Source organism: Pagrus major, chromosome 6, assembly GCF_040436345.1.
Source record: "Pagrus major chromosome 6, Pma_NU_1.0".
Lineage (NCBI taxonomy): Eukaryota > Metazoa > Chordata > Actinopteri > Spariformes > Sparidae > Pagrus > Pagrus major.
This window is the reverse complement of record NC_133220.1, coordinates 13,363,705-13,420,126: the sequence shown is the minus strand read 5'-3', so window position 1 is coordinate 13,420,126 and position 56,422 is coordinate 13,363,705. Positions and strand designations below refer to the sequence as shown.

At 40.2% G+C, this 56,422-nt stretch overlaps 4 protein-coding genes across 5 annotated transcripts; all 4 read left to right on the top strand.

Moving 5' to 3' along the window:
* Nucleotides 1-1,128: 1,128 nt before the first annotated feature.
* Nucleotides 1,129-10,345, top strand: shisa4 (shisa family member 4). The gene is made up of 5 exons (XM_073469244.1): nt 1,129-1,379; nt 4,968-5,145; nt 6,869-7,005; nt 7,093-7,284; nt 9,025-10,345. The coding sequence occupies exons 1-5, from the start codon at nt 1,295-1,297 to the stop codon at nt 9,063-9,065; spliced, it is 633 nt and encodes a 210-aa protein (XP_073325345.1). The 5' UTR covers nt 1,129-1,294; the 3' UTR covers nt 9,066-10,345.
* A 3,981-nt stretch (nt 10,346-14,326) lies between these two features.
* On the top strand, nt 14,327-19,689 carry lmod1b (leiomodin 1b (smooth muscle)). The gene is made up of 4 exons (XM_073469187.1): nt 14,327-14,432; nt 14,553-14,870; nt 15,987-17,735; nt 18,389-19,689. Exons 2-4 carry the CDS (start codon nt 14,583-14,585, stop codon nt 18,413-18,415), a joined length of 2,064 nt encoding a protein of 687 aa, XP_073325288.1. The 5' UTR covers nt 14,327-14,432; nt 14,553-14,582; the 3' UTR covers nt 18,416-19,689.
* Nucleotides 19,690-21,472: 1,783 nt separating this feature from the next.
* timm17a (translocase of inner mitochondrial membrane 17 homolog A (yeast)) lies at nt 21,473-26,471 on the top strand. Its single transcript, XM_073469205.1, has 6 exons — nt 21,473-21,542; nt 22,664-22,763; nt 23,264-23,327; nt 23,892-24,020; nt 25,336-25,446; nt 25,567-26,471. Exons 1-6 carry the CDS (start codon nt 21,517-21,519, stop codon nt 25,641-25,643), a joined length of 507 nt encoding a protein of 168 aa, XP_073325306.1. The 5' UTR covers nt 21,473-21,516; the 3' UTR covers nt 25,644-26,471.
* Nucleotides 26,472-29,055: 2,584 nt separating this feature from the next.
* LOC140997844 (ras-related protein Rap-1A-like) lies at nt 29,056-51,292 on the top strand. Of its 2 annotated transcripts, none has more exons than XM_073467896.1 (8): nt 29,056-29,146; nt 36,003-36,091; nt 37,604-37,672; nt 37,984-38,040; nt 39,389-39,529; nt 43,496-43,639; nt 43,876-44,009; nt 50,201-51,292. In XM_073467896.1, the coding sequence occupies exons 2-7, from the start codon at nt 36,035-36,037 to the stop codon at nt 43,963-43,965; spliced, it is 558 nt and encodes a 185-aa protein (XP_073323997.1). In that variant the 5' UTR covers nt 29,056-29,146; nt 36,003-36,034; the 3' UTR covers nt 43,966-44,009; nt 50,201-51,292. The 2 variants fall into 2 exon arrangements, with proteins under 2 accessions (XP_073323997.1, XP_073323998.1); XM_073467897.1 differs by lacking the exon at nt 29,056-29,146 and adding an exon at nt 32,310-32,397.
* The last annotated feature ends 5,130 nt before the right edge of the window (nt 51,293-56,422 follow it).

The following is a 56,422-nucleotide window of genomic DNA, read 5'->3' as shown; positions in this document are numbered from 1 at the left end:
GCCTGTGTCCAGTCTCTCTTTCTCTCTCTCTCTCTCTCTCTCTCTCTCTCTCTCTCCTCTCTCTCTCTCTCTCTCTCTCTCTCTCTCTCTCTCTCTCTCTCTCTCTCTCTCCCTCTCTCTCTCTCTCTCCACTAATGTAACGTCCTTGTAGGGAGGAGCAGGGAGGGGAGGGGGATTGCTCTGACCTCTCAGGGTGCATTCAGGGCTGCTCGTAAACATGAGTAACTAGTAAAAATGGAGTAATGGAGTAAGTTTCTAACCTACACTACATGCCAGCTTTATAAACCTATAACCTAAAGGAAATTTAGTGTGAAGTGAAATTTCATTAGTATTCACAGCCAAATGTGCTTAAAATATGAAAAGAAAAAGTAATGTACATGTGATGACGAGAGGCCCATTTCATAGTGTTGCGTTTTTCTGCAAAAACCTCCACATTTATAGACATCGCTGTCCAAAATCAAAACCTAGACCTTATTTTGCCGTTCAGTCAAGACGTTTTGTCTCTAAATTAAAATGAAAATCTAATAAATCTGATTGATTTTTCTTTTTTTACACCACTTTTACATACTTTCCATATTTTGTAGATTATTTTTCATACAAAACATATGCAGTTTTCAAAATCAAATTCATTGTTGAGTCATTTTTATCTGCATTGTAAATCTTATTTTCTTACACAAAATGATAGCAGGATGTTTCCACCAATAATAATAAAATTTAAAAAATCAGATTTTCACAATTTCAGTGCTTTGACCAGCCATATTTTGTACTACTTCGAGATGCAAACACTAATTTCTCAAACAAATATTTTAATTTAGAGACGAAACATCCAGATTAAACTGCAAAATAAGGTATTCAGGGTTTAATTTTAGACAGAAATGTCTGTATAAGTCTGGAGGTTTTTGCAGTTTAAAGTTATATGCAAGCTTTTAAATTACCTCGACCAACTGCAACAAAAAAAAGCTGCTCGTGGAGTAAAATATACAATATTTATACTCAAAGCAAGACTATTTCATTAAAAAGATCTGATTCTTCACAGCCGCAGCTCGATCCGATGGCCATTTTTCCTACGTCCATGAAAGGCAACGCCCCCCTCGTCCCGGTTGAACGGCGTCACAGCCGCGATGTGTCATTTCGACGGATAAATTACCGATCGACAAAGCCGTCCCGTCTCCAGTGCTGTTCCCGAGGCTGGATAATGTCTGAGAAGCAGCGTTAGCCCGACTCTTCTCGTTTATTTACACCGATGAAAGCAGCTCCTCTCTTTGAAATCTCACCTCGCTTGGCTTGAATCGGGATGAGGATGATCTTTCCGACGGGCAACATGTCTCTCGTCGCGCTGACTTTGGCGCTGCTCACCGTCGTCCTCAGCTCCTCTCCGGGTAAGATCGTGGCTGCTAGCCGCTAGCTAGCGGTGTGACGGTCCGAGGCGTGCAGCCCCTGTCTGCGCTCGCCTGCATGGCCGCTGTCTGTCTCTCAGCAGACTCTCTGCATCTCTCCGCAGCCTCACGGGCAGCAGCCACCATGAGCTCATGCTGATGTTTACGTGTGATCCCGTAACCTCGATGTTGAATTCAGGCCCGGATAACTGTCACTAAACCGGTCGCTGCTCCGTGCCGGACCACATTTAGCCTCCATTAGTTCAGTCGTCTGTGAGCTAGTTCTGCTGGTTTTTGTGCAAACTATTTGTTCTGGAAATGACAAATATTTAAACATTTTTTTTTTGTTTTATTTGAGTAGGAAAAACAGGTAGTTGGCTAATATTGTTAAAGGTGCAATATGTAAGAATTTTAGTTTTTTTTTTTTTTCATTTTTATTAACAGTTCTGACGCTATGGCTGAAGTTAGCATGCTAATCAGCTAGCCCTGACCCGTCCCAGTCTTTAGCCCTTGGCTTGTGGTGTAAACTAAAACACTACCCTGGTCCTATGAAGTCCAGTCTAGTCCAGACTGCTAGCTGCACAGCTAACTGACCTAACTAGCTAACGACTGCTACAGTTAGCAGCAGTTAGCGGTTACTTCAGCGATATGCTGCCCCCTATAGAGCACTGTAGTTTGTAGTCCTAAAACCTGGAAATCAGCTAGCATTTTTGCACATCTTGGTCTCAACGCCCATGACATTTTTTAAATTGGTTTTCAATTATGGGCCTGAAATAAGGTCTGTGGTTACCTCAGGCTTAAGAGACATCCAATACATCATTAAATGTCCCACAATTTAATTATAAAGCATTTATGTGTCTTAAAAATGGTGGTTGCTAACAAGTGGCTAAATGAGACTGCAGAGGTTGTCACGAACACAGAGACTCATCTACTCATCGGTCCTTCTTTACAGGCCGACTGTAGTTACAAACTATTCCAACTCTAACTTAACGACTTGCAGATTTATCAATTTATCAATTTACAGAAAACGTGTATTGTAATTGCGTAGTAAGACGCTTAGTGGTGGTGACATTTAAATCATGCGACCGCTCTGTAGTCTGTTTATAGCCTGACATTAGCTTTTTTACTTCTAGCGATTTAATTTGCTCTTCGAAAATCTCTAAAGTGGTGTTCATCTGTGAGGATTATCTTGCTGAACAAAACGTGTAAGAATCATAAGCTTGTGTTTGTCACAGAGCTTATTTCCAGCGTTATTCAAAAATCCAATTCAAAAATCCCATAGGCTTTGTGATTGGTGAACCGGGGTGATGCTAACTTCCGGGTAAGCCTACAAATATACGTCATCGCCACACCACTGTTTGCTTTGAATTCAACAGGTGGTCAAGTCTTACATATTGCACCTTTAACATTAGCTTGTCAATAGTGTTAGCTTTTCTGTACCATCTATTTTTGTTTTTTTAACTAACATGACAAACATGGTACTAGCCACTGTGTAGGAACATAAATACATTTTTGACTTGACAGCTTACACTGTGAATTCAAGCCTTACTTTTACAGATCAGTCAATCAAACTTTATTTGTCCAGAACATTTCTTTTCTTTCTTTTTTTTTTTTTTTTTTTTTTACAGGTTATGCCATAACAGTCAAACAGTCAAAAAATTGGTAATAGGGATTTTATCATATACTGTATATCATATTGGATTTTGGATATCAGTATAAGTGTTCTCTCTTCCCTGGCCACCTGTCAAATTAATCCTCAAAACAAATAGGGGCTAGGAAGTGTGATGATTTCAAAATGGCGAGATTTAGTTTATTGCGATATCATTACTTTAAGGCCATATCACTCAGCATTAATTACAAGGCAATATGTTATGTAATATGTATGCTTTTATTCAACTAGTATTCAACAAGTTAAGAGGCAACACGGAGAAACACAATACTACACAATAATAGATTTTCTGATAACAAATGGCAGAGTAAGTATTCTCTATTCAGCACTCAAAGGTCATCTCAAATTATTCTAAACCACTTCAGGAGCCAAGTCTTTATAGATCTTGGCTGAACACTGTACTGCAGACATTGTCTAATGGAGTTTCCATCAGTTTAATACACTTGGAAAAATCCTCGGCTCATCAATGAAGAGCCGCTCACCGAGAATAAATGTGTCTTTTAATTTACATACACTATCCAGTGAGATTGTATAGTCAAACAAGCGGTATCTGTCAGGGCTCTCTCAGACTGCGTTAACTCATGTTAAATGTAAAAGTCACTGTGACTTTTAGCAGCCTGCGCGCATGTGGCTGTAATTATAGTGACTTCAATTCTCTGCTGTGGAAAACATAATTATACCAGCTCCGTGCAACTTAATTTAGGTCTAACTGCATTTATTGTTATGAAAGATGGTGTGTTTCTTAGTCTGGATGTGTACCTTTGTCTCCCGAGAGACCACAGAACTAAAACGTCACAGATCTGAGTGTTATGTCTTCAGTTTTGTTTCATTTCTAGCTTTTGCAAAGAGTAAATTACATGCACATATGTCTATTCTATGCGGTGAAATGTATTTTCAAGATTTATGATTACTCCTTTTATCCCCAGGGAAATTTGTCTGACAAAAAGGCTGCCACATAAAGATTTGTGTAGAACATAAATGCAAGAAATAACACAAAGTGCATCTCACAGACGAGTGCAGACATAAGTAGGCCAAATTCAAGTACATGCAGCGCTGCCTGCACATACATACACTATAATGTCACCTGTCTCACTTGCTCGTCTTCTTTCCTCCACTCTGCAGACTGTAGTCCTGCATCATTTCATTCTTCCTCTCCTCCTTTTCAAGGTCTACCTGCTAATGATGGCTGCTCAACACACAACAGACCACAGAACTGTAACACTGCACATCTGAGTGTTATTTCTCCAATTTTGCTTCATTTCTGGCTTTTGAAAAGAGTTAATCATATGCAGATATGTCAGTTAAATCGTTTTTTAAGCCAAAATAAAAATCATTGATGGGTCTGGGTTCTCAACCGTGAGAGTTATGCTGCTGTGCCTGGTCTTATCATAGTAAAATCAATTATTTTGGGTTTTAGGACTGTTGATTATCCCGGACAGGCATTTATTTGACAGTTTTCTGGTGTTGATAAACCAAACAACAAGTCGATAAATAGGAAAAACTCTGAGAATTAATGAATAGACTTATTTTAGACATACAAGTCATTTTAATCTCCTGGGTACCTTACTTGAGCCCTAATCAGTTTTCAACCTCAGCCACAGGGAACCGTTGAATAATGCATCATGACCGTGTTTGGCCTGGAATTGGAAAGATGTAAAGAAAGAAGAGCCTCTACATGTTCAACATACATATTTATTTTCTCCTGAAGGCAGAACAAAGCAGTAAATCACCTTGAAAATGTGTCATAAAACAGAGACGGAAGCACGTCTGTGAAACTGAGATCGTATGAAGAAAACAAGCTCTGTCTGACCTGCTGCGTCCTCCTTCTTTCTCTCTCTGCTCCCCTCTGTTCTTTACCTTTTTTGATCATCTACCCTGTAGAGTCGCACGGCCTAACGCTTTTTGTTGCGTTTGTTTTGCAGTCAGTGGGAACGAGGACTGTCTGTGGTACGTGGATAAAAACGGCACCTGGCACAACGGCTTCGACTGCCCTCTCATCACATTCTGCTGTGGGAACTGCCACCGGCGCTACTGCTGCCTGGACGCCTTCAAGATGATCACAGAGAGGGAGCAGAAACGCTGCATGCTCTTCCAGTTCAGGTGGGGAACGGCGGCTGCAGCAGCAGGGATTTAATTTAATGACTTATTTATTCATTTACTCAACACCAAGAGTCGGCGTTTGTGTTCACAATTCAAGGCTATCACCGCGGGGTCGCATGTCCTTCATTTCCTTTAGGCAGACAGAACACTTTAACATCTTGCTTAAGAAAAGTCTGCACAAAAATCCCTTTCGCTGCAAGATGTGGCTTCAATTACCCGTGAAAACGAGATAAGGATTGCAATAAATTATTAAATACAAGAATTGCATTTGAAGTGGAGGAATTTTGCAATATATTTGGCAGATAGCTGTGTTAGTAGCAGTCACATTATATAAGTTAACGTAGAGTTGCATCACCGAATGGTATTTGGATTAGTGCTGATTGAAAACATTTATTTTTAAGATTGCAATATTTGTCCCTAGTGAAATTTGTCTTGGACATACAGGCTGCCATGTACAAATACGTAGTATAAAATAACAGACACAAAATGCATCGCACTGGCAAATGCAGACATAAGTAGGTCAAATTCAAGTACATGCAGCGCTGCCTGAGCATACATCTTCTATAAAGCGATGGCAGGTTGTTGCAGACACGTGCAATACCAGCCCTCATTTCACACCCTTGTTATGTCCTGAATGAAAGAGATTCGCTAATAGAGGGACAAAAGAGTTTTTATACCTACTCGGGTATCTTTTCCTGTATTTCATTATCCTGTACCATTATTTTTTTTGTGTTTTTGAGGTTTTTATATTAATTTATAGCTTCACAGTAATGTCTCTTATCTAGTCAAATCCAGAAATTCAAATTTTGGTCTAAATGTATGTTTAAGAATAAGAATTAGTCAAAATGCTTTAACCCCAAGCCCTTCTAAAACCTTTTTCCAACGTGACGTGGGTTTCTGGATGATTACTTTAGCTCGACATCAGCTACCCACATATTAGATGGTGTCAGTTTGGTGGCAACCAAGAGCTCGGCTAACTTGGTATCCATGTGCAATTTGCTCAATGAAAGCATGCTGTAAAACTGGATTTAAAAGACATCATGTCCATTGTATTAACATATATGGAAAATAGTTGTCCACCATCACCCTGCACTCTGCCAGCAAAGTCTGAAGTTTAGACACTCTTAAACTGTCCTGTCCTCATGTCCCATTGGCTACATTTGACTTAATGACCCTGCTTTGGTCCCCACAGTGTAATATGTTCACATTAGTCGTTCTGTTACATCAGCTATCTGTGCTATCTGCGGTGTTTAGTCCCCTGCGGGGGATCCTGATAGTGCTGGACTAAGCAAGCTTGCACCCAAGAGACTGCGACAACAAAAGCAACATGGCAATTTTCCTCCTCGGCGCTGGAAACCATCCATCACCATCCAGTCTCGAGCAGACAACCTGCAGCTTATTAAGCCCGATGGGAGATCAGATCAGTGGGTGGTGGAGGCAGAGCTGAAATGGAGGGCTTTGTTTTCTTCTCTGAGACTCTAAGGTGATGGAATCTGTTAGAGAGGCAGAGAGATGCAGGGTGTCATTAACTCGGATGTGATTTCAGGGTCAGCTTGTTTGAATGGCGTGTCTGAATCAGAAACTTCACATCACTTCCATCTGTGCTTTAATCCTTGCTAAAGTGAGTCATAATTAGCGAGATAGAGACGTAGGAACAATGCCAGGCTACATGATCAAAGCAAGAGGAATTCTTTGTAGCTTCCTCTTCTTTCTCTCCTCGCAGCCCCACAACTTTAGCTGGCATCGCCTCCTCCATCCTCCTGTTTGTGGCCATCATTGCCACCATGGTCTGCTGCTTCATGTGCTCCTGCTGTTATCTCTACCAGAGAAGGCAGCAGAGGGGCAGGACACCTTATGATGGTGAGAGCTCTACTCTTTATGTCCACGCTTGAGCAGAAAACATTAAGTAGTTTTCCTTCACAGCAGTCTGTACATTTTGACCAACAGCCCAGCAGATCCCCATGGCCAGCTACCCAGTGGAGCCCATGTATGACGCTTATGGAAAACCACTGGGACCCACTGAGTATGCACATCCAGGTTATCCAATGGCGCCTCAGTACCCTGGCATGCCCCCACAGTACCCGATGATGCAGCCTGGACCTTATCCACCACACCTGATGGATCCTGCATACAGCCAGGGTAAGAGTGGCATTACTGATCACCAATTTCAATATCTTTTTGCATATAAATAAATGAAAACAAATACTGTGCCACTACAATATATACAATACAAGCTGTGGGGAAGTAAATCGGCTCCATTAATGTAATAATATCCATTGAATATGACACAAACCCTGCTGGAGCCAAAAGGAGAAAAACAAATTGTGCCTCCTGTGTTTATTACGCTGCTAACAACAGAGAGTCAGTTAATAATATGTTGATTTTTGGGTCCTTTGAACAAGATATTTGAACAACTACCGGGCAGTTTGCTGTGAAATCTATTGAGGATATTTTTGAACTCATGTATAGAAAACCACTTTGACTAGTAATCTAATAAAACGCATTGCTTTGCTTTTGATTTATTCAAGCTGTTCAAAACATGAAAGGAGTTGCCATAGCAATTTGCTTCCCTGCACCCTTTTTTTTCCGTGAAGCCTACTTAACCTGCAGTTCAAATGAATTGCTTTGGACTACATCTAAATGTATTACATTTTGGTGTTATTTTTTTTTTGTTATGTGGTTAACCAAAGCCTCACGTAACCTTACACGTGATACCAACACCGCCAACAACAAAAACAACCACATTTATTATGATAGTAACAATATTCAAGAAAAAAAGAGCTCTGGTTTCAGTATCGGTATCAGCAGATATCCAGATTCAGGTATTGGATTCGGATGAAGTGGATCTCTTCTAATAGGCAGTTTGCCATGAAATTTACTCATCACATTCATGCTCCCCAGAGGGGGAACGCTGTCTAATTTGGACAGTTTTCTTGCAGCACCACCAGTTGAATAGGTCAACTTTTGATACAATATATCTTGCGATTTAGATTGTGTGAGATGTTCACATTGCACATTTCATGCTACAAAGGACATAAACCCTTTGAATTCCAATGACTACATGGTGTCTCCAGTAGTGACATCTTAGCAGCCGATCACATTGGTACGATGCCCTCCGTGTGCATGCTCCTCTCTTGTGCCTCACATTCTTCCAGCAGGTTTTGAGAATTTGAAGTCTTTCAGGGAAAGGCGCAGAGTCGCAGTGCTTTTTCTGTTAATTATAAAATAATTGCCGGTTGCGCGCACACAGCGCTGCTCCACAGACGCACTAGGGGGTGTGAGTCTTTGGTGTTCGATTTGATTCAGAGTCTATTTTTAAGTCAAACTATTACAAACCAATTGTTCTGTTGAATGAACAGGAAAGGGGTCGCTAAAGGGGTCTCTTGCTTGAATTTTTTTAACAATTGTGAATCAATTCTGAATTGTAGGACCCCTAAAGGCTTATTTATGCTCCCTTTACGTACATAATTAGATACGTCTGTTTCAAACGATGTAACCGTGTCACTGCCGACATACTGCTTAGAGTCCACTTTTCCACTTTTCATCCGTTGGTCCATATCTGTAAGCTTTCAGAAAATGTGCAAGAATACGGTCAAAATGAACGCAGAGTACGGACAGAAGGCGCTGTCCGTATGCGTATCTAACACTGGGCATTACTGAGCCTTAAGAATCACCATGACGTTTTGCCCAAGACATGCTTTGCGGTTGCCTGCAGCAACAAGTCTCTGTGTGATTGGGGACTTAAGGAAGGTTATTTGTTTCACAAATCCTTTGAGGATCAATGCTACTGAATTCTGTGATTTATTTATTTGCTTTTGGTAATCATAGCACTTCATGAAGATCTGACTTAATTTCATGTTTCACTTGCTTGTTTTTCAGCCCCTCCACCGTACTCTCCACCTCAGTATCCTGGTCATTGATGGGCTTGTCTACACACAACACACACACACAGTGGGAAACAGCAGCAGCTGAGAGAAATGACTGTTTGGAAAGGAGAAGGCAGCAACACTCTCTCACACACTCAAACAGACACGCACACACACACACACACACACTCAGATAAACGCTACAGCTTGACTAGCAGTGGTTTGCCTGTGAAAGAGAACAGGAGGCACTTTAAGGGGGTTTGTTTTGTTTGTTTGTTTGCAACATTGTCCTATTTTTCTGGGGTATTTACATAAGTCTGCAACCTGACGCCTGATTGCTCCTGGCGGGTTTCACAGAGGGCGTCACACCATCCCCAAAGTGAGGAGGTATACGGCCAACGTCTCCGCTCTGCGCTGCCACTTCCGCTCAGACACACTCACCTCATTGACAGGGTGTCACCTGAAGACGGGGCGCTCCCTCATCATTTATTAAAGGGAAAAAAGAGTTTACTTCCTCACTTTTGTTAAATTCGATTCAATTGATAACTGCCTATGGCTACATTCCAGGTCATCGATCTACATTCTCCAAATATGATTAATGGGGTTTTTCTTTTCTGTGATGTGGTTTCGGGCTAAAGGTGAAAAACAAATCGCATGTTTGATTAAAAAGGTGACGTGTGTGGCTCAAAGGCAGTGCGGTACTGTCTTAAATTTGTTCAGATGGCACTCCTAATTCTGTGTAAGAAGCCTTTAGTCACCTGCTAGCTTCAACTCTGTCTCTTCTTTTCCGTATCTGACTTGACTAATTTACTCCACGGTAGTATATTAGATGTACCATTGTAATGTAACATCTGAACATCAGCATGCTACCCCCAGTCAAAGTTATCTGTCCTCTCATGCTTCTTTTGTGGTTTTAAATGAAATCGTAACGAGTCTTGAGATTAATCCCATAATGGCAGGTATGCTGCTTTACAGTGAAGTTCATGTTAACTGTTTATTTCTCTTGTAACATATCAGGTCAGGGGAGTTGCAGGTCACGCTGCTCGATTTAAACAGAAATGTCCCGCCTTACAATAATTAACCATGATGGGGGAAAAAGAGATTAACTATTTAAATACATATTTTGTAAATCCGTTCTTCTGCTGAATATTTTATGATATTGTAACAAGTTATTTTAAACATAATGTATTGTTATTGTAACATAAGATATGGCGTTTTAGCATCTTTCCATTACGTATTTATTACTATTATTAAGGTTACCTTTTACTGTGAATGGGTTCTCACCTTCTGGACAAGCTACAAAGCCAAAAATAAACTACTGTGGAAAAAATTGATTTTGTTTAAACCAATAGTTTGACATTTTTGGGGAAATATGCTCACATGCTGTCTTGCCTCAAGTTAAGACGAGGATATAAAAACCAATCTCATGTCTGTGTGGTAAATTTGTGTGTTTGCTAAGCTAGCTGTTAGCTTGAGGTTTAGCCAGTTAGCTTAATTTAGCAACCAACAAAGACGGACTGGAAACTGTTAGCCTGGCTCTCTCCTGAGGCAACAATTAAACTATTTTATTAATGTTATATCTTGTTTGTTTAATCCAAGTGTAAAAAACACTTTTTGCCGTTTTCTGCGAGGTTGTGTGGTTGAAGGATTTCTTTGCAAGGAGCGGTCGCCAGTCGAGACTCCAGGAAAAGTCAAGCGCATAACAATATAATAATGTAAAATGGCAAATGTTCATTTTTACATCTGTGTACATTTACGTGTTAATTACAAGGCACATGAGGCGCTTGTAAGTGGATTTTGTCACCTTTGGACAGGCTAGCTGTTTCCCCCAGTTTCAAGTCTTTGTGCTAAGCTAAGCTAACCAGCTGTGGCTGGTCCACTTAGCAATATGTGAGTGGCATCAGTCTTTTCATCTGGCGTTCAAGAAAGCAGATAATCTATGCTGGGTGTGTTTCCTAAATTGTCAAACTATTCCTTTGAATTTACACTTACAGATCTGGGCTCCAGTGAGGTCAGGGCCTGTAACCTGTAATTACTCTGTAATGTGCCCCTTGTAAAATGTATGAACTGTAAAACATGACGTCTCAAGCATGTGTTGTACAGTTAGCTGTCAGACTACTGGGTGACGCCTGGTTTATCTTATGTAGGGGTTATTTATCTCAAACTAACAGCAGTGTATCGCTGCCAAGCCAGAAAAAAGAAAGAAAGAAGAAAAGATCAGAATCACGTTATAACGATAAATGTTTCTTGTTATAACATTATAAGTTATCAGGTTATAATTTGAATTATTTTCTTTATAACAAGATGAATGGTATATCATTGCACTGTACGATAAGTTATTACGTTACAACATGAAATATTTCATGTTATTACAAGTTAAATAATATATTGTTAGAACAAGAAAGGTCTTGTTCTAATAATGCTAAAAATCTTGTTATAATGTGAAAATATAGTTTATCTCAACTTACGGCAGTGTATTGTTGCCAAGCCAAAAAAAAAGAAAAATTGGACCAGCATCACGTTAAAAGTTTGTTATAAATGAATTTATTCATAAATTACCGAGTTATAACTTGAATCATTCACTTTATAACAAGATAAATAGTAAATTGTTATAACAAAAAAAGTTCTTATTCCAATAACATGAGGATGTCTTGTTATAACGTGAAAACAAATGTTTTTAATAATTTATCTTAAATCTATGGCAGTGTATTGCTGCCAAGCCAGAAAAAGAAAAAATAGATCAGCATCACATTATAATGTTAAATATATTGTCATTATACTTGTACAATGACAATAAAAGTGTATTAAAGGTTTGTTATTTAAAGTTAATTGTTATAACAAGACATTGTAATTTGTTGTAAAAGTTCTTTTTGCAACAAATTTGTTTTTCATAGTAACGTGAATATATCTTGTTATAACGATAAATGTTTTACATTATAAGGTGATACTGATCTATTTATATTTTCCTGACGTGGCAGCAACACACATGAAGAATCACAGTTGTCATGCTGATCAGTAAACTTCTCCTTGAGACTGAGACCTCACTGCTGTATCTTGTCTCACTGCTAAACCATGCAATGAACCAGACAGGACCTGTTAGTTTACGGCGTAAATTGTTTCCTCCGATGGCGACGTCCATATGTACAGCTTTGTTGAGCCTCTGTAAAGCACAAAGAGAACACTGGACTTTTCTTTGTAAGATGCTTTCATATGTAGTTTGACATAACAGTTGCTCAATGATGTTTCCTGTTTATTTGTGCTTCTAAACCAACTCCATGAGTGTGTTTTAATAATGAAACTGACGTCAGTTGGCAAAATAACTTGTCTAGGTGGCTTTGTGTCTGTCGTCATATGGATGGTATGACATTGTAATATAAAGTGAGTGAGAAGTTTTTATTTCTATTAACATAAAATTTAACTTTGGAATGTAAAATACGACCGTCTCCTGTGTCCTTTTGTTTCCCAGACGTGTGATTACAGAGCGTTTGAAAAGCGTCTCAGTGAGTGTTTACATCATTTCCACCACTAGATGTCCATATTAACCTACAGACAATGTTAAACGTGTTCAGATGTTCTTTCATCATCACACGCAACACTGCTATCAACAAATTATTAGTCATTTACGTATTTGCACTCAAATGTATCGTACAGTTTGCCGTACAACTGTGAGATAAGTATATTTTACATTTTTATATTCTGTCAGTGATGGAGTGTAACTAAGTACATGTACTCAAGTACTGTATTTAATCATCGCAATTGTAAAGTTCTTGTACTTTACTTGAGTACTTCCTTTTTTTACTTAATACTTTCACTCCACTACATTCTGGAGGCTAATGTACTTTTTACTCCACTACTATACATTTAGTTACTAGTTACCTTACTTTACTTTAGAGTACTGCATTTTTTAACGTAATTTATTTTATCAGCGATCAGATAAAAAGAAAATTGCTGAATATCAGATCTGATCCGATTCAGTTGTATACAGCACAAGAATACATGTAAACGTATGCATTATTTAATTTTACTTACTTTTGACTTATGTACATTTATTGCCAGAAAATTACTTTTGGTACTTAAGTACATTTAATATCAGATACTTTTAAAACTTTTACTCAAGTATTTATATGGATTGCTTACACTTTTGCCAAAGTTATACTCTAAAACAATATTTTTTACTTTTACTCAAGTACCACAATGTATAAATTACAGCAGGCCAACATAAATGTGGCAAAATATTTGATATTTCCTTTTCTTGTTTTCATTTTTAATCCTCTTTTATTTGTTGTTGTTTGATGTTTTTCTTTTATTTGAGTTGATTTTGGTCTGTAAAATATTACACCAGCAATTTTGGACAGAAGACAAGACAAGAAAAAAACAAACAAAAAAAATAGACTGTTTCTGTACATATTGAAATGTAAATGTATGTGTACATATTGAAATTATTCTAAAACTTCTTTTCTAAATTTACCAAATGTGCAACAAATGTTCAGTTCCTCACTATAACGTTTCTTAGGGTTAGGCTCTCTCACTTTAAACAACTTTCCTTTATGATGTCATTTGTTTTAAACCTTAAACATGAATTTTAGTGCCCATGCTTATTATGTATATCAGTAACAGATTGTAAGCCAACCCCCATGGTGAAAACCATAAAATTACATAAAGATCATTTAAAAAAGAAAAAGAAGAGTTTCAGTGTCTTTGCTGTAATAAACAAGAGGATAATAACCTTTATTGAGCACTCAAGTTTGCCACAATGCATTTCACTGCACATATTTATTGACCATAATAATCACTGGTGGACTCAAACATGATAAAATTCACTTTAGGGTGCATTTTTCCTGTTTTTGCCTCTGTCCGAACATCCAAAGTCCACCACTGATGTGAATGTGAAGCAATAAATCTGTTCCCCCTAAATCATTGGCCACAACAAAACCACTGTATATTTAAGTTGCCCTGTTTACCCCAAACTGTTGAAAAAATATTAATTCAAGAAAATAGGAAGTAAGAATAGTCCCTTGAAGAAACACTGGTGGCAGAAAATCTGATATGAAATCCCGAGCTGTTAAAATTAGAGTCATTGCTAAACAAAAAAAGTCAGAGCTGCTCTCAATATAAACATGAATTGTGTAATAGGAAGTCTGTGTAACTCTGCTCTGACATCTCTGTAAACTTCAGCCCTTCCCATTACCTTTAAAGGAGTGTGTACCCTGAACTAAATATGGACATGCACTTTCACAGGATTTCGAAGAATGTCCCAGCCTCACAGTCCACTCTGATGATGCGAGGCTCTTGCAGTTCATCACTGGTACCCCTCACTGCAAGACTGCGAGTCCAGCCTCTTTGCACCAGGATTGATGCCTCTCGTGGCTTTTTGGTAAGCGGGACGTGACGGGACAGCAGGACACCAGTGTCTGACCTACGGTAATACTCAGCTTCTCACCACAGGAGAGAAATTACACAATAATCAGATAAAGGGATTGGCCGTGCTAACGCCATCAGCATCTCCAAAGAAAATCTCTCTGTTCTCCTTCACTGCTTTAGCCTTTAAAACCCAAGAAGCCTGAGGAAACCATGTCGAGGAGAAAGATGAGAGGCCTGACCCGTACGGGCCGTCAGGTCAGTGAGGACCCAGACCTGGATAACCTGCTGTCCACCCTCTCCCCTGAGGAGGTGGAGGAGCTGGAGAAGGACATGATGAAAGTGCCAGACCTTACCCCAGAGGATGGGAAGATTGTCGCCCAAGGGGAGAGCCAACCAGGGCAGCCACCTACGAGCAACAACGTCCGGGGTGCTAAACTGGACGGCAGACGGGAGAGTGATCCTAAAGGGAGGCTCAGTCAGAGGGAACAGTCATTTGAGGTTTGTGAATGCTTCATTTGAGTCCTTATCTGGTATGTTTTGGATTTGACTTAAAAGAAATGAATGTTTAATTCCCGTAACTCTTAAAATGTTTGTACCTGAGCAGTTTGTTATTATAAATCCTGCAGATGAGTGATTTTAGAAGTATTTTTAAAATCAAATGTTTGCACTCATGAGCAATAGATTACAGCCTTATGTAACAACCACTGCCCCAGAGGTATTCTAATGATAGCTTTCATGTGCTTGAAGCAAACCACCAACTGGACCTCATGCACCCAGAGTTCATCAGCTCATAAATAGTGTAGGGCTTTCTTCCGTGCCAGGAAAAACATTGTTGTCCCCTCCGAGGCTCACTTACATCCATTTCACATCCTTAATCATCCTCTCACAAGCGAGGAAAAAACACAGCAACATAAAAACACACCAAAACTCCTTTATTCCTGTGACATGATGTAAAAGACTTGTGAGCCCTCCTCGATCGAGTGTCAGGGAGCCAGATTTCTTGCGTGTTTAAAAAAGAGAGGCACTTCAGTCGATGGTCCTGCGGAGCTTCTTAATCCCGGCCTGATGGAATTCCTTGGTTGATTGCTCCTACACTCACTGCCTTTTAAGGCTACATCTGCCAGGGCCACGGCCTCGCACAGCAAAACAGATGGAGACTCACAAATCAAACACTTTGCAAGCTACTCGCTGCAAATGTATCCCTCCGCTGTAAAAAAAAATGGTTCCTTGTCCTTTTGCTGACTGTAAACACACATGCCGCATTATGTCAGGGAGAGTGTGTGTGTTTACAGTGAGCAGATGGACGAGGAGCCGTCTGGCAGTAAATGAACACAGTATTTGTATGGATATTTGGTGTTATATCGTACTGTACATGTCATGCTTTATATACTGTATGGCTGCACTGTATAGCCAAGTTATTTCAATAATTGGTCTTTAAAGATGTCTTTAAATTTTGCAAAATGGCACCCTCATTCTGTATTTGCTGTGATTTATTTTGGTTTAAGACACACACACTCCTTCCTAAGGACATTTTTAATGGTTTATTTTTGCTATCGGTGTATGTTTAACTGCTTTACTCTCCTGATGATGCTCTTCATGTTTATCCTCCTGCAGGGTGAGTCAAAGAAGGAGAGCCGGAAGCAGGAATATCTGAGGAAGATGGGCCTGAGCCAGGAGGGGAACGACGACACGAAAGTAGAGTTGCGAAGTCAAGCTAGTGTCTCGAACGAAAAAGACACGAAGGTGGACGACAGAAACAGCAAAGACAGTTTGAAAGAGGAGCGAAGTCGGCTGTCAAGTAGATACCGGAAGCAGGAGAGCAAAGAGAGCGACGTGAAAGATGAAACCAAGGAGAAAGAGAAACATGAGGACAGTAAGGTAAGAGACAGAAGAGAAACCAGAGAGAGTACAGGAAGCAAAACAAAGGATATGATCTCAAAGTTACAGGAGAAAAAGGATGACAGAGAGAAGGAGAGGAAGGAAGACTGCAGGAGAAAAGATGACAGCAAAACCAAAGACATTATCTCAAAGCTGCGAGAAAAACAAGAAAAGGAGGTGGGCAAGGAAAAGGAAAGAAAATCGGAGGGTTTCAGGACACAAGGACTCGTCTCTAAAATGTTGGAGAAGCAGAGCAAGGTACAAGAGAACCAGGTTCCAGAGGGTAAATCTGAAGAGAAGAAGCCCAAAGCAGAGGAGAAAAAAGCTGAAGATAAAAACAAGCCTGATGTCAAACTTGAGCGACAACCATCTAAGAGAGGTGAGATGCAGGTGAAACATGACAAGGCGGAGAAAAGAACAGATAGAGAAGAGCTGGTCAACCACAGTGACCACGTGAAAGAGAAGGAGAAGATCAGCACAGAGAAGAAAGTAGGGGAGAAAGAGGAAAGCATAGGGAAAGTAAAAAAAGCTGAGAATACTGAGAAACTTGGCAACTGCGTGGCCAAAAACACCCCGAACAGCAAGGCCAAAGAGGAAGAGGAGGAGGACGAAGACTCCAGCATGTTTGACGAGCTGATGGAGCAGGTACGAAGCAACGACCCTTCCCTCACTGAGCTCAACGTCAACAACTCGGAGGTCATCAAGACGAAAACACTCATCGAGTTTGCAGAAGCTTTGCACAAGAACACCAACGTTAAGAAGGTTGCTTTGGCCAACTGCCGCGCGGACGACCACGTGGCTTATGCCTTCGCAGGCACGCTACGCAGCAACAAATCCATCACCAGTATCAACCTGGACTCCAACCACCTCACTGGTAAGGGCATCCTGTCTCTGATCCAGGCGCTGCCGCACAACTCCACACTGACTGAGCTCCGCTTTCAGAACCAGCGTCACATCTGTGGTGGGAAGACTGAGATGGAGATGACCAAGATCCTGAAAGAAAACACAACCCTGCTCAAACTGGGCTACCACTTTGAGCTAGCTGGTCCCAGGATGACCACGACAAACATACTGAGTCGCAACATGGACCGACAGAGGCAGAAGCGGCTACAGGAGCAGAAGCAGGCGCAGGCCAATGGGGAGAAGAAGGGGACTCTGGAGGTGCCCAAGACGGGTGGTGGAGGATCTCTGAGAAGCTCGCCCAAAAATTCACCCAAACCTTCTCCAATACCTTCACCAATGCCATCACCTAAGCTGACTCCTAAAAGAGGAGCTGGAGGTCCAACTCCGCCGCCACCTCCACCTCCTCCTGGGGGTGGACCTCCACCACCACCGCCTCCTATGCTGAATGTAGACTCCCTGAGGAACTCTCTGACTCCAGTGTCGCAGAGGAAGCTGGATGGGAAAGGCCCAGGCGGTAGTAAGAACTCAAGGGACCAACTGCTCGCCTCGATCAGAGGAAGCGATGTTAAACAACTCAAGAAGGTACGTAATCATCTTTATGAATCCGACTGCTTTTCTTGCAAAGACCTGTCCTACTCTGCCTCTGATTGGCTAGTACTTGTTTCCTTTCACAATGATCTTAGGTGGGGCTAAACCCAGGACACAGGAAGCAAAATAGTGTCGGGGTGAGCATTAAAATGTCTAAATCCCCGCAAAAGAAACAGTAAGAGCTGCTTGTTTAGGTTTGTACTGTTAGCGACCATGTTAGTGTTAGCATTACTTGCCATTTTTAGCATTTAGGTTGCTAGCTTAGAGGTTGTTGTGCTTGTTGTTGTCTACATCCGCTGTGTCAGTTCAATCCGTTGGCAGTTTGTAGTTAATACATGATTGATTGATTGATTGATTGACAGTACTGGGATGCTAGTATTTACAGCTAACTTCCAGGCACTATTGAAAGGCTCTGCGATCAGCCATTGCTTTAAAAGAAAATGGTCCATTGGAGTAGACGGAGAAGACTACTCAAGGGCAATGAACCTAAACAACCCAACCAACAAAGGCATCATATCACAGGCAGAGTAGGGCAGGTCTTAGCAAGGATAGCAGTGGGATCCATAATGCGGTATGTACAATCCGTTTATGCATAGGTTAGTTAAGCCACAGTATATTCTAACATACCTATGTTTTATTTTCCCCAGGTGCCGGTGCCAAAGTGGTTGCAGTAACATTTCCCGTTGGAATCTAAAGTGAAAAAGAAGAGTGAGGGAGAACAGACATCTCACCACAGGTTTTCAAGGAGATACAGTAAACACTACATTCCCCCCCGGGATGCAGTCGACGAACTGTGCTGTGGGACGGATGGAGAAAGCGAAACGTGAGATGTCCAATCGGTTGGACGACTAGCCCTCACTATGAGTTCTCCCCTCAAACACTGGACCAAAAGGACTCTGTGGAGAATGAGTGATGCAGGGCTCTCTATTAGCCGACTGCAGAGAGCGCCATGAGTTTTTTTGTGGTTGTTTGTCTTCAGTTCATATTGACGCTTTGCTGGTTATTTGCACTAGATAATATGAAGCCGATCATATAACATGTGGGCTTGTGTATGCATCTGAATGTGAGCGTGGTGGGAGCGTGTGTTGAGCTTAATAAGAGATTCAAATAACTCTTTATAAAATTCTAATATACGAAAGTTGATCAGTAATATAGTGGACATTAATTTGACCATTTATTTATTTGTGACGTTTGTGGGGAATCCACCTTATACTTGTAAATCCGTTCAAACTGGGAATTATGAAATGGCGGAAATATCAGGGAATTAACAAACATGGCGGCCTGACTTAAGAAAATCTGGGTGAGAAAAAAAAAAAGGTCAAGGTGGTCTTTGATTGTGTGTCTCATTGCCAAATCTCAAGACATCTCAGGCAGGGTTTAATGGATTGGAAAGCAGCCCAGAGGAATCCTGGTGCATGACGAAAGAGTTTGAGCATGGAAATAATTACATCATGCATTTTTATCAGGAAGTTAAAATGGCTGCCCTTCAGTATCTGATGTTATATTTTGTACAGAATCATTCTAGCCTGGGTTGTTTGCATACCTTACATAACTTGTAATGTAATACATCGACATGTCTTAATCGTAGGGGGATTTGGAAAACTATTACTGGCATGATATCAACCCCGCTGTTGATTTACACCATACTAAAAGTGAATGTCGTTTCTAAAGGACTTTATTATGTTAAACAAAAATCAGAATGGCACTCACATATGTTCACATATGTACTGTGTAACAAAAGATTAATATCTGATTACACACGCCTTTCTTACAGAGCCTGTATGTCTTCAATAAAAGATTCTGGTTATGTTGCAATGACAAGTCACAAGTGTTACGTTATGCCTGGCTGATATCATTAAGGAGAATATGTACACACATGTGTAAAATGAAATACAACTGACTTTTGCAATATTTTTCATTATGATAAATCAAGGTATGTATGTATAAATATCTGTTGAGCTGTCATTCATTTCCATTGAAATTGTACACTGTTCACGATATACTCGAGATCAAGCTGTTAATAGGAATATATGCACAATATCTAAAGAGCCATATACAGATATGTATCAACATGCAGTGTAAATAATATCTCTAACTACATTTAAAGGACTTCTTAAAGGAATCCCGACAGCTGAGTTGATGAAGTTAATGTAAAGATTTCTCCTCCATTTATACACTCATTTACATGCCATTTAGACTTTTTTTTTTTACATTACATGTTTGAAGCTGCAGGGAAACAGTGGGAGCTCTCTGCTGTTGACCCACCATCATCCTGAGTGTTCAGAGGAGAACAGAAGAACAGCACCAACAGCAGCAGCAGGCCAGTTTATGTCTCCAACTCTCTCTCTCTCCATGAAATGCCTATATTTGGGCATTTCGCAATGAAAGCTTGCTTTGCGATTCATTCCTTTCTCGTTCCTAATAATGGGCTGCAGGCCAGCGGTCTGTCTCTTGGCTGTGGCTGCTCCCCTGACCAACAGCACTGATCTCAGATGGAGCAAAAAGAGGGGAAGAATGAAAATGTTGATATTGTGGGTTGTTCAGCGCCCAACAAAGGAGAGCTAAGGAGACTTATATTGATTTATATGTAGAAGGTAACTCTAATTCTGATTCTAGTATATCAACATTTTTTGATTGATGTTTACATCAGGCACACAGTATGCTCATGTTTAGTTTACTCTTCAAGCTAACTGCACATTTAGGCATGACTGCATTAATCTACTCTGGGGCCCAGGGCAAAATGAGCTGGTGGGCCCCTGTTGGCCCCCCTCTCCTGGAATATGACCCTTGACCCTTGTTTAGCTGTGTGGAAATCTGATTCAAAACAAATATATCTAATAATATGCTACATATAAACACTAGGCCTGTGTCAGATAATATAATAAACGTATTAAAACAGGGTGGGAGTAGCTATTTCGGGTGCCCCTGGTTTCAGAAGTAAAAGTCCCATTCATTTTTCCATAGACAACTTTATGAGACTCACAATTGTAACACTTCTGGTTTGGATCGGCACGAAACTCTCCCTGTTCATCAGTAAAAAACAGCGGTGTGTATCCCAGCTGACATTAGACGAGTGGCAGGGTACACATGTAGCCAGGACATCGCAGGGCATGGTCAAAACATGACCTGTAAATAATTTAATTAAGCTTATGGGGTTCTTCCATTATCCAGCAAAGTCACATGCCTAACACTGAGGATAATGTTTAATGTTTATTATTATTATTATTATTATTATTGCTCTCTTTGAGTCTGGAACAAACTACAACAAAAGCCCAGAATGATCAGTGCACCTTTAAAATGTATCCTAAAAGCAGCTTGTTTTCTTTGACATATTTCTTGAATTTCAAAGCTTTAAATGTTATGTATTGTCACCTTTGTCTCTTTTATTTATTTTTACTGTAACTTTTTTTCTATGATAACAGGATAAACTTTACAATCCCTTGTTTAACTGTATGGCCATAAAACGTGTGTCCTTTAACATACCTGTTCACCTCCTTCTGACTGAACCACTGACATTAGTCCCTGAGGTCCCAAAAATAAGACTTTTTAATGCAATGACTCACGGGACAACAGAACAACAAGGTCAACAAGATCCATTTACTGCAATAAGAAGTTGATTTCCCTACCAGATAATAACGTGTTCCCATAATGAGACATCTTGTTCCCTTGCGCTTTACTTAAAAAACACGTGAAATGTCCCTTTAAGATATCACGTTGTGCAGTTACGTCAGGTTGCCGATAAGCGTTACGTCAGAGGGAACAACGAAAGAACAAAATGGAGGAGTATGCCAGAGAACCATGGTGAGTCTTATAACCAAATAAAATACATTTTTCGTCTGTGTTTTGCTAAGTCATCTTCATGACTCCATTTTGCGTAACTACCGCCTTAAGTGTGTATAATTATTTTTATGGTAAGACGTGTGGCATAACCCTAAACATGTGAAATCTGGTTGGCTACCTAGCGTTAGCACAAATGCTAACTTTACATAGAACTGTATTGGTAGTGTGTGCTAGCATTACACCGCCGTAGCTAAATCACGTTGCTAGTGACCTTGTCGGTTTACTTACCCACATGTCATTACATTTTCTGTATCGACTCAAGTCACTGAGTCTGTACAAGCTCTTATGTGATCTACAGTGAATGTCAAGCGCTGTTGTGATAATTTTAGCTGTTCGGAGTAAATTAGCCCAGTTATGGTTGTTTGCGTTAGCATATTGGTAAGCTAGCCAAGTTAGCCACCTGTGTGCTAACTTTATCTGTTGGGGGCAGTCTGAGGATTGCTCAACGCCGAGAGAAGGGCTACTCGAGACATGTCAGATTTCATCAGAAAAAGTAGAAACTGAAATTGACAGTGTAGATGTAGGGTAAAGATAATTTTGTCATTGTTTACCAGTGACATGTTTATGTCCATGGTCTGGTATCATCCAGTAGGAATGTCCTGGATCAGGTTTAGCTGTCACTAAAACCAGGTGGTACACAGCAACATAAGGATTTACAAGTTTCTCATAAATTAATGTGTGCAATAGTTCTGTTCAGTCAGGAGTTTTGAGTTTAACAAGCAGTTTTTTAAATAAATGGAAACGGTTCTCAAGATATTTTGTTTTTTAATTGTTGACAGTGTGTTTACTGTGTTTTGGTTCTACTTAAGTGGAGATGCCTTTGAAGTTAACAGTGAGGTCACATATCTTAGTATTCATTTTACATAAATCTACTCTTGTTTAGATTAGCTTTATTTTATCTCCATATTAACATGATAAGACAGTGCTTGTTCCGCTACAATCAGTCTTGGCTTCCAGTCCGTACTCATGGGGCATATCAAGGCTGAACCTGCTACTAGAGATCATTATACCTATAAATACAACTTAATGCTATTTAATATATACAATCATGACCTTCGCTAATGGCTGTCATTTGATTATAGTCCCTGGAGGATTGTGGATGACTGCGGGGGAGCCTTCACCATGGGAGCTATTGGAGGAGGAATATTCCAGGCAGTAAAAGGCTTCAGAAACGCACCCTCAGTAAGTTGAGTCATGTAGCTTAACACTGTTCTTTGCTGCATCGCCTCAGTTAGATACAACTATTATAACATCCTCATACAAAACATAACACAAACAACATGGGACTGGTTTAACACCTGTTTTAGAGCATGCACTACACCATGTTTTGTCATTGTCCGATGTTAATGGCACAGTTGACTGCAGAAATGTCATTGTTTTAAATAGTTGATGACATTTATTGACATCATTTGTCGGCTAAAGTGTTGCCATTTTTGGCCTTCCACCGCAGCACTGGACACTATAGTTAAACATAAACTATTAGGTTAAGTACCAGTACCAAGTAAAGGAAAGAAATGCTTTTTTCTGCCAGTGTGGTATCTTCTCAGTAATTTTAGTGACACTACAAGGAAACCTGTTTCTTCCACCATGTCTTAAATTGATATCATCTGCAGTTTTTCATCATATCCTGTCTTGACAAGGAATTTGCATTGATCTGTGTTTGCTGTTGCTTCCTCTTGTAGGGCATGAGCCACAGAATGAGAGGTAGCATGACTGCCATCAAGACCAGAGCCCCACAGCTTGGAGGTACGAATAACTGCCGAATTTAGATATCTGCCAAGAAGTTGGAGCTTGGTATCATGTTGTTTCTGTTACTCACAATTCCCAGTTTGATAAGTTGATCATGGCTGGAAAAAGTTTCAGAACATCCACTGTACTGCCTAAAACCACTACTGCAATTTCCCATGTTCCCATGTCATTTCATGAAAATATGGCTAAATATATACTGCCTTGTTGTCCTTCTTAAAGCTCAGACATGAGCTGTATGGAGGTCAGCCTGCTAGTGTCGCAGCGCTGCTCTCCGTTACCACAGCAGGCTCTTCAGTGCATGCATTTTACTGCATATCCAAGAGAAAGTGTGAAAAAATTATTATTATTCCGATAGTATTTTAATGTGTCTCCTTTGTAACTGGCATAATAGACACGAACCCAAGCTCACTATTCTTCATTTAGGAGCAGACAACAAATAGAGCCACTTTCTGAGCCTACAACTGTTGTGTACCCTTATACTAAAAAAATATTTTTGGTTGAATATAACTAAAAATAGCCCGACACAGTGTCCTAACTTGTTGAATCTTTTTTGGGTAACAGGAAGCTTTGCTGTATGGGGAGGCCTCTTCTCCATGATTGACTGTGGTTTAGTAAAAGTACGAGGGAAGGAGGATCCCTGGAACTCAATCACAAGTGGGGCCATGACTGGAGCGATCCTCGCTGCAAGAAGTGAGTAAACTTAGAAGAAGCTGGCTGTTAACAGTCAACAGATAGCACTAACATGCCTGATACAAAAGGCAAACAGTGATGTTGCTGTTGTACACTGAACAGAGTTGAAAATTAAACCCACTGCATTATCAAAATTATATAGTGTGCTCGAAGTGCTCGAGTATGAGAGAGGCTCTGTGCTCGTCACTGTGACTTGTCAAAACTTTCTAGTGCAGGAAGTGAGAGCTTAAAGATTGTTATTGTGCAATAGAGTCCTCCTGAAAATCTAGTCTAGAAAATCTTCTTGTAGACAGTTCTAGACTAACTGCAGTAATCGTGTGACAGCTGAAATGATTTTCAACACTGACTTAAGAATAATTGAATTAGTTTGAGATTGTCCGGTTTATAGTATTTAAACTGGATTTAGGCAGACTAACTAAAGTTGTCATGTTTTGTGACTGTGCTACATGTGAGACCATATATGTTCTCATTTTTTTAATGTGAGCTAAGTTATAATTAGACCCTACAGCTGGGCATGGGACAATATGAATATGACAATACAATTACCATGTACAACATAACTGTGATTCAAAATATTATCCCGATAATCATCAAAATATTATTAAAACTTTAAAATAAAAACTAGAATTGCACTAAAACATACTGGAATCACTTTAATCTTACTTTTTTTTTTTTTTTTTTTTTAGGAAAAATACATTTTTATTGCATCACAGATAGGACACACATCTTTTAGTTTGAAAAACAAACAATCAGAGAATGTTGAAAGAATCTTACAGTCTTCCTGCACAAATAAAGGATAAATAAATATCGGTAACCTCATCTCCCTGTTATTTTTAAAATCTTTAATCATCCCATCCCTGCCCCACACACTTTTTGTGTCCACCTACATAGCTTTTTTTATTTTCTTTGCCAGATTAAATTTATTCTCAGCACTGCGTGGGCATGTAGAGATCAAGCTCGATTCACATCTTTTTGTCACTGTCTTTGTTCATTTTGTTGCACTTACTTACTGGAAAACTTGCACCTTTTTAGTACACTAACTTTGGTGATCTTGTGATCCAGCCAGGCTCCATCTAACTTAAACATAAAAACAGTTTTAATTGTGGAGGACAGGTGAAAACACCTGTATGGCTGTGCAAGCTCTGGTGACCTCCTAAAGAAAATACTTGAAAACAAAGTTGTGAAAATTGAACCGTGGGTGTCCTTTTTAACACACACTAACATATCAACTTCCATGTTTAATCTACTTATTTGAGTTGTGGACACTATTCTACTGTGTTCATGTAATATATTAACAATCCGTGTTCCTCTGTAGATGGACCAGTAGCCATGGTAGGCTCTGCAGCCATGGGAGGTATCCTGCTGGCGTTGATAGAGGGCGCTGGAATCCTGCTTACAAGGTTTGCCTCCTCACAGTTCCCAACTGGTAAGTAATACTTCCAATATTGGAAGCTTGTATCATTAATAGATACATAAATAAATCTCCATCCATTACACAGCAGCTTTCATCTCATTCTGAAGTTCACCATATTTTTTTTCTCTCCAGGGCCCCAGTTTGCAGAGGAACCCGCCCCCACTGCCATGCCCTCCCCTTCCTTTGGAGACTACAGACAATATCAGTGAGAGGACTCCCCACTTCTTATCCACTAGGCCTTTTTGAATTCCTTGCTGAAGTTACGAAGAAGAAATGGAGATGCAAAGTACCACACGTCAAACCATAGCAACAGCACCCAACTTTTAACAGACTGTGTCGGAGAACTGAAGGACAAAAAACACATCTTCATTTTCCTTCTTTCAGGAGCCATGTACAGATCTGCCTTTTTGCCATTCTCAGCCTTGTCATGTGCATCTGCTTCACCTCACATTACTTTAAATACAGACATGTGGTGCGATCTATTGTTCGATGATCCAGAGTTTGTAGCGGTGAGATGTGTTTTTCCTGTTTTGTTCATATATAGTAATCGCTGCATGTAGACCGAAAAGTGGGAGGTCAGTGCTGACGAGCTCTGGATAATGTCGAATTTAGCAAAACACGTCACACATGGAACATCATGATTTATATATAAATATGATGTATATACAGTAAAAGCTTTCCACTTGTGTTCAATTAGTCTTTATTTGCCTTAAATATGTCATCTGCTTGGGCTGGCCACTGACATTTGGCTGGCCTTCATTATTTGATTTATGAAGGCAAACAACTATCAGATACAATGCTATTCCTGGGATATTAGTTTGTTTTAAAGTGATTTATTTATTTTAATTTGTATGAAGTTGTTCTATTGTATGTGACAGTGCTTTTACATTCAATACAAGGGGGTGGAAACGACGGCTAATGACCAAGGATGGCAAAGGCAGTACAAATGAATGGATAAAGTCAAGCAAGGGATTGATCCATACTGTATAAAATCTGTAAGACAGATTGTACTATGGTACAATAAAGAATTAAGTTGTCGTGTGTGTCTTTAGATTTATTAATAGTTCTAGTTGGAGCTGGGAAAAATGTATGAGTGATTGAACTGTACTTTTGCTACCACTGCCCACAACGCATGCTTCCTGGGCAGGAGTACTCATTCCCCACTAGAGGGTAGTCCTCGCCAGCTTATCCACTCTGGTGTTGCTCTTTCACGCCTGGCCAAAACTGTGTCACTGACAGTTTTAAGGATGTGTTTACAAAAGCCACATAAGGGAGCTCTTTTCTCTTACATTCTTGTATGTTTGTGTCACACACCTGTTATCAGTTTGAAGCCAGCTCTGTGTAGTCACAGGTGAAGGACACTGGAAGAACAAGGTAATAGGGAAAGGGACCTTGATGCAACTTTGACGTCACCAGGTTGATATGTGGGGTCAGGGATTGTTTGTTTCATGGCAGAGCTGCACAGTTGAGACTTAAGTTGAGCATAAGTGAAAATGTTTTTCCTTAAAAACCTTCAATAAATCAATACAATAAGACATCAAATCTTTCACGTGACACATACCATGGATTTTTGATCATTAGGTTTATGACTGCAGCTAACCAGTAAGACATTTTATTGAATAATCAGGCATTTATTTTCTCACCTAAGTACTTGTAGTTGTTCAATCTATAAATATCAGAAAATATTTTTTTTTAAAATGCACATCAAAAGATGGTCCCTCAACCAACACTTGATAATCCCCAATACACTCTTTACAGTTGTAGATGGCTCAGAGGACCAGCAAATATTCTCATTTCAAAAACAAAGAAATTCATTTTAGGCATTTTGACAAACTACTGTTGATAGACTAGTTGATTAATTGACCCAGGTATGTGATAAATACTTAATAGCTTTGAAAGGAAAATGTCTGTCATTGTAAATGGTCAGTGTTAAAAGACTTTAATGGAATGACTTGAAATTGACTTGAAAGTTGCTTATGAAGACTAGACTTGGACTCGTATCAATTGAGTTGAGACTTTTTGTGGACTTTCCTCAAAGGATTTAACTGCACCAGCAATTATCCATACCAAAGAGAAATCAAAAAACATTTGAGAAACTGGATCCTTTGACTTTTTTTTGGCATTTTCACTTGAAAAAGAGACTTTATGTGGACCAGCTCCAAAGGATTTAACTCCCATACCCCAGTTTGACACGTCTAAGTTATATATGGCTAATTTAATCCAACCAACGCTCAAAAACACAAAAACATAATTCGTATTCTGTGATAGGAGAGGTACTCAAACAGCAAATATTCACATTTGAGAAGCTGAAACCTTATCTTGAAAAAAGTATCAACAAAATCACTTATTTTTTCTGTGGATTAACTATTTGATTCATCTAATTAGTCAAAAAAACAATATTCACAGGTTTTAAAGGAAAATATTCAGATAGTATGTCTCTTAAAGGAGCATTATGTAGTTTTGGGGAAAGAATTTTAATCAGAAGAGAAAGACTGACTGATTTTTTTTGCCTAAACAATCTAAATAAACAAATTGTCTTCGTTTTCACGAACGATCTTAAAGGACCAAACAATTTCATACCGTTTTACTTTGTTAATATTTGGCAGACCCTGCCACCTTTCTAGCTTCAAACAGTGTTCTGGGGACCTTATTTTCCTCTGAGAACAGCTTGTTTATTCAGTTATGGAAAATATAAATATTTCTGAGTTTGTATTATTACCTCATTAACATCGTAATATCAAAATTCTGAGTTTGAATTTCTTCTCCAAAATTACATAGTGCCCTTTTAACTATTTGATTCATCTAATTAGGCCAAAAAACAATATTCACAGGTTTTCAAGGAAAATATTCTGATTGTCTTTCTCTTAAAGGAGCACTATGTAGTTTTTGGGAAGAAATTCAAAATCAGAAATTTTAATAGATATAATATTAATGAGGTAATAATGCAAACTCAGAAATATTTTTCTGTACCTGAATAAACAAGCTGTTCTCAGATGAAAATAAGGTCCCCGGAACGCTGTTTGAAGCTAGAAAGGTGGCAGGGTCCGCCACATATAAACAAAGTAAAACAGTATGAAACTGTGTTGTCCTTTAAGGTCAGTCTGTTTATTCAGACATGAAAAGAGAGATTGTTTATTTAGCTAAATCAGTGAAGAACATTTTCTTCTGATTAAAATATCCTCTCCAAAACTACATAATGCACCTTTAAAGCTGAAACAGACCGTAGCTAAAGTAGCTTGAGACGCAAACAGATTAAAAACAGCTCTTACTCATGGAGTTTCTAATCTTAGACATCTTGGGCAATAATAATGATGATTAATACTATCACCTCAAACACACATAAAAAACACTTCTCTTCCCTAATTGTGTGCGTTTAAACACTCCCAGGCACATTTCACAACCACAAAGTAGCTCATCCCCCAAGAATGTTGCAGCTGCTTAAAAAAATATAAGTCCTGGAAGAAATGTTAGAAAAAAACGTTGATATTAATGAATAAAAAAAACAAACAAAAACGAGGCTGTGCGTGTTTTTCCTCCCGACACCCGTGATTACCGTGCATCCCGTTATCATGCAAATGATGCGGGACGAGCGGCCGGTGTGTCATGCCCTTTTAAGAAAAATGAGAAATAGTCGGGAGTGACGTCTGCTGCGCACACAGGCCGGAGGCAAACTGACACTTGCGGAGCGGCGAAAGACAGCGAGCGAGAAACGGTGAGTGGAAATGCCAAACTTTACTACATGCTAAACGCGGTGAAATAACGCATTTGCGTGGAAGCGCGTCGCGTCGACACTTGCGGGATAACACGCAGACCCCGCAGAGTGCACGGCGCGTGATACATACGTCGGAGAAAGGAGAAGAATTTGTACCGCAAGTACAAAACGGAGTGTGCACTCCCCATTTTAGTCAAGGCCGGGCGGAAGGGCAGGTAACGTTAGCGTCGGTGCTGTGTCTTTCCCGAGCAAATACACCGCGATGCGGGTCGATTTAAAGCCTGCCAGGTCCGCTTGACGTTTGAGCTGTGAAATGCGCTCGATTGCAGCGTGTTTCCGACAACCTAGCTGTGTTTTGATTGTACGCCGAGGACAGGAATGTGTCGGCTAGCTAGCTCGCATGCTAACGAGCTAGCGGCTGTGTGAAGTGTCGGCGGCCCGACGCAGCCAGTTAAAGCTAGCTAGTTAGCGGCATTTTGCTAACGAGCTTGATAACGGGACTTAGCGTAGTTGCTGGTACGAAACTGGATTGTTTAGGCACAGATGCTGGTCTCATTTGCCCCGGATTAAAGATTATGGTATTTTTACGGATTTATACGTAAGCGGGTTTGTGATTTGAACAGAATTTGATCGCTGCTGTGGAAGCTAAGGTTGTGATAAGTTAATCATGTATGGACGGGAGTGTTGGTTACTGCTCTGTGGTAGTCACAGCCACAGATTGCAGGGACTTAGCATGACCTGGAGTGATAAGCATATGCTACTGCCGTAAGCAAATTAGGTAGATTCCCAGTGAGATAACCCGAGAGCTCAAATGACTTTCTCTTGTCTGGGTCCAAGCTTTATGCCAGCCTGTTGCAGGTTATTTTATATCTGCAGGGGAGAGTGATGTGAAACAGGAAAAGGTGTGTACTCCATCCTCAAACTATAAACACACAGCAGGTCAACTTTATTAATAATAGATCAGTGCACTTTCCAAGTTAAGTAGGCATTTCTGCAAGGAGGCTAACTGTGTCAAAGAAGCAAATTTTCACCATTTCATTTATCTGCCTCATCCTGTGCCCCAAATCTCTTCCCAGCCCAGGTTTGATGAAGAGATACAGGCTATAAAACCTCACGCCCTCCCCCCCCCTTCTTCTTTCAGCAAGTCTGCTGTCTGGGGTCTTGAACAGGAACAGAGACTGGAAGAGACTATTTTAGTAGGTAGCTACTCCTTTTCCATCCTATCAGCATGAAGCCTTCTTGTGCTTTGGAAAGAGGATGTGGTTACAGGTCAAGGCCCCAGTGACACAGATGCATTCTGCTGATGGCGTTTGTCAGTTACAGATCTTTGTCATAATTAAGTCACAGCAGAGTTTTTGTGTGCCGGGCTGCAGTTTTGCTCTGACTCAACGGGGCATTCGGGGTGACGGCGAATCTGAAAAAGAGATCCAAGAACTCCTTTTTAAGTCGTGTTTTTTTTCGGTGTAATTATGATTGAGAAGATTGCCGTTGGAAGTTTGACACTAAATGCGAGAATGTCACTACTTAAATGATTTTTCTCTTGAAGGAGAAGTTCACCCAAAAAAATGAAAATTCAGTCGTTAATAGTCCACAAAGCATTTTCAGGAGCTTCGCAGTTAAACAGCGTTCTAAAAAAATCCAACAAAAGAAACAAAACAGACATAAAATCGCTCAATACAGCTTGTCAAGCGTAATCCAAGTCTCCGAGAGCCCCGAGATCTCATATTGATTTGAAAAGATGTTATTTACCCCGACACGCCATCGAGCTCAGTCACCCACTTCAGGTGGGGTGAGCGCTAACGCTTTTAGTTTAACAGCTGCAGTGAAGATTTTGGCTTTTAACAGGGTGTAATGTATTTTTCAAATGTATTTGGGATGTCAGAGACTTCGATTACCCTGAGAAGGTACATAGAGCCATTATGGTTTTTTTTTCGGTGGTTTCTTTACAATTTTAAACAAGTCCCCATCACTTGCTGTGAAGCTCCAAAAATATTGTTGTGGACTAAAAAAACTTTACATCGGCATGGGCATTTTTAAGTGAACTTATCTTTAAAGGGTTGACATCAGAATCATCCTCATTAGAGTTAAGATTTATTGCATTAAGTAAATCAAGTGTCGTTTATCACATGTGAAGATCAGCCCTTTAAAAGATTCGAAATATCACAGCAGTTGCGACTGTGGAAGCATTTTTTTTTTTCTAAGCTCAGGTGGTAATGGTTTATTTTACAGGCTCATAAATTCCTCATCCAAGAACAATGTAATTTGGCACTAATTATAGCTTAAATTAGAGACAGGGTTACTTCCAATTAATTAATTCTGATTAACTGCTTAGCCAGCTTGTCTTTTAGCTGGGGCACAACATGTCAGCTGAACATGCAAACGTGTGCATTTTGAGGACAGGCGATCATTAAACACGTATGAAGAATAAAGTTGAACATACATTGAAATGAAATGATAAAGGAAATTCCTCTGGATCTCTGGATTTCAACAGGTGTTGAAACTCAACACAGCTAACTTAAATAACTATTAAAAAGCCTTTAAATAAAACCAAATAAGAAAGCTTTTTCAAGGAAATGTTGAATACATTATTAGTATATCAGTAGAAAATGAGATGGGTGTAAAATTGAGTGTAACCACCACTCTGTCTTCTTTACTTAAGATGTTTCCTTGACAGATTTTCTGCTGTCAGTAGTTTCTGGGTTGTTCCTTAATGTTAGTGGGTTTCAAATGCTGATCCGAGTGTGAACAAGTGATGTGAACTGTGGTTTTGGTGAGGGTAATGAGTAACCAGGAGCTTATCAACATAAAAAAAAAACACTACCTGAACAACTATTACCTCATCCGGTGTTTTTTCTACTCCTAATCCTCAAGTGTGTTTTTTTCTTATCGGTGTCAGCAAGCAAGCAAGTAAGAAGATGGGACAGGGGCTTGTATCATGCTACCGGCTTAACCACAGGATGTGTGCATTTTCTTCACCATCCGCACTTGGTGGAAGATACAGAGGGCAGCTGCCAATCATCGCATCCTGCTGAGTCAGCCGCTGTGACAGCTTCATTGCTGTCAGATTAGCCTCACAAGACCAGGAAATCGTGGATCCTGAATGTTGTAGTTTAGCTGTGAAGCCTCCTGCTCTTTTATTTCCTTGAGTTTGAGACATAGTTTATCCAGACACGTTCGCTGCATATTCTTGCTAGCAGCTTGCTCGTCCAATTTCCAGCCTTAGATGGATACATACCTTTGGCCGTAGAGGGGTGAGTGATGCAGTGATGTCATGGTGGAGCATGTTTGCTGTGGCGTGTGGCTTTCCCTCACTCCTTATTTGCTGGGGTTACTACGAGAGCAGAGTAACAGCAGCAGCCGTGTGTTTGTTTTGTTGGGAATGACAGTGTGTAGTTGAGGGCAGTGGAAACAGGCAGAGGTTTGGTTTTAAAGGGAGATGGCCTTAAATGGCCTTGTGTATGTGTGTGTGTTTGTGTTGAGTGTGTAGGCCGGCAGTTGAGAGAGTGCAGTGTCGTGTGTAGTTTTCTTGGTATGAAAGTGTTGTAGATAAGATGCGAGGAGCAAGAGCATCCTTTTCAGTCACGTCCCTCATTTAATCTTTCGTAGAAAATGTTGCACATGTTAGCGAAAAGCTAGAAAAGAAAGTATTTCAAAGAGGCCGATGTTTGTCACTGATTTTAATATTAAGCAGAATTGGTTTGAGTCTTGATCTCTGAGGTCATTTGAGTTACGGAGGGTGGCATTTGTGTCGTAGCAAACCACTTTGCCGTTCTCGAGAACATGAATTAATACACTCGAGCCGAGAAATGTTTGTCCTTTACTCCAGCTCAGAAATACTTAAAAGCTTGCCCTTTTAAGGGATTTAATGCTTGGCGATGTTTTCATTTCCATCCTTGATTGTATTTATCTGAAGGCAAAAGCTTTGATGTCAGCTCACCAGGACAGTAGCTTTCTTCAGTTTTTATGAAGAGGGTTGCAACAGTATGACATTTTCACAGTACGATAACCATCTAAAAAAAACATGGTTTCATGATTTTTCATGGTTCATGAAAAATTAATTTGTTATCATCACTTAAACGGTAGAATTTAATACCCTAGATAACTATTCATGGTATGATAATGTAATGAACATGTTATATTGCTGCAGCCCTAATTTTCACACACAGTACAGGCAATGACATAGTTATGTAGAAGTCACCAGGAAAACGACTGATTTTGAAAAACTAAATCAACAAGGAGCTCAAGGAGACTGGTGTTGCTCACTTACATCTACAACATGTTAAGGATAATGTGAGATAGAAGTTTATTCATGCCGATGGTATTGAAAGGAAGGCAGCGGAGCAGGGTGCTGCTCAAATGGCGCCGGAAAGCTCAAACTGAGCCGGAAAACTCGTTCATTTGAGGTTTTAATTTGAGGTTCATTGCCCTCAAGTGAGACTCTGAAGACAAGAACCCATCAGTTCATGCTATGAATGTGCCTGGTACTCGGGTGACTGTTTCCCATATTCTTTTTCCATTTTTCCATTTTTGCTGTGTTAAGCAACCACAATTACATAAATGAAAAAAAAGTCTTGGTTAGTTCTCTTTTTAGTTGGGAAGTTTGTTTCCAGACGTGTGAAAATATCAGTAATATTGAACTGAACTCGCATTCCCAGTATCAACATAGGCAGTAAACATAAAACCATAACAATAAAGGTGATGCAAAAACAAGGCATGTAAACTTGTTATAGATATTCAAAAATGTAAAGTCAATAAAACAAACGCAGGTAACAACCATGCCTGTTTACACTTTAATGCATATGTTTTAGTTCCATTTTCTCTTTATTGTTACCTCTGCCAAGGAGGTTAAGTTGGATGGAGGATGGGTCTCGGCCCAGAATAGACCCCATGAACTTTTGGTGTCGATCCAGAGAAAGGGATGGATCCAGGAACTTTTTTTATTACTTTCTTTTACATCGACATAAAAGAATAAGCCCTAAGCTCTAATACATTGATTGGAAAACAAATTCCTATGATACACTTGTATCTTGTAGGAGCAGACGTCCGCCATGATGACCTCTGAAGCAGTCACATACCGTAATAATCTAACTGGTACTGTCACGGAGCGGGTTCCTGACATCATCTGTCTTAGCAGGGGTCAGTCCACAGTCTCCATACAAGAACCATGACGTGTGGATAGCTGACAAGTGAGGCCTAGCCTTAAGTGTGACATTGTCTGTATGACATCGTATATCTGACACTGTGCATGCACTTGACTCTGTACTTGAATGTTTACATGAGAGAGCAGCAGAGACTCTTTGTATAGCACCCCTTTTTCTTTTCTTTTTTTTTCTCATCCAAGTGGCTCCTCCCTTAATCGTGCAAGGGGAACTTCTCTATGCGTAGAGGATTAGTGGGTATGAATTATTCACAGTCCGGGCTTCACATCCCACATGGTCACTGCTTGCGATTGAAGTTGGAGGTCCTTTGTCCACCCCACTGAGTATTTAGATGAGGAGTGTGCTGTAAAAAGAACAGTGTAGGAGGGGATCATCTGCTTCCCAGAGTGGCCGGCGATTAGCTTTTTGATGGTTTGCTAAAAGGGTTGATTATCCAACGAGGTTATACTGTCTTCCTTGAGACCTGATTTTAACATAAGCCACTTCCTCAGCACAGGCTTGATGCCATCATGCTGCACCTTTCAACCCATGATTGTACAGTTGAATCCCGTGGTCTCCAGACCTCTGTTGTGCAGAGAAACCTGGTGTTATGCCGTCTCTGTTTTCCCTCAGAAGGTTTGGCTACAGCTCCATCTTTTGTCAGTAACTGGGTAAATATGTTACACCCAAAAATAAAAAAAAAACCCAAATATATTATGTTTATGATCTTAGAAGACAAAAGAAACCAGATAATATTCACTTTTGAGAAACCAGAAAACCTTAAAAAAGGGTTAAGAAAAGAGATATGGGTTGAGAAAAGCTGAGAAAAGTCTCCAGATTACTAAATAAAACCTGAAATTTCATAGTAGGGCTGTTTTTCTTTGCTCTTTAAAAGTTGATGCTTTGGAGAAGCTTGGTACTCATTTCAGACTTTTGCCAACTGCCGTACATAGACTTTTACAAAAATATAATCTGATAAGAAGCCTCCAAGTAGATGATGAATCAGAAATCCCCCACATCGCCCCAGCGACACAGCTAAACCTCCGTGTAACAGTCTCTCCGGCTCTGTAACCCAACTTGTAGTGACCCAGTTGGCTAACCCAACTGACTTTACGCCACAGTGTGTGCCAATGATTCGAAGCCTCTGCCTCCCTTAAAGGGATATTCCAGTAATTTCACAATTTCCTCCTCGTCGCAGTTTCCACTTCCCTCAGCTGTTTTCTGTCATTAGTCAAAAAAGACAGACGCTATACTGCTGTTGTACAATACCAAAGAGTGAGTGAGTGACTGAAGAATCTGACAGCAGGGTGTGTTTTGGTGTGTGAAAGCCAGATGATTGTGTCATTATTAGGAATATCTGCCAGATCCATGTATCATCTCCCCTTCAGTTCCCCCTGCACTCATACACACCACAGCTGGTTTGTGTTAGAGCGGGGTCACATACTCTTCACCTCCTCCACCCTGAAGCTGCTCCACTTATGGGTGTTCCCTCCATTGTTGTGCTGCTTCTTGTCCATAACCTCCAGGAATGACTAGAATCCTTCCTTTTTGGAGTGGAAAAACTCAGAGACCAGACTGGGAAAATTCCTTTGTTTAGCTTGAAAAGAAAGCTCGATCTTGTTTTGTTTTTGTTGTTTTTGTTTGTTTCCCTTTCTCAATTTTTGCAGCTTTCTCATTTTGTCTATCCTATTTTGCTTTTCCCCTTTTGTCCAGTGCAGATTGTTGGGCTGTCCGGTGAAGCAAACCCGCCATGCGTGAATACAAGCTAGTGGTGTTAGGCTCTGGAGGTGTGGGCAAGTCCGCTCTGGTAAGTATTCTCTCCTTGAAACCCTTCCTGCCCCCCACACACCTCTAACCCCCCTGCAGTGTGTTTCCTGAAGACTCTGAAGGACTGTAATTTCTGTGTAAACTGTTCTCATATTTTTGTCACAGGGAGCCGCAAAAGCACATATGAAACTGTCCTTTTCCTCATTTTTTTTACTGAAACTATTAGTGCTTTTGCTTTAAGTATTTATAGGAAACAGGCTTGTATTTCTCAGTGTTCAGGTGTCTTCTAGTCCAGTTTTATACAGCATAGTTCTTTGAAAAAATTAGCTGCATGTTTCTGTGTCTGCAGTTCCCATTAGAGCCCGACCTATACTAGATTTTGGAGCCGATACCTAAAGGGTAGTAAAAAACATTCAGATAGCGATATAGGCCGATATTCTTAAATACACAGAATATATACATAAACATACATGTTTTTAAATGATCCCTCAAATGTTATTGAACACTTGTGAAAAAGATATGCACGTAATGGAGGCAGGATATTTTACAGTTTAACAATTGTTATTGACCAAAATGACAGTAGTCGACTAAAACATTCAACTTCACTGGGAAGTTAATGATTAAAAATTATCCCAAGCATCTTTTTCTGCCCTATGCTCTGTAAAAAGTAGAAAAACAGCCAAACAAATATTGGCACATATCGAACAATAATATCGGCAAAGTGATATATATCAGTCGTGCTCTAGTTCCCATCCATTTGGAGCAGGGTTTTGTTTAAGGTGTACGGCCAGTCTTAGGTTTGCCATCAGTTCTAGATGCGGAAATAACCTGTTTACAGTAAGTATCGGCTGATTATTGGTTTTTCATGTCCAATTGACAATGAAATAAATAAATAATCTGAATCTGCAAAGTAACTAGTAACTTAAGTTTTCCAATAAATTTAGTAGAGTTAAAAGTACAATGTTTGTACTTTTACAAACAAACAAAATGTGGTAAATGGGAAGTATAAAGTGGCAGAAAATGGACAAGTACAAGTACTTCAAAATTGCGCTTCAGTACAGTACTTGAAGGACAGACACAAATCCTGACACAGTTTTATGAACTTAATTGTCATTACAAGGCTGTCAGGAGGCCATGAATGTCTGTGAAATGTTGCATGCCCTGCTTAGCTAACTTCGACCAGGTGTCGGAGTCAGGTTAATCCCTCAAAGTGGCAGGCTGACATGTTTAGACCTTAAGTTCCTAAGGTGAACTCAGTGTACCCTAAATGTAAACCTACCATTAAGCACAGTGCTTAATGAAGCACTCAGACTCTTTATTAGCACATGTACAGTATGTCATGTGTGTCTATACAATTAATTGGAAGATTTAGTTGTAGTTTGTCTGCATCCTGAGCAACATTATGAACATCCTCTTCCACAATGTCCTCCTGAGTTGTTGTGGAGACATTATTGCAGCACTTCGGCCATATTTGCCACTCCGGATGTTTTGTTCTTGTGGCCAGGAGGTGACATTGATCTGACTTTGGCGTGCTCTGTGTCTTCTCTTACAGACAGTTCAGTTTGTACAGGGAATCTTCGTGGAAAAATATGACCCTACAATAGAAGACTCATACAGAAAGGTGAGTGTCCCTTGAGGGGGGGGAGGCAGAGTGCCGGACTGGAATGAGTTGATTGTTAGCAGCTGCTCTGCAGGTTCACGTCATGATATGGTGCTCTTGGGTTTTCCCTCTTCTGTTTTCTTTCTTTTTCTTCTCCCTTCTTTGTCTTTACATGTTTTAATATTTCTTGCTTCTATCTTGTCTCATCCTCTGTATCAGTTGTCTCTCTTGGTTTTTATTGTATGCAGTATTTTAGATTTGCACAATCTTTCCCTTGAACTGAAATCAACCTGCACATCATCATATTCTGTTACCATTTTTCTCTCTTACAGCAAGTGGAGGTAGACGGTCAGCAATGTATGCTTGAAATTCTCGACACAGCAGGCACAGTAAGTGAACTCGAACCACTGAACTCCGTCAATACTCTTTATTGCTGTGAGTAAGGACTCCTGAGTCGCTGTATTGAACACTGACCTTTGGATTGTCAAGCGGTCGGTCCACCACTTTTGTCCAGACTAAAATTATCTCAGCGACTGTTGGATGGATTCAGATTCATATTTGTCAGGACATTCATGGTCCCTGAAGAATGAATCCTACTGACTTTATCGATCCCCTGACTTTTTCTCCTGGGCTCCACGAGGTTGACATTTGTGGTTTTGAGTGAAACATCTTAAGTTCTATTTAATGGATTGTGTGCAGACAATCCAGTTCCTGTTAAAGGGTAATTCCACCAATTTTACAGGTGTGTGCAGGTCTTGGGGAGTACTACTAAATATATATGAAAAGTAGTAAAAAGCCTTTTGTGTCTCCAGAGAAAGCTACATGTAATCTAATAAATTGCCTCCAGTGATGTCACCCAGTGGCTAAATTGCATTGTGGGTAATGTAGGCACCAGGTTTTAAAAAAAAAGAACAGTGTTATAGTGCTTTGCAAAACCCGGGCGCCTAAATTACCCACAATGCAACTTAGCCACTTGGTAACATCACTGCTGTCACAAAAGCCTTTGTTACTGCTACACACATGCAGTAGTAATCCCATAGTCCACTAAACACACTTTCATGAGTAGAATTGGTAGCATTGCCCCTTTTTAAAGGATCAGTCAAATTATTAATTGATCCCTTATCAGTTCATCTAGCATCATCGTAAGTTCAAAAATTGTACAAAACTTTTCATTAGCTTATGACTTAATAATGGCAAAACTACTGACACTCATGTTAGTCTTAACTTGTTTAGTGCTCCTAATGAATTGTAAGCATGCTATCATGCAATATGGTTAAAATTATACCTGCTAAATATCAGCATGTGTCACCATAATCATTGAGAGGATGTTGGCATGCTCAAAGCCAAGTGCCACACGGAGCTGCCAGCATGGCTTTAGACTCGAAGTCCTGTTCATGAAGGAATAGCCCACTTTTTTGTGTAGCACAAGTGTGCTCGATGAACGGGGGAAGTTAATTTAATGTACTGTATGTTGATGGTGCACAAGACACATACATCTTCATGCATGTTTTTAGTGGAATGATCAAAGGGTGCTGATAGTCTTTCCAAACTGCACAATGGTGCACATGTGCTATAGAAAAACTTTAGGGAGATCCTGCAGTTCCACGGCACAAGTCACAATAATGTGATTGCCTGTTATATTCAATGCACATTAAATGTTTAACATTGGATAAAATGTGAGACAATATGACAGAGCTCATGGCCTGTCCCTCCCTTTGTATTGTTCCCGCTGTGCAGGAGCAGTTCACAGCAATGAGGGACTTGTACATGAAGAACGGCCAAGGCTTCGCCCTGGTATACTCCATCACAGCACAGTCCACATTCAACGACCTCCAGGACCTGAGAGAACAGATTCTACGAGTAAAGGACACAGAGGATGTAAGTATACAGTACGCACACTTAAAAGCATACAAGCATGTTTACATCAGCGCTGCCACATTTTCTGACAGAACTTATTTTTATTTTATATCATGGTTGAGTGGGTTGCAGAAACAAAGATAGTGGAAAATAGTACAAAGTTATTAGCGCCCCACTTTCGTGTTCTCAGCCGCCTACATCGTTCAGAACCAGTGTTCCGTTGCCATGGATACCGTTCAACACTGTAATCGCTGCATTTTATGCCAATAATTACAAATTTGTATTACCTCAACATACTGCATGTGGTGTCACTGTGTGGTTTATGTGCTGTCTGTAGAGTGAAAACAATGAGAAAGCATTACGTGAAACTTGTACATAGCTTAGCATTAGCTAATATCAGTGTCATGCACAGAGCCGTACTCCCCACTTAACTAAGAGTCTAATAAAGAGCGGGGATGTCCAACCCTTAGTTTTGCTTTTTTATGAACACTATGGTTTTCCCCTCCAAGTCTGCCCCTCAGCTTGGATCAGAATCCGTGCAAATACAAAGAGGATGTGTCATCTCGTTGTTTTCCTGGTGTTTGTTAGAAGCACATTTCCATTTTTCTGTATCTCTGGTAAATTGTGAGGCTGTTGAGTGAGTAAGCCCTCCATCCCCTCTCTGGTGGGGCAGATAGTGCGTCAGCACGATCTTCGATGCCCTTTTTTGGTGATCTCTGGAGGGAATGAATGTTACCATAACCCTCTCTCTCACTCTTTTTCCTCCCTCTCTCTCTCTCTCTGTGTTCCCTGTCAACCATCTGAAAAGCCCCTCTGCAGCCCGGCGTAGACGTTTTATTCATGTTCTATAGCATGATCTATTAATCATTTTCTTGCTCCCCATCCTCCAAATCTGTGCCAGTTATACCTTATGCTTTTTGTTTTGACTGGCCTTTTCAGCGCCTGTTGCTCTGTGCCCCCACCCCCTTCTCTATGGCCTGACTTGTGGTCTTACTGTGGTCTGGCACTCAGTGTGGGTGATTGGACTGTCAGGGATGATGTGCAAGGAAAGCCTCAGCTCATCAAAAACACACTGGATCGTGAGGCTGTGGTGCTTCATTAGAGGCTCCGTGGTTGGGGAGCTGAGGTTAGCCTCAGGCTAACAGATGGATTGCAGGATCAGTGGCTCCTCAACGTGCAAGAAAACAGTTCAGATGTCCCTTTTCTTCTCTAACTATGCTCCCTCTGAATAAAACCCCGCTCTTAACCTTCGTGCTTATCTGTTTATTACGGCCACTCTGTCAGTTATCAGTCCACGGGCGATTTGAGCCTGTACCTATAATGGCCGTGACATCTGTTTATCTTTCTTTGCCCCTTGCAGGAATGCACGACCAAAGGAAATACTTAACATGTTTTCAAGCTGTTGCGGAGCTTAAGCAGACATTCTAGTTGCTGCTACAGCTGTTCTCATTCATTCTCATTCTCACTCTTCTGCGCACCATTTACAGCAAAGCTGGCAAACTGTACAGATGTGCTTAATAATGCCAAGCTCAATTAAAAAAGCCTTGAAATGACTGTATGTTAAAAACAGTAGGGCCAAAATTCTATCTACTTAAAAAAGTCGTTGGGAGTGAAGAATAAAGTAAGTGAGCAGTCAGCAGTGTATTAAAAGCTCACTTCCCTCACTTCCTTCCACACTTCTTATGTAAGAGAGGTCTTATGACTTTTCCGGGCCATCTCAGTCTCTACTTGTGTGACTCTGATGGTACTAATGCCTGAGTCCATGCTTGTGACTCACCGCTGCATTAGGAACGACTGGCTCCATTCATATAAGCAACTCTATACTCCCCTGTTCTGTGCTCCCCACAATCCAATCTCTAGCATGCATTGTGGGCAGGACAGGACCTGTCTGTAGCATGTTAACAGCATCTGAACAGATTCTCTGTGGGCTGCGTGGATTCTTGCAGTAGGCTAACGCTGCCTCATTTGCTGCTGACTCTGAACATTTTTTCTCTCCTGCATACCTCCATCCTGCCATCCCCTCTCTCCATCCTTTTCATCCCAGCTCGGCTCAGAGTTTGTGTAAGGAGGGCATACCACTGGTTCTCCCAGGACCCCTTGGGAGAAATGTCGTTCAGCAGTCCAGTGCGAGGGGCTTGTTTGGATATCAAACATCAAGCAGCAACCTCCATGGGGTTAATCTAAACATCGCAGCTTCCTGTCGTCTGCCTCACAGCCCAGAGCGAACGAGAGAGAAAAGAAAATGGGGCCCTTGAATATTCATTCTTCCTTCGAAAGTGTTACATTTTCTAGAGGAATGTGCTGTCAAAAACGACCTCTGAAGAGTAGACTTCTGGGTGGGAGTTTGAGCAAGTTAGCACACGTCAGGGTACTAGCATACTGCTTACAAATATCCAGTTTTTCCAGATCTACAAGACAAGTCTAGGGGCCAATTTTGGGACCAGGAGAAGGGAGCGACTGCAGGATTTCCCATGCATGGATTTATTTGTTGCAGGCCCACCACAAATAGATTTCCCCAGCTGATTTATTATTGGCGCCTGTTGTGCTGCATGCAAAATTTTCCACTAGTTGATTATGTATCATGCTTGTTAAGCTGTACCACAAACACCAGTATCCTGTTAACTGAATGGTTCCTCAAACCCTGCTCAGACAGTTTCACAGTGGCGGTATAATAAAGCCAAGTTTAAATGTGAAATTACACTGTATACTAAATGAACTTAAATACAACACACACAGACAAGCAGTCTCACACTATCATGTAATTCCAGACAGCAGGCAGAGCATGGAAATCCAGCTGAAATGTTGAAAAAACATTCAGGAAGGAAAGCGATGTTATCCCGGCTGGGCGGGGCTGCCATGACTTCCTCCGGGCCAGCGTGCTCCCTAGATAGCCGGTCAGGAAACAGCAGGCAGGATGAGACGCATCCCGACACCCTGGCTACTCCGGCTCTGCCCACTGTGACAGCTAGAGGCTGAAGTTTTGCCCAGAATATTCTCTCTTCCTCAGAGAGTTTTTGTTTTTTTGACCTTGGTCGTTAAAACATCTGAATCGGGGCACAAAAGAAGAAGTGTTGGGTATTTGGGAGATTCCAAAAGCATCTGCACTTCATGTCAGCGGTTGTGTTCTCTGGTTGTTTTCAGTTTTGGTTGGAAAGGAAATAAAACCATGAGAAGCTGCATTCACTGCTAGTTTATATCGATTCTTTAATCTCTTTTGTAACTGTTGTGTAACCTTAATGACTTTTTTCTTTGCCTTCCCACAGGGATTGATTGATTTTTTTATTTTTTTTTATTTTTTATTTTTTTCTTGATTGTGTCCCTCCACTCCAGGGATCAAATTAAAATGAATAGACTACTAAGCTGTTAATAACCATCTCTCCACTATTGTACTGTGAGGATGAACATGAGTAGACAGTTTGTTGACAAATTACTCCCACTATCTCCCAGTCCCAGTAACTCCTTCACAGACTTCAGCTTCACCAATGTGATGAGACGTGTTGGGCCTACAGGGTTAGATTTGTTGTTGTACTTTCGAGGGGTAGGCGGCAACATGTATGAAAGAACAAATGTATCCGTCATTTATTGCCTGCAATTTACCATGTATACAGAGGCAAATGATAGCTGTGTCTTCAGAAGTACAGCGGTCAGTTTATTCACATCTGTTTCCATGTTTGTGTTGCATCTTCTCTTTGGTATACCATCTTTTCCATGTTGGACACATCTGTGTTTGCATAGCACCTTTCATTGTTTCAGATCTCTTGTTTTTCTTCTTCAGGTGCTGGCAATTGTGTATTTAATATTCATTTTTGCAGCAATTTTATATACATTCAATATATTACATTAACATTAACACGTTTTGGTTGCATGTAAGAATTCAAGTTGATTTTATTTTTATTACTCAAAGTCACAAATTTGCCTCAAAGGGATTCAATCTTACGTCTTAATTTACTTACACTTACTGACATACTTACTTTTGCTTGTCGTCAGGTGCCGATGATCCTGGTGGGGAACAAGTGCGACTTGGAGGATGAGCGTGTGGTGGGGAAGGAGCAGGGCCAGAACCTGGCCAGACAGTGGAACCACTGTGCCTTTTTAGAGTCCTCTGCTAAGTCAAAGATCAACGTCCTCGATGTGAGTATACATGGCAACAAACCACCGGTGACCCTGCCTGTAAACCTGTATGGTTTATCAAAAGATGCAGGTAGTAATGAGCTTGGTTACTCAGTGCTGCAACCCTTGTTAAACCTGCTGTGTGTGTACGGTGACATCAATACATTTAGTGATCTGGCTTCAGTGTGAAGAGGATCGTTTTACTGCCGTCAAATCACTTGACACTTTATGTTTTCTCTTTGTTGTGTCTTCTTCAGATCTTCTACGACCTGGTCAGACAGATAAATAGGAAAACGCCAGTGGAAAAGAAGAAGGCGAAAAAGAAATCCAACTGTGTCCTGCTTTAAAGACCCCCCCCCCTTCTCCAGCCCCTGCAGCAGCTCTGAGCCAGGTGTGTGTGTGTGTCTAAAATTTCATAACACATGTGTTAGTCATAAAGGCCCAGTAGCTGACATGTTCATGAGGTCATGATGCATAGGCAGGCTGTAAGGTTAGTTAGCGTTACATAATATCTTTCTATGTCATCTTAGATGATGCTGCTTACATCAGGTGTAGTTTATCATTCATCACAGTCCATTAGGAGTTTGTTTGCCTGCAGCAAAGTCAAGTCAAATTAATCTATGTAGCCTAATATTATATCATATCAACAGTGGATGCTGTCCTTTCTTGAGTTGTGAAAACCTGAGCACACAAGTAACATTGGGAATTCAGAGAGAGGCATGTGGGAGTGAAACTCTTGATGTGGAAAAATTACACAAAATACAAACACACATTTCTGTGGAAACTTGAGTTAACTTGCTTGGTCAACAGGGTCAGTTTATTCCAAATGAACTGACCTTATATTAACATCTGACCAGTCCTGGCTTCATCTAACTGGACCTAGTGCAGGGTTCCCATCGGTCCTTGAAACATCCTAAAAAGTCTCAAATCCAATAATCAGAATTTTTAAGACCTTTTTGAAATGTCTTGAATATTCAGTCTTCAGTCTGACCTTTTTTAAATGTGTTTTTGAGAACATTTTGTATTGATCCCGGTGGAACAAAACTACAACACTAAACCAGCATGGAAACAGGTTTTTTTTTTTTTATTGGTAGTGATGGCAGTGTAATTCTTCTTCATCTTTGATTTAAACTGTAGTCGTTGTCCAGGGTTCATACAAAGTCTTGAAAGGCATATGCTCAAATAAGAATGAAAATGCTTAGTTTCAACATTACTTTACACAATCACACATGTAAGCCAAAAATCTCTTTACACACATATATATATATATATATATATATATATAATAAAAAACATCCCGTCGTCATATTTATTACTTGTTTCCTGACCTCAAAATTTGCAAGAATTAAATCATCATGATCAAAACATACAATCAAAGTTGATATGAACAGCTGGTAAAATAAACAAAGTAACAATAGACATTGCTGTGCACGTAAATTAATTCTTTATATTTACTTAATTTTTCACAATTGCAATTATGTAACAATAAAGATGTGATAAAAAACTTTCCAAAGAGTCTGGAAAGTTTGCTTTAGGTACCTTAAAAATGCTCAAACTTTTACTCTACTTTACCTTAAACTGTACCAATCCTGGTTGTTTCAAGAGGAAGTATTCCATGTGACAACACACCAGTCTGACAGATTTATTATTAAGTTTTATGTGTGGGATGTTTCTTGTCACTTTCTATAAGTGACTGCAGAGTCATCCTGGGACAATACTAACATTTCTTTGATGCTGATTACTTAGACATCCAGTACATGTTTCTGGACAGGCCAACATCCCCTGAGTCAGCCTTCACTTCAAGTGTGAAGTGCTTCCATTAGCAATTTCTTATTTTATCTTCATTGCTGTTGAATGAATGAGTCACTTTGTGATGGCTGAATTTAAAAATGGACCTCAGCAGACTGCAGCAGCTGTTGGATCTGAGGAAATCCTGATCTGTCATCACGTTGTTTCCCAGGAAAGTCAGAATCGCTTCTTCTTTATTCATTTCTTTTATATAGTTTCCCCGGAAACTGGTAAAGAGGAAGTCTGAAAACCAGCACGCACTGTAAACCAGACTGCTTATTATAGTCAGTCCTTCTTGTCTATTAATTTTATATTGGCCTTTTACTGACATTTACTGTTTATGACGCAATAATTAATCTTCCATCCGAGGCGCTGGATTGGAGCTTCACATTAGATTGGAGCTGATGTATTTGCAGTCCTTTTTTGTTATTTTAGCTGGAGGTCGTCAATGTGAACATTATCGTCTGTCACAATTAATCTACTTTCATATTGGAAACCTATTGTGTGTTATGATATAGTACGTTTTCTGGAAAATATAGCTGAGTAAGATAAACTATTATAATTAAATATACAGCCATCTTATTACATCTGTTTTTTGATAGTCTAGTAACTTTTGCTGCTTGACAAATCAAAGTACTCCATCACATTGGTGCAAGATTCCTATAATGCCAAAATTACCATAAAGCAGTCGTGCTTATTGATTTGCAACGGTGCCTGTAATGACCTTCAACGGGCAGAAATATTAAAAGCAAAGCTTCCCTTGGTAAATCTCTGCAGGGATACAAATCTCACAGTATACACTATATATCATCATTTTGCGCCCTTCTAATTTTAGCTGCTCACATTGACCCAAAAAACCCACCGTAGGTCAGAGGTCACTCTGAGCTCCTGATAAGATTTAACCCCAGTTAACACGCCCCTCACTATCTTAGAAAGTCACAGCAAGAATGTTTCCACCCTGATGTGGAAAGTTTCCTTTGAAAGATGAGTTTGGGTTCAGTCAGTTGAGCAAATCTTGTGAGATCTCATGATGTGCATCCAGCCTCACATGGAGATTACCAAGTGGGGCCTCAGTGTTTCCAAACATTGAAGGTATAAGCCTAAAGAGTTCACTGTGCTTGGAGCAAACTAAGTTGTAGGATGTGTTGTGTGACTGCCTAATGTGTTTACGATACAGTAGCCTTGGCCTGATTATTTTCTTTTAAAAGAAGCTCTCTGTTTGACTCCCACTGCGGTTGAGACTAATAGGCAGCACGGTGGCAAAATGAGTAGGGAAACCTAAACTGGAGGACTTGAGCACAAGCTGTCATTACTGTTGGATTTATCCAATCTGCCATATTTAGTGGCATTTTCCTGTCGCTGACGCTTATATCTGAGCAGAGAATTAATTTCTTTACAAGGATCAATACATTTCCCTCCAGCTTTGTTTCACCTTGCATTAATCACAAAATCCTAAAAAATATATCCTCTAAGTTTAAAATTTTCATATAGGGAGCTGACAGCATCCAAGTATAAACTGCCTCTGCTGAATCTTTGTGAATCAGTACTTCAGTACTTAACTTTACTGCTGCAGGAGAGAAGTTACTGCCCGTGGTATAATGACTTTATTGGGTTCAGGAAGTAGAGAGTCATCTGTTAATCTCAGGGTTCGATCCCTGACTCATCCTGTCCACGTGTCCAAGTGTCTTTGAGCGTGACACTGAACCCTGAGCTGCTCTCTATGACAGGCAGGCACCCCACATGGCAGCTTTCCCACCATCGATTGGTGAATGGACAAATAAGAGGCAATATTATAAAGCGCTTTGTGTATAAACGCAGTCCATAGACCATTTATTCATCCCCTAAAGTGTTCTTCCATATAGTATACAGGGCAGTTAATATCAAAACAGATGAAGAATACATTTGAGTCTAGCACTGAAGAAAAAGTAGAATTTTTAAAATGAAACAAAGTGATTATGTGAAAGAATACACTGGAGAGAGTGCAGTGGAAATATGCAGATGTAATTGTTACAGTTAAAACTGTACAGATGTGACATAAAAAGTGCAAGTCTGGTGTCAATATAGGGCCTCTTTGTTGTTTGGAAATTAAAATGGGTGTAGCTGGACAGACCACAGTTTTACAAGAGTTTTTCAACAGTTTTGGTCAGAGCGTGGTCCCTCAAAAGGCCTTACCGTCACTGTTAACACAAAAACTTCAGTGTTGCCAAACCAGCGAAGCACAGCCCTCAGCAGAGATTTTATATCTACCTTATTCTGTTACTTTGAACTTGCAGTGTAGGGGGAAATAAAACTGTGATATTACTGATAACAGCGGATTAGTGAAACAGACAGTGCCATTGTGCCCGGCCCAGACATCAGGGCCGCTAAACCACCCACTGCGTTCCTCGTCTGAATCCATCTGTGTTGGTCAGTTACTGAGTACAGTGTGTATGAGAGTGGGGCCTCTGTCAGCATTGCCCCGGGGCGGTGTCTGTTGTCCCCCCCCTCGTTCACACGCTGGCCGACCCGATGAACCAACACTAATGGGATTACGGCCTCACTGTTCCACTGCTCACAACACACCAGCTCATACACCGAGGGAGAGAGAGAGGGGTTACAGTGCCAGCCACAGACAGGACAGAGAGAGTTAATAGGACTTTGTACAACATGGACATTTTCCAGTTTGCTGACCTCATGATCCATCAGTCTGTGATTTGAACTGTATCCACTGGGACAGAAAGTAGCAGAGAGTTGATACCTAACCGGATGTTGTATTGATTCTTAAGGTGTGGACTATCAGTACCTGCAGCTTTTTTCTGATTTCTGGCATTTTTTAACCTGGATTTGTAGGATTCCTTTAGGCACATTTAGCAACAGGTGCCGTTTTTACCCTCAGTGTTAAAACTCTGCTCGGCGTCGACTCAGATCTGCCCACATGTTGTTTTATCAACTATGCCATTAGAGTTTATAGACTTGGTAATTAAGCTTTAGAGGTTAACCTTGATGTTGCTCCTGCTGAGTGTTTCCTGTTACAGACTTCACAGCAAGACCTTTTTAAAGCAGACATTTTGATTCATCACAGCAGCAGAAGCACAGGTGAAACCAATGACATTAATTATGGCCACATACCATTTAAATTCCACAGTTAGTCATGCCGGTGAGCTGCAGTAGCACACATTAAAGCATGGCCCTGGACCTGGAACATCTAAATGGAGCGCAGCCATCATTAATCTTGTTAATAACACCTGTGCTTTGAAGATACCACAAGTACAAATGTCTGGTTTAACTATTGGTTTGACCCTACCAGGCTCACCAGTGGCTCTCAGTCAGCAACCACACAACCCTTGTTTTTAATAACAAAACTGAACGCAACACAGGTTTGTCAGTTGGCACAAAGAGAGACTGCATTCATGTCATATTGAAGTTGTTATAATTAATAGTTTGAGGCTCATCTGAATGAAATCAATCACCAATAGGGAAGTGCCTTAAAAGCAAACACAAATGACAAACTCTGTAATTATACAACCCTCTTGACGAAGTCCCACTGGAATCTTTACGATCTTTTCCATCCATCCCGTATGATGTAAGTGTGGCTTAAGCACAGAATAAGCCACGGAGCAGAAGGTCAGAAGGGTAAGAGCTGAATGAACTTGAGGAGGTCAGATGGATAGCTTCCACCATTGCACCTGTGCACTCTTTAAGCATGCTGAAGGACCTGAAGAGACCTCTTCATATTCTGTTTTTGAACACAGCCAGGTGGATCCATGGACTGACTCATTAGCAGGACATAAAGCTTGATATAAAATTGGCTAAGGATAACATTGAGCAAAGTCTTAATTGTGATTTTAAATGGTAATTGTGGTGAGAAATAAGGATGTGTGTTGTGATGTGGGCTGCAGCACGTCATTCATAAGCTTCATACACACCTTGTGACAATAAATACAAACATTCATTCATTGTATCCAACTCTTCATTTCTTGGAAGTTGTGCGTCTAACGGTGGAGATCCCTGTAACATGCATATGTGAATAAAGTTCATGTTTAGCTGAGTCTGTTTTTCCCCTAAAGAGGGAACTTTTGAAATTACAAGACATTCAGGGAATTTAAGAGCAAGGACAAAACAAGAAAGTATAAAACAGAGAGAGATAAAACAAAATACAAAAGACAGTATCTACATGCTTGTCTGTTCAGGTATGTTTGTAAAAACTTTTTAAATTGAGGCACTAACTCAGCTGATCTGATATTTAGGGTGAGTTTGTTCCATAGTGTTTGAAAACAGCCGATGAATTTCTCCGTTTGCACCAACAAAACACAAAATTTCATTAAAGATGGTTCCTTTAAACTCCAAGCTCCTTATCCGCCGTGTTGCTAGAGATAAACCATGTTGCATTGTTTTCAATACGTCATCCACATGAAGTAATTAGTCTAATCAGCTTAGCCATCCAGTTGACTACATCACTCTATTGGTATGTTAACGCAGCGTGAATCTGCTAGGGAATGGAAGGCTCCAAAATCTATAATAGTAACTGCTACACATGCTGAGCAATGAACGTTTTTAATGTTGAAAAGGTTGTGTGGGTATTACAAAAAATGGACGGTGCGGAGCTGCCACCTCTGCTTGTAAGTGACTCAGAAGACTCCTGCTGAGACCAAATCTTGACACATGCGAACATTTACCCATGACACATTTGTTTGTCTCCTCCTCCGTTTTCCTCCTCCACATGTAATGTCACTGATCGGCCACTAGATGGCACTCAAAACCTGCAGATGCTGTTGTGACCGCTCCAGACTTAACCGCTGTGCTGCTGTCTTGCAGAAATGCTGTAATGAAGAACTGTTGCCCTGATTGGAACGTGCCAGCATTCCAACAGCCCCACCCCCACCTCCCTCCATCAGCCATAAACGGTGAATCAGCTGACTGAACTGCTCCTATCGAAGACGAGGATGATCTACACGAGAGAGAGAGAAAGAGACGGAGAGAATAAAGAGAGAGAGAGAGAAAGAAAGACAGTAAGGGAGAAAGAGAGTGAGAGAAGACTCTGGTCTCTCGCCTCCGAGGACCTTCCTCTGTGTCTCAGTTTCAGTGTGAACCCTGAATGGACAGTCTCCATTTCTGCACCAACAAACAACACCACAAACTTAGGATGATGATGATGATGATGATAAAAGCCTCTGAACGTATAAAAAAAAAGTGTTCATGAGCTGCCTACACGGCCCGAGAGCAGCCCCCCCCCCCCTTTATTTTCGTTTTTTTGACAGTTTAACAAAAAGAAAAATAACAACAGCGTGTTAAAGAAGGAAAAACAAAAGTTAGAACTTGGATTCAGTATTTTTCATCTTTTTCAATATCAATATCGTATTTGAAAGACATGGAAGTTGACCTCTTTTTAGTTGTATGATTATAAATATTCTTCAAAAACGAGCATGAAAAAAATGCATCAGTTATTAAGTGTAGATGTTTTCAAGTGAAATAAAGTGGAAAAGTGAGAATTTTTTTATAGCCATACACCTATTCTCCATGCCTGTCATGTCAGTGATGATAGATCAAGGTCTATAATATGTATTATTATTTTTATTATATATATTTTTTTTCTTTGTTCGCCCTGTTGTTCATCATGGACTTCTCTTCTGCGAATATCTCTCTCTGATGTGACTTAATTTTATACTCAGTCACTGGGATTTCATAGCTCCCATAATATATTCTAATGCCATTTTTTGCATAATAATGCTTCAGAAAAAAAATGGGTCTTTTATAGAAGAAATATGGGGAAAAATAAGGATTGATTTCTATGTCTCTTGAAGCTGAAATATATTATACTAAACCAACTCTAATAATGCTTCTTGTGTTTTTCTGTCAATGATGTTCCAGCTTTTATGGATTATTAAAGTACATTTTAGTACATTTTCATTATATTGGTCAATGTATTTTTGTGAATTAAACTTTTATCCAAAGTGGATTTGACTTATTTGAGAAGAGTGAAATTCAAAAGTGTTTTTAAAGAGGATGGAAGAAATATAGGAGTTGCATGGGGACATTTTTTTAGATAGATAGATGGCATAGAGAAGACAGTTGTATTAACATATATGCACTGTAAGGTGTTTGGAGCTCTTTATTATGATTTGTCTTACTTTTAATGACCACTAGGTGTCAGTATAAGAGCAAAAAACTTTCACACATTCAGTTGGAAGCTGTCAAAGTGAACTGATTCAAATCCTGTGTCCCAGCAGTGAGTTATATAATGTGGCTTAAGGGGACAATCAGTCACAATAATATTAGCGAATCATCTTTATGATTGTTCATCTCTTTACAAAAATAGAGTATTGGGTAGAAGGAAGGTTTTAAATAGGCTGCAATCGGCGCTCTGTTGCTGGTGCCTTGTACACTGAGCCCCAACAGGCTGGATTATTTCTAGTTTCTCACCTGAAAAAGGATTTCTATAATCTTCTCACTGATTTCCAGTGCAAAGAGCAAAGGAACGCTGGAGGGATTTAAAAATCAGAATAAATGAAAGGTTGAAGGCTACGCTGGATAGATTTTAACATAATTTCTGTTTAGTGAAGCAGCAGAATAGTTACACTTAGTTACATAAGCGTGTGTTGCCACGCCAGAAGATGCTAATGTGATTGCAGTTAGTCCTGAAGCAAGACTGTAACTAATGTAAGAAGAAAGAACAGAAGTTTGAGTTCATAATCGATTTTTCACTTCTATGCAATCAGAGGTTTTGCTGCTGCAACCTCACTTTGTCCTTTATGACCTCGAGTTACACTGTGCTTTGGCATTAAGGTGCAGCTATCACTTGTGGCTGCAGCGGCTGCTGTTCACCAGAAGTTACATAGTCGCACTTTAAAGGTTATGTTTGTTAATAAAGACAATATAGAGCTTCATTAATCCTTAAGGAAATTGTTGATTTTCTGCAGAATTGGGAACAAATATGAAAATCTAGAAAAACAAGTGAAAAAAACAACAATATGACGTAGAGCAAGTGTAAAGATTCATGGTCAACTGAATTAATAAGTGTTATTTTTTGGCTGATCGAGCAAAATCAAGACACATTTAAATGAGTCAGCATTGCCATGAAACACTGCCTGTTGATTCACAACTTTACCCTAAATAATCTAATCATCATAGATATTAAGGGAACAGAGTGTGGGTTTGCCATCTAGAGGTGAAGTTCAGATTTTAATAAATTAAATATCCCTCACCCCACCCTCCCCTGCAATAGGCAACAAATGCAAAAGGCCCACTCTGGAGGCAGCATTTGGTTTGTCCATTCTGGGCTACTGTAGAAACATGGAGGTGCAACAAGGCGGACTTAGTGGAAGAGGAGCTGCTCCATGTGTAGATATAAAAGGCTCATCAGAAGGTAATGAAATCACAATACTTAGTTTTTCAGGTGATTAGACACAAATGAAAACACAATATTGACTATTATTTTCCATTTCAGCTGACCTTTAAAAGGATAGCTACCTCATTTAAAATATTATGGCAGATTTATATAATCTCCTGGTATATATCATAACATCTGCAACCCCTCTGCATGTTATTTTCTGCATGTAGCAAGCACAACCAAAAGTGTCTGTGTTTTGCATGGAGTCAAAATAACCAGGCAGGCCATGACTGCCAGCACTTCTTCAAGTTAACATTTTTCTTCTAGAGGAGAAAAAAAAATGCTGCATCATCTAAGCTCCTTACGTCTCAGAGGAGGAACGTGTCACGCAGAGGAGGATGCTAAATGTCTGCTGGTGAGAGCGGTGGAGAAGGGATTAGAGCGTGTGACTCACTTCTTCTTCTTGTTTTTTGACTCTTATCACCTACACTGCAGCCTTGATCGGGCCCTTAATCCCTTTAGTGACTGAGAAGCAGAGTAATACCAAAACACTTTTGCATTCATTATCCTCTCTGTGAAATAATGTCCGCTGTCATCCTCCAGACACCCCCGGCCTGAGGTTTCTTCAGCTCCTCCAGGTCCCCTCGGACAAGTGGGAAGACTGTGCGGTATCAGGTGGGCTCCAGTCGAATCAAAGCGCTCGCTTTAATGTGATCCTCACAAGTAAGAACATGGCACAGTAAGCTTAGTATTTTTGGCTCTTTTGCATTTCAGACGATAGTGTGCCTTCAACTTGAGGACGATCCCTACCTGTTTCAACATGACAGTGACCCTGATGCACAAAGGGAGGTTGATAAAGAAATGGTGTCAATGTTGAAGAACTAAAATGTAACAGCAGAGTTATTGTTGCAGTTTCAAGCTCTCAGCTCAGTCAAGAAACAACAACTTATAAATCATCCATCGATGAGTGTATTTTTTGAGTGTCGGAGCAAAGAAAGAATCCACCAAAGTAAATATTTGGACATTCTTGAACTCCAAAAGTGGTCTAAAAACCATTAAAGGACCTGAAGTTGTGTATAGTAGATCATGTTGAAAGCACTGGGTGTTGATATGTGGTGATATTTCATCACACAAACAGTAATATTAAGCATGCATGTGACATCGGCAGCCTGATTAATGCAACTAACCAATCAGCTGTGACAGCTGTTGTTTTCTGACACCTCTATCTGCCCTCGATGATGGCTTTAAAAGGGCTCCATGCAACAATTTATAGAAATTTACACGTATTAATCACTCTGTTATTGGCCATATGTGAGCAGATTGTAACGTGACTTTAAAAGTGAGACCTTCCCCGTCTATCTCGGCTGTCCATACAAGCCTGCGGATGATTTGTTAAAGTTGTTTAATGCTGCTGGACTGTGGAGTTCCTTGTGAAGGACTCAGGTCGGATGTGACTTCATGCACCTCTCTCGGCTCCGCTCACAAAGAGCAACATGAGCTAATGTTAGTTTAAAAATGGAGTCCGCTAACCTACTGGCATCAAGTTCCACTGAGCCCCTTTCGACTAAAATCTGAAGCTTGAAACTGCAACATAGCCTCTGTCTTTTTTGGAGTCACTTAACTTTCACACAGTCGGTTTAATAAATAAATGTGTTATAATCTTGCCGCCATCAGGATGACTTTGATAATCCTGTCTTTTCATCCTTTGGACTTTTTATCGCAAAATACCTGCAATAATAACAACATTCTCATCATATTTTTGATAATTAGCATGGTAACCATTATTATACTGTATGTGCTTCAGAGTGCTGGACTTTTCCTAACAAGTGAACGTCTTTACAGTCATGTTAGTATAAATACATTACCGCGTTTTTCTATTTCTTTTCATGTGACCGAGTTAACACAGACCTATGTGGAATTATTATCTGATTTGGTAACTCCAAGTCATCCGAGTGATGTCCCACTTTTAAGGCAGGGAAAGCCATATTGGAATAAGATAGTTAATTGTTCCCATTGATTGTTGAGTCTCACTCCCAGGTTGTCAAATGCCAACGAATACACACCCAAAGCGTCAGTATTTGACGACCTGGGCGTGAGACTCAACAATCAACTGTCTTTCCCCGTAATCGCCTTCCCTACCTTTGATGCATGCAGTGTCCTCTGAAACCCAGCGCCTCTTTTAAGTGGAAAATATTTATATTTTTCTTTCAGAAGTTGCCTCCTTTAGGCAGCTGAATTACCTCTTCAGCACAGTTTGAGATCTCAGTGGTACAACAGCAGTGTAAAAGAGAGATCGACAACAATAAACTGGGATGGATGAATACTTAAAGAGGTTCCTCCAAACAACTGCAAGCTCTCAACTGCTCAAGGTCCCTGAACCCATTATAAAAGATTATATATTTCTTCAGTAATGTCATCCCTCCATCTCTTACCCCCCTACACACACACGCACACACGCACACACGCACACACACACACACACACACACACACACACACACACACACACACACACACACACACACACACACACACACACAAACACACACCCACACCCTTTCTCTCCTTCCCCTCGCCAGATCAATTAACAGATTAGTGGTTGTGTGGGGCAGATTGAAGGCCCGGGCTCAGGATATCATCTGTGTCTAATGCATTTTCTGGAGAGGGAGTGAACATGAGCTTCACTGTCAGGGGAATATTGACAGTTTGGAGTGCAAGGTTACGTCTGCCCTCCGAGGTTTCATCGTCTGCCATTTCCTGCCTGTAATTTATTTATTTTTATGATCTAAACTGATGCTGTATTGATGCACAGGTAATTTTCTAATATTCCATATAGTTAATGCCACGTTAGCAGGAATTTCTTCTTCTTTCTATCTCTCTGTCTCTAGTGTTTGTTCATCTTGTTGTTTTGTATATTATTACTTTCTTTACTTCAAAGAAAGTGCACTGTATATATATATATATATATATATATATATATATATATATATATATATATATATATATATATATAAAAATATGTTTGTTTATTCCTTCCACACATTGTTGGATGTATAACCTTTCCATTAACATGGATAGTGTGCCTGCCCGTGATTGCGATCGCACCGTTTTGTAATTAAAATGAAGGGCTTCAGCTCTCATTAGCAGTGGCACCCTAATTGAAAATGGATGATGTTTTTCCCCCCGGTATGCCTTTATGTTTGCATAAGGAATAAGAGGCATTTTGTCCACAGCAAATTCCGCCTGTATTTACACAGGCAGCCATCAGCATGCAGCACGGCCTGCGTCTTTGTTTACACTCACAGATTTAGCTGCACAGGTTCGGTGGCTCGGCTGTTTAGACAGCGGTGTGGCTATTTCTGACAGCCGGTGTACTTTTAGTCCAGAGCAGCAGATTGGAGGCTGTGTACTTCAGTCTTTATACCATGTCAAGTATTTAAAGCCTGTTAGTCAACAGCAACAGTTTAACCTGTCATACCTTTATGTAGTAATCACCGATAACAGCTGCAGTTTCAGTGATTGATGTCATTATCTCCACTCTGGAAGACTCTTACAGGGAGAACTGTGCAGAATAAAAAAGTCAGTTATCACAGTAACAGGGTGCCACAGGGCTCTATTCTTGGTCCATTAATATTTACATTATACTTAAGTCTATTTTTATGTCCTTCATACAACTTTATGTGACTCTGTCTGGCTCTAACACTTCTTCTG

Bases quoted from the DNA above. Each gene is read 5' to 3' on its own strand.
- shisa4 (XM_073469244.1), top strand. From the start codon at position 1,295: ATGAGGATGATCTTTCCGACGGGCAACATGTCTCTCGTCGCGCTGACT. The intron at 1,380-4,967 runs GTAAGATCGTGG...TTTGTTTTGCAG, and splicing joins CGTCCTCAGCTCCTCTCCGG to TCAGTGGGAACGAGGACTGT. The intron at 7,006-7,092 runs GTGAGAGCTCTA...TTTGACCAACAG, and splicing joins GGGCAGGACACCTTATGATG to CCCAGCAGATCCCCATGGCC.
- timm17a (XM_073469205.1), top strand. From the start codon at position 21,517: ATGGAGGAGTATGCCAGAGAACCATG. The intron at 21,543-22,663 runs GTGAGTCTTATA...ATTTGATTATAG, and splicing joins GAGTATGCCAGAGAACCATG to TCCCTGGAGGATTGTGGATG. The intron at 25,447-25,566 runs GTAAGTAATACT...TTTTCTCTCCAG, and splicing joins CTCCTCACAGTTCCCAACTG to GGCCCCAGTTTGCAGAGGAA.
- LOC140997844 (XM_073467896.1), top strand. From the start codon at position 36,035: ATGCGTGAATACAAGCTAGTGGTGTTAGGCTCTGGAGGTGTGGGCAAG. The intron at 36,092-37,603 runs GTAAGTATTCTC...CTTCTCTTACAG, and splicing joins GTGTGGGCAAGTCCGCTCTG to ACAGTTCAGTTTGTACAGGG. The intron at 38,041-39,388 runs GTAAGTGAACTC...CCCGCTGTGCAG, and splicing joins TTCTCGACACAGCAGGCACA to GAGCAGTTCACAGCAATGAG.
- lmod1b (XM_073469187.1), top strand. From the start codon at position 14,583: ATGTCGAGGAGAAAGATGAGAGGCCTGACCCGTACGGGCCGTCAGGTC. The intron at 14,871-15,986 runs GTTTGTGAATGC...ATCCTCCTGCAG, and splicing joins AGAGGGAACAGTCATTTGAG to GGTGAGTCAAAGAAGGAGAG. The intron at 17,736-18,388 runs GTACGTAATCAT...TATTTTCCCCAG, and splicing joins ATGTTAAACAACTCAAGAAG to GTGCCGGTGCCAAAGTGGTT.